This window comes from Scomber japonicus, chromosome 18 (genome assembly GCF_027409825.1).
Source record: "Scomber japonicus isolate fScoJap1 chromosome 18, fScoJap1.pri, whole genome shotgun sequence".
NCBI lineage: Eukaryota > Metazoa > Chordata > Actinopteri > Scombriformes > Scombridae > Scomber > Scomber japonicus.
This window is the reverse complement of record NC_070595.1, coordinates 26,157,905-26,215,297: the sequence shown is the minus strand read 5'-3', so window position 1 is coordinate 26,215,297 and position 57,393 is coordinate 26,157,905. Positions and strand designations below refer to the sequence as shown.

Below are 57,393 nucleotides of genomic sequence, written 5' to 3'. Positions count from 1 at the left end.
CATCATTCTGCATGGTTAATCCTTGGATCCATCTAGACTGAGCTAGGTAAACACTGGCAGCTCAACATGTTCCCAAAATAAACTACACACAGCGGTTGTTCATGCGTGGACACGAGCTAAAACCTCATTCTTACCCGAGACAGAGAGGAAAAAATACATTTTATTGGAGGTCTGTGAAGCTCTGTGAAGTCTGGACGTAATGGTGAATTAATAATGACAAATCTCTCATTAACACATCGCATCATTATGTCAAACAGCAGCCAGATTTCACTTATCTTGAAACTTTAAACACCTCCATCCATTTTCATTTTGTTAAGAGAAGTTCATTTTTTTAATCAATAAAAAGGAACAAAATCCAACAGATGATGATAATCTTAAAAATGAATCACTGTTTCTGGTGTAAAAGATTCAAGAAAGAGAACAATTCATCTTTAATTTGAAGTATTTCTTCCTTATTAATCTGTGACAAAGTCATCAGTGGCTGATATGAATAAAATACACCTCACTAACAGTCTCGTCTCGTTACCTGCAATAATAATAAGCTGCCAAAAGGTGGAGACACTTTATCCATTATTTCCTGAACCACAGACCCAATAAAGACCATAAAAGCTGATGGAGAATGTGTTTTATTTCACCCACATTTAAATCATGAATCTGTCAAGTCTCTTGGAGTGGAGTTCCACTAAGTGGTGGAACTCCACTCCATTTATTTGACAGCTTTAGTTACCTTTCAGATGAAGATTTGACACAATGGATAATATAACAAGCTTTTAAAATACAACACATTGTTAAAGATGATGTTAACAGCTCCACCAAATAGTGATTTTTCCCTCTAAACTTCTCACATGGTTTCATTTCAATAAATGTTTAAATGATCCAATATTTCAGCAAAAATCAAAGATTAGAGAAAAAGTGCAAAAGCTGAAAACACATTTGTGTATCAGAACTTTGTTTTTTCTTCTTTCCTCTCCCATTAATCATCTCAGCAGCCCTCACATTTATCTGCTGACCGTTTGGAGGGCCCCCACCCCTAGGTTGGGAACCACTGGACTAAACTAGTTAACTGTATATAAAGTAGTGTAAACTAGCTAACTGTATATAAAGTAGTGTAAACTAGCTAACTGTATATAAAGTAGTGTAAACTAGCTAACTGTATATAAAGTAGTGTAAACTAGCTAACTGTATATAAAGTAGTATAAACTAGCTAACTGTATATAAAGTAGTATAAACTAGCTAACTTTAATAATCTAATGATGTCATATATAATAATATATCACTACTACAACACTACTACATCACTCATAATACTGCAGTACTTTAACTGTTTGAGGATTTTTAATATCGGACTATACTTCTTCCTCCACTGCTTTTATCACCTAAGAACAAAAAAAAAGACCACAGCAAATCAAGAGAGATATCTGATGAGAGATGAAACTAAAACTAAAACTAAAAATCTGAAATTTTGAGACATGCAAGTAAGATAATAAGGACATAGGCTCAGGACTCAGACATGTGCACACACACACTCATTTCTTCACACGAATGAAGATAAATTAATGCATTAAACCAGAATGGCCCCACTCAGATGCTCCAACCACACTGGTGACTTTAACTTAAAACTGAGGCACAGAGCTGATAATGAAAATCTGCTCATTAACACTGCAGTCACTCACCAATTGAACTGTAAAAATCACATTAACATCGGCTTCAGCTGAAAGCCAAGAGATGAGATAAAACCCCGAATAACACAGGGCTGACATTTGAGCATTGTCGAGAGCCTACGAGTTCAAATGGACCTCATCAAAAATCCACCTTTTTTCACTCCTGTCAACGACGCAGTAATCAGCAGCAGCTGGTATGTTCATGACATTTGTAGAAATCCCTGTGAAGCAGGGTTAGAGTTACTGCTGTGTGTGTGTGACTTTCAGCAGGGGAGGGTTATGTACGACTGCTGAAGGTAACCTCCAAGTGACAAGACAGTACAAAGACGAGGAGGAAGAGGAAGAGGAGAAGGAGGAGGAGGAAGAGGAGGAAGAGGAGGAGGAGGAGGACTGGTGGTGCTTTAGGAGCTGACAGGTTGTTGTTTGCACTAACTGAAACAGGACACTAAGTGGACAAACACTGTCCACCAGAGGAGGAAGAGGAGGAGGACGAGGAAGAGGAGGAGGAGGAGGGGGAAGAGGAAGAGGAGGAGGAGAAGGAGGAGGAAGAGGAGGGGGGGGGGGAAGAGGAGGACGAGCAGGAGAAAGAGGAGGGGGAGGAGGAGGAGGGGGAGGAAGAGGAACAGGAGGAGGAGGAGGGGGAGGAGGAGGAAGAGAAGGGGAGGAGAGGGAGTTGGAGGAAGAGGAGGAAGATGAGGAGGAGGAGGAGGACTGGTGGTGCTTTAGGAGCTGACAGGTTGTTGTTTGCACTAACTGAAACAGGACACTAAGTGGACAGCCGGAGACACAGACTGAAATATACATTAAAATAATTTTTTTTTAAATTCAAAATTACACATAAATGCACTTTATGTGTAATTTTGCATTATTTTTTATTATGAAGTGAACTTTAATATAACAGACGTTCATTTATACATAAAAATCCTGCACTCCAGAATTAACTATATTATCTGAAAAGGACATTTAATTTGGTCATATGTGCATAAAATGATGAAAACAGTACAAAACAATAAGATAAAACTATCTATAGATCTGTAAAATGTATATAATAAACACTTTAATAAAACCCTCCTGTTGTCCTTGAGTTAAGGAAGGAAGAGAGGGAGGAAGGAAGGATGGAAGGATGGTAGGGAGAAAGAAGGAAGGAAGGAAGGATGGAAGGGAGAAAGAAGGAAGAAAGGAAAGAGGGAAGGAAGCGAGGGTGGAAGGAAGGAAGGAAGGAAGGAAGGAAAGAGAGAGGAAGGAAAGAAAGAGAGAAGGAGGGAGGAAGGAAGGGGGATGGAGGAAGGAAAGAAGGAAGGAAAGAAAGAGAGAAGGAGGAAGGAAGGAAGGACAGATGGAAGGAAGGAAGGAAGGAAGGAAGGGGGTGGAGGAAGGAAAGAAGGAAGGAAGGAAGGAAGGAAGGAAAGAAAGACAAGAGGGAAGGAAGGAAGGAAGGAAGGAAGGAAGGAACAGTCAAAACAGACTGGGTCAATTTGACCCAGGAGGACCCTAATCCCACTAAAGAATCATTTTGCCTATCTGAAAAATGGCATAAAATATAGATTACACAGAGTTTTGATTTTAACAGGTTATCAAACACGACATATTTCCTCTCATTAAAATAGGATTCCTAGCACTGATTTAGTTCCTTATTGTAAACTCTCCTCGTTACAGAGCCTATAAACACACCATCTTTCCTCACGGCTGCATATTAAGAGATGATGTGATGTATTCTCAAGTTGACAAGCTGCTGTTCACACTTGCCTCGGCACACTACTCCCCCTAATATGATGAGAGCTTAAGTTTCAGGCGCTCTCCCATGCTTATTCTAAATGTGGCACAAAGCGGTCGTCATGTGTTTCCACCCACTTGTGCGATGCTCACGCAGCCGTAGAGTATAGCACGCACCGGACATCATCATGTGTTAACTTGTAAGCAAAGCAGATAAATCGGAGAAGTTCTCTCAAGGTGGCTGACTGCCTAGCACTAACCTTGGCATGGACCAGCACCATGGACCAGCACCATGGACCAGCACCCAGGGGAGAAAAAGACCAGATATGTTGCAGGCATTCAATCGTTCAGGTTAAAACTGCAATGATTAGTTCAGGGGCGTCAAACATGCGGCCCGCGGGCCAGTTAGGGCCCGCCAAGGGTTGCGATCCAGCCCACTTGCCATCCAGTGCTCTTTTCCTTCCTTCCTTCTGTCCTTCCTACCATCTGTCCTTCCTTCCTTTCTTCCTTCTCTCCTTCTTTTCATCTGCCCTTCCTTCCTTCCTTCTGTCCTTCCTACCTTCCTTTTTTCCTTTCTTCGTTACTTCCTTCCTTCCTTCTGTCCTTACTTCCATCTGTCCTTCCTACCATCTGTCCTTCCTTCCTTTCTTCCTTCTCTCCTTCCTTTCATCTGCCCTTCCTTCCTTTCTTCCTTCCTTCCTTCTGTCCTTCCTACCTTCCTTTTTTCCTTTCTTCGTTACTTCCTTCCTTCCTTCTGTCCTTACTTCCATCTATCCTTCCTTCCTTTCTTCCTTCTGTCCTTCCTCCCATCTGCCCTTCCTTCCTTTCTTCCTTCCTCCCTTCTGTCTGTCCTTCCTTCTTTCCTTCCTTCCTCCTGTCTGTCCGTCCTTCACAATCCCTCTTTCCTACCTTTCTTCCACCCTTCCTTTTTGCCTGTCTTTCCTTCCTTCCCTTATTACCTTCCTTCCTTCTTTCCCTCCATCTTTTTAATGATCCGGCCCACATACATTCCTTTCATCTGCCCTTCCTTCCTTTCTTCCTTCTGTCCTTCCTTCCATTTGTCCTTCCTTTCTTCCTTCTGTCCTTTCTTCCTTCTGTCCTTCCTTCCATCTGTCCTTCCTACCTTCCTTTTTCCCTTTCTTCGTTACTTCCTTCTGTCCTTCCTTCCATCTGCCCTTCCTTCCTTTCTTCCTTCCTCCATCTGTCTGTCCTTCCTTCTTTCCTTCCTTCCATCTGCCCTTCCTTCCTTTCTTCCTTCTGTCCTTCCTTCCTTTCTTCCTTCTGTCCTTCCTCCCATCTGCCCTTCCTTCCTTTCTTCCTTCCTCCCTTCTGTCTGTCTGTCCTTCCTTCTTTCCTTCCTTCCTCCTGTCTGTCCGTCCTTCACAATCCCTCTTTCCTACCTTTCTTCCACCCTTCCTTTTGCCTGTCTTTCCTTCCTTCCCTTATTACCTTCCTTCCTTCTTTCCCTCCATCTTTTTAATGATCCGGCCCACATAAGATCAAATTAGTCTGTTTGTGGCCCTTGAATAAAAATTAGTTTGACACCTCTGGATTAGTTGATTAATCCCAAAAAATACAAAATTCTTTGATTCAAGCCTCTTAAATCTGTATTGAGAAGCTGCTCCATATATAATATACAGACATAAGAGTGGTGTCAATCTTCTCGTGTAACTCTCTGCAGCATTTATGAAAATCATGATTCAACATGAGGGACTTCCCAAATCTATTTTTGCATGGAGCATTTGGCTGGATGCAAGTGTCGCTGCTGTATGTTGAGTTACATGTCGTGTCAGAAAAAGCTCGGGTTTAATTTTAAATGCCATTTAATGTTACTGCTGCAGATGGATGTCTGAGAATGATAATGCCCTTTTTTCTTAAACAAAAAGTCACATTGTTTAGTTTTTTTTAATCTTTGTGAAATGTCAACTTTATAATCCTGAACAAAACTCCCAGAAACCTGCAGCTTTGGTTCAACTCTCAGGCTTTTCTTTTCTTTTGTGATTACTGTTTGTTAAATCCAAATTTTAGGGTTAATTTCTTACACTGCACTGTACTTTTATTCTCCTGTTTTTCTCTTGTCTTACTCTATTTTAGCTTAATTGTATTTCCAATTTAACACTTTTAATCATATCTAAATGTCTTTTTATTTCGCTTTTTATAGTGTGTCTTGATGCATTTTACTGAAATGTGCTATACATAAATGTGCCTTGTCTTGCATTACCTGTATGTATATGTGTTTATCTGGTTTCTAAATGATTTTCAACCCTAATTAGACCCTAATATATGTACAAATGGACACGTGAAAACAATAATAATGACCATTTGCTCCTGACACAATCCAAAAAGCAAAACAGTGACCTTGTCTTGACATCTGTCCAGAGTTAAGGCCAGTAAATCCAAGAGAGGTGCCTTGAAGGTGAATGAGCAGGTGGTCCAGGATGAAGATGTAGGTCATGATGCATCACGGAGACACTAAGAGTTACATATAGTTAATTCCCATTAATAGACCCAATAAAACTCTTTCCCTGGACCACTATTACAAGACTAAATACACTGATCAATCAATTCCTGCACCGTCTGAGCAGCAAGCACAACATAAACGTTCAGTCGCTAATGACAGCGCTTGACAGTATGAAAGGCATGTAAAAATAGTGCTTGAGGATCATCACCCGTTGCCGCTGACATGTTCCCATTACCACTAGAAGATCCTGTGCCATATTTAAGTGTTGAGCAGAGATCGATAATGCGACTTGATTGACATGTGAACAGAGTGACATTGCCAAGTTGGGAGCATCCGTTTTGCTTCATCAGCACATTTATCTCGATTTAAAGAGCCTCAACCTCCCGCTGGTGTTCATTTAGATACCTGCCATTCACTGAACATCGGTCGGAGCTAACATAAACCCCTCTGTCATCTGTCAACAGCACACTGCATTTGACTCACTTCCACTGAGGTGTGTAAACCCTGTAAGTAAGTTACAAGAATATCCTTTTGAATTCTGAAAGAAATGTGCCTTATTCCTTTCTTTTTTTTAAAATCTTGAGGTACCAATATGAGCTCTGATGCCGAGATGGCCCAGTATGGGCCGGCGGCCATCTTTCTCCGCAAGCCTGAGAAGGAGCGAGTGGAGGCTCAGAACCGGCCTTTCGACGCCAGGACAGCCTGCTTTGTGCCGGATGCCAAGGAACTGTACATCAAAGGTGTGATCCAGCAGAGAGACGGTGGCCAAGTCACTGTGAAGACTGAAGCTGGGGAGGTAAATCTGTTTACTGAGTACAACATCATTATTTCATCCATTTCACCTCAAATCAGGCATGAAGTAGGTACATTTTATCATGCCCTCACTTTTAAGTAATTTGCACGTATTTAATAGTTCATTTTTAGGACATTTTGCAGGTGCATTTAGGTACAAATTCTAAGAAAAAACGTGTTAACTGGTTTAGTTTGTAAGTGAGAGGCATTATATTTGGGTTCAAAAGTAGCTCTTATTTTGCAAAAGTTCTTAGACTCTTGACAATTCATTCTTTGATTAACAAAATATGCTTAGATTCAGTGTGGAGTTTTGTGTGTCACCTATATTAGTATATTTGGTTTAGTTTCAATACTTTCCTAAAAAGTCGCTGCTATGTAACTCTTAAATTGTGGGACAGTTCTTTGAAAGAGATGCTTCTAAATGCTTCACTCAACTAGAAACTGAGGACAATCTCCCAACTGGGTGGAAGCAATTAGAGAGTTTTAAGAGAGTTTTGGAGAACCAATCTAACATCTTTAGGGTGGCCCTTCATATTAGGGCGAGACCATGCAGTTCACTATGGAGGAGAATAATTTCCAGTAAGATGTGTCCTTCACTAAATGTAAAGGAAGTAGGTTTGTCAGTGCCATTCAAGCAACTACCATGCATTTAGAAATCTCTAGACGATTACTAGGCAGAGATCTCTGATTGTCTGGTGTTGCAAGACTAGTGTAATGTGCTTATTATAGAGTTGTTGTTTTTTAATTGCCTATTTTGCTAATAGTAATACACAAAACTACACACTTAAATATCATAGTGTTTTAGATGTTAGAATCTGGAGGCAGCTATTAGTTTACAAGTCTGCTTTTATTTTCTTTATTTTTATTTGTTTTCTACTTCTCGGACTGACATTATGCAAATTTAAGAGCAATAAAAAGCACTACTCTACTGAAATGAAGAACAGGTGGCTTTCTTGAAGGTAGAGAAACAGAAACAATCAAAAACCCTGCAGCATGCTTTTTAAAACTTGGCCATTAAAGGCTATGTGATTTGTTTAAACTACCACACATTATGATTTATTTTTATTGTTTCATTTTATGTTGTTTTTGTGTGCTGGCTGTCTTTTTTTATTCATTCAGCAGCAGGGACATTCTGTTTTCACCAACCCATAAAATCCTCGTCTTTTCTCTTCTCTATTTTGTCTTAGACTGTAACAGTGAAGGAGGACGATTGCCATCCTATGAATCCCCCAAAGTATGACAAGATTGAGGACATGGCCATGATGACCCACCTCAACGAGCCATCTGTGCTGTTTAACCTCAAAGATCGTTATGCAGCATGGATGATTTATGTAAATATGGCGTATGGAGCGTTTTCATCTCATTTGTCTGACTGATTCTTTTATCTCTTGTGCCTCACATTGAATTCTCATCTTCAGACTTACTCTGGGCTCTTCTGTGTGACTGTCAATCCCTACAAGTGGCTGCCGGTGTACGACATGAAAGTGGTGTCAGCCTACAGAGGGAAGAAGCGCATGGAGGCCCCACCACATATTTTCTCTGTGTCTGATAATGCATATCAAAATATGCTTACAGGTTAGAAAGAGAAAGGATTAGTCTGTAATTCTTCTTTAAACATGTCATATTATCATCATTGGCAAGTCCAGTTCCCATTTGCCTACTTATTTTTGAAGTAGTAGATAAATATAACTGAAGAATGTCACTAAAGCTTTTCATATTTCTTTGTCTCCCACAGATCGTGAGAACCAGTCAGTCCTGATCACGTGAGTCTGTTGTAGAGCTGCAACGATTATTCCATTATCGCTTAGTCAATTGACAAGAAATGCAACTATGCTGATAATTGAACATTTCAGTAATTTTTTAACCTTTGTGTCGTCCTCCCGGGTCAAATTGACCCCGTCTGTTTTGACTGTTCCTTCTTTCCTTCCTTTCTCCCTTCTTTCCTTCCGTCTTCCTCCCTCCTTTCCTCCCTTCCTGCCTTCTCTCCTTCCTTCCTCCCTCCTTTACCTCCTTTCCTTCCTCATTCCTTCCTTTCTCCCCCTTTCCTTCATTCCTTCCTTCCTTCCTTCCTTCCTTCCTTCCTTCCTTCCATCCTCCCTCCTTTCCTTTCTGTCTTCCTCCCTCCTTTCCTCCTTTCCTTCCTCATTCCTTCCTTTCTCCCCCTTTCCTGCCTTCCCTCCTTCCTTCCTTCCTTCCTTCCTTCCTCCCTCCTTTCCTTCCTTCCTCCCCCTTTCCTTCCTTCTTCCTTCCTTCCTGCCTTCCTTCCTTCCTTCCTCCCTTCCTGCCCCCCTCCCCCCCCCTCCCTTCCTTCCTTGACTAGAGGACAACAGGAGGGTTAAATATATGTTTGCTGGTTTCAGCTGCTCAAATGTGATGATTTAATGCTTTTCTTTGTTGCTGATTACAGTAAATAGATTAACTTTGGGTTTTGGACTGAAGCCCTAGTCTGTTGTTTAATTTAACAATGTGTCATGATAATTCAGACTGCATGTTTATTAGTTGGTGTCTTCTGTTCGGTGTCCACAGTGGGGAATCCGGTGCAGGAAAGACTGTCAACACCAAGCGTGTCATTCAGTACTTTGCGACAATCGCAGTGGCTAGTGGTGACAAGAAAGACCAATCACCTGGCAAAATGAAGGTATTGAGAACATGACAGGAGTCTAGTTCATAATCCCTCAACAAAAATAAACTTCAAGCCGTGTTGATAATCACTGACTGTGTTTTCCAGGGGACACTGGAAGATCAAATCATTTCAGCAAACCCTTTGCTGGAGGCTTTTGGGAATGCCAAGACTGTGAGGAATGACAATTCCTCACGATTTGTAAGTATGAGCCACAGCCTGTATATGAAGATGGATGTAACAAGGTGTGATGCCACCCTCTGGTTTGCATTGCAGCCAGCTTGAAGCTCACAGTTGCTGCTTATGGTTGGCGCTATCTTTTCAGCTTAGAGCCAGGAGCTTCCAAATAAGGAGTGTACGGTGTTGCCTTTCATGATCTGGAAACATGTCTTGCTACCATGGACCAAACCAAGTGCTAGGAGGGAACACAAGCACTGCATATTTGGGCTGACATTAGCTACTTCAGCTAAATTCTGCTTATATAGTAGCTGACATAATCAAGCAACATGAAACTTACTAAAATATTGAGACAATAGTCTGACTCAATTTGAGGAACTCAAGTGAGCCAACTGCCAATCACAGCTGTCAAAGCTGTCAAATCAAAGCTATAAGTCTTCAAATCTTTTTAACAGAGCAGTAATCTCCAAAATGATCACCAACAGAGTTATCATGGGGCCTGAATTGAGAGATTAAGACTGTAATAACTTGCTGAAAAAATAGTTGACTTATTATTTGCAGAGAGAGGTTGTCACCTTTTGAATGGGAGTCAGGGATTTTTTGAAGCCAGCATCTAGTGGCCATCGGTGGAATTGCACTTACAGGTGCTTTACATTGGCTCCAGCCTCTAGTTATGGTAGTCACCGCTTGGCAGGACCTCTCAAAAGGGAACCTCTGAAAAATATTAAAGGCACACAAAATGTACTCTTGTTTTCCTCCTTGTTGACATTTAGCTGATATCACAAACATTTTTATATTTCGTAGGGTAAATTCATCAGAATCCACTTTGGAACAACAGGGAAACTGGCTTCTGCAGATATTGAAACTTGTAAGTTTGTCTTTCGAAACAAATGATCTCCAACATATGTATTACTTGCAACAGCTAATCTTTACTGGGCTTGTTACTCTATGTAGATCTGCTGGAGAAGTCAAGAGTGACGTTCCAGTTGACTGAAGAGAGGAGCTACCATATATTCTATCAGATCATGACCGGCCACAAGCCAGAGCTTATAGGTATGATGAGGACATTATGTGTATGATTACCGATAAATGCAGTCAGATGCTAAAGATATGCATCAACAAGAAAAGAAAAGTGAAGGAAATGTGGGTTCAATTAAGGGAATTTGGATGTACCCTTCAATATATCTAAGAGTGAGATATTTGTAAGACTAAATTTAAGGAATAAAAGTAATCCTATGTGTCTCTCTCTACAGAAATGTTGCTCATAACAACAAACCCATATGACTTCCCCATGGTGAGTCAGGGACAGATCACTGTGGCCAGCATTGATGACAAAGAAGAGCTGGTGGCAACAGACGTGAGTTATCTCTTGTCAATCTCTTTCAATGTTTTGTCCTTTTCAATGTACTGATTTTTTATTATACTATTTTAGAGGACAGAGTTTTAATGTCATACTTTTATTAAATGGGAATGTATGAAATAATGACATATAAAACATTTCAAGAAGGTTGCAGAGAACAAATTCAGACCCATGGACCAATCTTTATTAACTGATTTTTTAAATGTGACAGACTGCCACTGATGTATTGGGCTTCACCAATGACGAAAAACTGTCCATCTACAAGCTGACTGGCGCGGTGATGCATTATGGGAATATGAAGTTCAAGCAGAAGCAGCGGGAGGAGCAGGCAGAGCCCGACGGCACAGAGGGTGAGGTGCTGCACTTCATTTTTTTTATATCAGTGAAGACACGCAGGCAATATTAACAGAACATATCATTTTTCTCTCTCAGTGGCCGACAAAGTCGCTTTCCTCATGGCGCTGAACTCTGCTGACTTGCTGAAAGGCCTCTGCTACCCCAGAGTGAAAGTGGGGAATGAGTATGTCACCAAAGGCCAGACAGTCCCCCAGGTACTGTGACAGCTCCAAGACTGAGCCAGTGATAATGCATGACACAATCTATTTATATAGATGAATCTGGGTTGTAGGTGGAAGTGGATGAGCTGCTATTACTGCGCTGGCATCACTATAACTGTAATGTATGTAAAAGGATTTCACTCTTTGTTAAGAAATCTGTCCATGAGATCCCATAAAAGTAGTTATGTGTTGGAAATATAGCCATCATATATCATTAAAATTAAGGTTATCTATAAAACGTCCTTATGCAATTGAGTCAGGTTTTACCAGAAAGCATCTTGCTAGACTGTTTTCAGCAATACATTTCATATCAGCCATGCACCACCAAAGAATACAGATGGATAGTTACCATGCCACCTATCTCTTGCTAGCTTGATACTACCATTGGACGAAATCCTGAATGAAATTTCACTTTTACTTTATCATGTGTTTCCGAAATGTATTAAATGGTACATTATTTCTGATTACAATGCAAAATCCTGGAGTTTGATGACTGAAATCATGAATCAAGTAATTTATGATGTCTTTAATGAGCGACCGGGTCGGACTGAAGCGCTACATTTATGTTATTTTTTCCTCAAGCCATTGTCATGACCAATTTCAGATTCGTGTTTGACTGATTAACTTCCACATTCACACAGACTTCCTTCACCTGTCAATTATGGTTAATCTAAACATCTCTGCTTTCACTGTCTGTGCAAATGTGTTCATTTCCTCTCTGCTATTGCAGTAATGGTGGAGGTGTTTCATTTGCTTGGTGATCCACCTTGTGTATTGTTTTCTTGTAGATAAATCCAGCAACTGATTTTTGTGTTGCACTGTTGTATTTACAGTATATTTATTACCAAAGTAAATTGTGAGCAGTAATGCACATGTGAAACTAATGCTTGTGTTAGATGACACTGAGTCTCCAGTTATACCTTTTTTTATACCTTTTTTAGAATTTTTATTGGCCAGTCAGAAACTTGTCTTGCCTTGTGGCCAAGCTATATTTAATGTATCTTCAAAATGTCCTGACCCCAGGTTACTAATTCAGTTAGCGCTCTGGCCAAGTCTGTCTATGAGAAGATGTTCTTGTGGATGGTTGTAAGAATCAACGAGATGCTGGACACAAAGCAGCCCAGGCAGTTCTTCATTGGAGTGCTGGACATTGCTGGATTTGAAATATTTGATGTGAGTTTGGACTCATTCATCACTTTTGGTCTTCCATTAGTCAAATAAGTGTTTTATGGTATAAGATAACAGTCATTTCTTGTCACAGTTCAACAGCATGGAGCAAATCTGCATTAATTTCACCAATGAGAAGCTGCAACAGTTTTTCAACCACCACATGTTTGTGTTGGAGCAAGAAGAATACAAAAAGGAAGGGATTGACTGGGAGTTCATTGATTTTGGTATGGACTTGGCAGCTTGCATCGAGCTCATTGAAAAGGTAGGATAAGTCTACTGCACACTGAATATTTCACCTCATTTTAGGCATCATCATATCTCATATGTGCTTTATAAAACATTCAACAGCCAATGGGTATCTTCTCCATCCTTGAAGAGGAGTGTATGTTCCCCAAGGCCTCTGACACTTCTTTTAAGAACAAACTCTACGATCAGCATCTTGGAAAAAATAACGCTTTCCAAAAGCCAAAGGTTGTCAAAGGCAAACCTGAGGCTCACTTCACTTTGGTGCACTACGCCGGCACAGTGGACTACAACATCACTGGTTGGCTGGACAAGAACAAAGACCCGCTGAATGAGTCTGTGGTGCAGCTTTACCAGAAGTCACCGATGAAACTGTTGGCTTTATTGTATGCCTCGTTTTCTGGTGGTGATGGTACGTCATTCATAAAGCACTGAAATGATAAATACCAAGACAGAACTGTTTCAGATTAATGTATGCCCACAAAAAATACAAATTTGCCCTCTCAACTTGTTTTTTGGTGTTGTTTAGAATCGGGTGGTGATGCTGGCAAAGGTGGAAAGAAAGGGGCAAAGAAGAAAGGCGGCTCCTTTCAGACAGTGTCTGCAGTTTTCAGGGTACAGAAGTGATGATAATCTATGTAGAGATTACTTTCTTGGTAATGGTTGATTAGATTGTGAAACTCTAAGGAGGGCCAATTCAGGGAAAGAAGCACAAATTGTTTTTCATTGTAATAAGTTGTTTCTAATTTTACTATCTGTGTTTGATATCCTCAGAAGAAGTTGTAATGACAGTTGTTCTTTTGTAGGAAAATCTTGGAAAACTAATGACCAACTTGAGGAGCACACATCCTCACTTTGTGCGTTGCCTGATTCCAAATGAGGTTAAAACACCAGGTACAGATTTGCAAATACTTCAGCACCAAATACTCCAACTGAAAAAACACCAAATCATGATCTTGAAATATACTCCTAGTCTCAGTTACCAATTATTTTCTTTCCACTTCTCTGCAGGAATCATGGACAATCACTTGGTCATCCACCAGCTTCGCTGTAATGGTGTGCTGGAAGGAATCAGGATCTGCAGGAAAGGATTCCCCAGCAGGATTATTTACGCTGACTTCAAGCAGAGGTCATTGATTCCTACTTAAATACACTCTATGAGCACAATAAACAAAATTATTCCTTGATGACAGTTAATAATAATCTTTTTTAAACCAAATGTGAGCAGATACAGAATCCTAAATGCAAGTGCCATCCCAGAGGGGCAGTTCATAGATGGAAAGAAAGCCTCTGAGAAGCTTCTTGGTTCGATTGACCTCGATCACACACAGTACCGATTTGGGTCTACGAAGGTATGTGTGTATGTGTGTGAATGGCCGAGTACAATTTTAAAAACCTTTTAAAACCACTGAGAATAGAGCAACAACCAACTTACATGATTCATTGTAATGGACTACATTCAGCTCAACTTACTGTGTTGTTGCAGGTCTTCTTCAAAGCCGGCTTACTCGGTACTCTGGAGGAGCTTCGAGATGAAAAACTAGCTTCTCTTGTGATGCAGACTCAAGCCGTGTGTCGTGGTTATCTCATGAGAAAAGAATTCTCCAATTTAATTGCACAAAAGTAAGTTCAGCACCAAGGTCATCACAGAAAGTACAACAACACTGCACAGACTAAAAACAATTTCCTGTATTTGGTACAGAGATTGTGTTTGGATCCTGCAATACAACTTGCGTTCATTCATGAATGTCAAACACTGGCCATGGATGAAGCTCTTCTTCAAAATCAAGCCACTCCTCAAGAGTGCTGAAACAGAAAAGGAGATGGCAACAATGAAAGACGACTTTGTGAAATGTAAGGAGGATCTGGCAAAGTCAGATACCAAGAGAAAGGAACTCGAGGAGAAAATGGTTTCTCTGCTGCAGGAGAAAAATAACCTCCTCCTGCAAGTACAATCTGTGAGTGTCATCATATCTGAAAGCCACTGATCTCACATGAAATACTGTCCAAATAATCACACATAAGTGTCATCTCTTTACTCTTCTCAGGACTCAGAAAATCTTTGTGACGCAGAGGAAAGATGTGAGGGCTTGATCAAAAGCAAAATCCAGCTTGAGGCCAAACTCAAAGAGGTGACCGAAAGACTTGAGGACGAGGAGGAAATGAACGCTGAGTTGACTGCCAAGAAGCGTAAACTCGAAGATGAATGCTCGGAGCTTAAGAAAGACATAGATGACCTGGAGATGACTTTGGCTAAAGTTGAGAAGGAGAAACATGCCACCGAAAATAAAGTATGTTGTGCTTACATCATCGACATCTCAACAACTATTTCACAATTTAATTAAATCTGGCAGAAAATGAAGCCATGGGCCTCAAAGGAAAAGATTACTTTTTGATGCATGTTCCTAAACATAATCAACAGAATGATGTTTCTCACAGTGTCCTTTTTGTGATGCAGATCAGGATTTAAATACAAATTTAAACTTCTGATAAAAAATCAGTTATTTAAATAACAAAGTTGAAGTTTGAGTATAGCCTTGCTCTTTCGAGTATCTTCTAGTTTTACCGTTGTATTTCTTTATAACGGTGCGTGTGCATGCTTCCTGTTACAGGTTAAAAATCTTTTGGAGGAGCAGTCAGGTCAGGATGAAAACATTGCCAAACTGACCAAAGAAAAGAAAGTCCTCCAAGAGGCCCATCAACAGACACTGGATGATTTACAAGCTGAGGAAGACAAAGTCAACTCTCTGACAAAAGCAAAGACAAAGCTTGAACAGCAAGTGGATGATGTGAGTCAAGTCTGCAGGCAGTGATACATGCTAACAGTGATGATACTAAACAGCTCAATTAAATTTATGCAATTTGATTATAAGCTCGAAGGTTCACTGGAGCAAGAGAAGAAGATCCGCATGGACCTTGAAAGAGCCAAAAGAAAGCTTGAGGGTGATCTCAAACTTGATCAAGAATCCATAATGGATCTGGAAAATGACAAGCAACAATCTGAGGAGAAAATTAAGAAGTAAGTCAATATATTGATTGTATATGTATGAGGGAATTAAGTCTTGGATGTAAATTGATGACATTTATCTTCTCATTCTCACAGAAAAGAATTTGAAAACAATCAGCTGCTCAGCAAGATTGCAGATGAGCAAACAATTAACAACCAGCTGCAAAAGAAGCTGAAAGAGCTCAATGTAATGAAGCTTACATTTAATACATTAATCACACTGATAACAACCAATTCTCCCTTCATGACAGTTAATCATTTTCCTATTTTAAGGCTCGGATTGAAGAACTAGAAGAAGAAGTTGAGGCTGAACGAGCGGTCCGTGCAAAGATAGAAAAGCAGAGATCTGATCTCACCAGGGAGATCGAGGAGATCAGTGAGAGGCTGGAGGAGGCCGGAGGCGCCACCGCCGCTCAGATCGAGATGAACAAGAAGCGGGAAGCCGAGTTCCTCAAACTGAGACGCGACCTGGAGGAATCCACCTTGCACCACGAGGCCACGACTGCTGCTCTGCGCAAAAAGCAGGCGGACAGCATGGCTGAGCTAGGAGAACAGATCGACAACCTCCAAAGAATCAAGCAGAAACTTGAGAAGGAAAAGAACGAAATGAAGATGGAAATTGATGATTTGGCCAGCAATATGGAAGCAGTTGCAAAGGCTAAGGTGAGAAATGTATTTGATTATAAGGAAATACAGAACTCAATTAAATGGTTAGATGTCTAATTAGCATTACTTTGTCTACACAGGTCAATCTAGAGAAGATGTGTCGCTCACTTGAGGATCAACTTATGGAGTTAAAGACCAAGACCGATGAAAACATGCGGCATATGTCAGATCTCACCAATCAGAGGGCCCGTTTTCAAACTGAGAATGGTAATTTTGTTCCTCTTTTTAATACAACTTGAAGTTACAGCCTTTAATTAAATTTTTTTTTTCCTGTTTTGCTTTTCGTAGCCGAACTTTCCCGACAAATGGAAGAGAGAGAGAGTCTAATTTCCCAGCTGACCAGAGGAAAGCAGGGATTTACGACACAAATCGATGAGCTGAAAAGACAAGTGGAGGAGGAGACCAAGGTAATCAAAGGTCACATTTGCAAACACTGACAGCTTTCTGGTTTACTGTGATGATGAAGTTCATTATCATTATATTCCTGTGTAGGCTAAGAATGCCCTGGCTCACAGTTTGCAGTCAGCTCGTCACGACTGCGATCTCCTTCGTGAGCAGTACGAGGAGGAGCAGGAGGCCAAAGCTGAGCTGCAGCGCAATTTGTCCAAAGCCAACAGTGAGGTAGCTCTCTGGAGGAACAAGTATGAGACTGATGCCATCCAGCGTACAGAGGAGCTTGAAGAAGCAAAGTAAGTAAATACATAACAGATTAGACCAATAGATCAGGCTCCAACACTGGATTTGCGTCATATATTTATTAAAGGACCATTTCACCAATTTTAAACCTTATCTTTAGCTATCCATATTTGGGATTTAGTGTGAAAATTGCCTGCAGTAGTTGCCAATGTTCTCCATGAATGAAGGTTTCAAGAGCTTTTCCCCTCTTCTACTCACTTGTAATTTAAATGGCTCTCTGAAAACATCAATATTCAAAATCTTGTGGGTTTACAGTGAGTCTGACCTCATTTTCATCCTCTCTAAACAGTTACAAATTGGCAAAACTTATATATGTATAACATTTGGTTCACTGTTGGCAGGAAAAAGCTCGCCCAGCGTCTCCAAGAGGCTGAAGAACAAATCGAAGCGGTGAATTCAAAGTGCGCCTCACTGGAGAAAACTAAACAGAGACTTCAAAATGAGATGGAGGATCTCATGGTTGATGTAGAAAGGTCCAACAGTGTAGCAGCTACGCTTGACAAGAAACAGAGAAACTTTGACAAGGTAAGGTTTTAAGTTCATCTCATCGCTTTATAGCACATCAATAATTATTACTAACTTATGTTTGAATGAATTCAGATCATAGCTGAATGGAAACAGAAGTTTGAGGAGTCTCAGGCAGAGCTTGAAGGCGCTCAGAAAGAATCTCGATCTCTGAGCACTGAGCTTTTCAAACTGAAGAACTCCTATGAGGAAGCCCTGGATCACCTGGAGACGATGAAAAGGGAAAATAAAAACCTGCAACGTAAGTGGAAGCACATTATTTGTCGGAAACAGCTTTTTTGAAATAGATTATTTCAATACCTCTCTATAATTCATTCCTTTGGAAACGCAGAGGAGATCTCTGACCTGACAGAGCAGATCGGGGAGACAGGGAAGTCGATGCATGAACTGGAGAAATTCAAGAAGCAGGTGGAGACGGAGAAATATGACATGCAAACTGCGCTGGAAGAAGCTGAGGTATAGCTGGTAGCGGAGATGTTCATTTAAATGCAGAAAAAGGACCGAAATTGTAGATGTTTAATGTTTTTTAAGGCCTCCCTGGAACAAGACGAGTCCAAGGTGCTGCGTGTGCAAATGGAGCTGAACCAGATGAAGGCTGAAGTGGACCGAAAGGTGGCGGAGAAAGACGAGGAGATGGACCAGATGAAGAGGAACAACCAGAGAGTGATGGAGTCCATGCAGACCACTCTGGACGCTGAGGTCCGGAGCAGGAACGACGCACTGAGAATCAAGAAAAAGATGGAGGGAGACCTCAATGAGATGGAGATTCAGCTGAGCCACGCTAACAGGCAGGCGGCCGAGGCTCAGAAACAACTGAGGAACATTCAGGGGCAACTCAAGGTACAACTTTTACCATTGATGTCCACATTTCCTACCATTAACAGAGTGTAATGCCTTATTGTTCTTATTGTCATCAAATCTCATGTGCAGAGCCAAACTGACAATTAATTGGTCTACTTACAAGTATTGTGTGTGTATCCAAAGCCTGATATATCTTATTCCTCCTGCTTTAGACCTCCATTGTTGCCCAAAAACTATTAAAAACACATCAGTGAGCCACACAGCTGCACTGGGTGACATGTTCCTTCATTATGAGGAGTTTGGGGATGATAGTTTGTTTAGAAACGGCTCCAAAGACTAATGACCGCGATTACATTTTCAGACTCTGGAGAGCAGTTTGGTTTAAGGCTCTATTGTTGGTTTGGCTCTGCATATATAATTTGTTAAGGAAATTGTGGGCCTTATCCTTTAACATATTCTTTCTCTTACTTTGAATTCAACAACAAGCAATATATTGTAACATTGTTCAGCTCAATACACTAAGTCCTTCATTGAACTGCTCGGTAACCGAAGCTTATTGTGTCATTTGATCAATAATTCAAATTGCTGACTTTAAGACTCTAATCTCTATTGATGCTGGTGTTTTACCATTATCATAATTTCCACTTGAACTGTAGAAGTATAAAAAAGGGACATTTTTTAGAGTCAAACTTCTAACTTTAGGTCCCACTAGCATTCTCTAGAAGCTGCAAGTCAAACCTCACACCTTAGTTACTTTACTGTCCTTGTAGCTTTACGAGTGGTTGATTTATAAATGTTCCTCTTTAGAAACCTCCTCTAGGGAACATGAACATGCACTCTAAATTTAATAGCAGTCTGTACAAGCTTTGGCCTGAAGGTGGTGCTAAAGAAAAGATGAAGAGGAGATCTTAAATATCTACAGCAAATGTCATGGAAGTCCAGCCGTTTGTTTCTGTGGACTAAAATTAGTATCACTGTCACCACAATTAATAGGTGATTAATAGGTGGCGGTGTTTAGCTCAGTGGGTAGAACCACCCCCCCCATGTGTTGAGGCTACAGTCCTCACTGCAGGCGACCCCAATTCGAATCCCGAGCGGTCCTATCCTGCATGTCATTGCCTCCCATTTCCTGTCTCTCACTACTAACCTGTAAAATAAAGGCAAAAATACACTTTAAAAAAACAACATTGAATATGTGAATACCTTAACTATGTAGCCCACATTTCATTCCAATCTGGCCTCTAGTTGGTGAGATATGTTGCTCTCGACCAAGGTGTAGAATAAAAAACAGGACAGCCGTTTCAGTTTTAACACATTTGCATTTTCAGGATGCTCAAATCCACCTGGATGACTGCGTCCGAGGGCAGGAGGACATGAAGGAGCAGGTGGCCATGATGGAGCGCAGAAACTCCTTGATGCAGGCCGAGATCGAGGAGCTTCGAGCAGTTGCGGAGCAGGCGGAGCGGAGCCGCAAAATAGCTGAACAGGAACTGGTTGATACCAGCGAGCGTGCAGGACTCCTTCACTCACAGGTTGGCTGTTTAACAGAATCACCTTTATTAAACAAACCCTTCCTTCCTTCCTTCCTTTCTTCCATCCTTCCTTCCTTCCTTCCTTCCTTCCTTCCTTCCTCCTTTCCTTCCTCCCTCCCTCCCTTCCTTCCTTCCTTCCTTCCTTCCTTCCTTCCTTCCTTCCTTCCTTCCTTCCTTCCTCCCCTTCCTTCCTTCCTCCCCTTCCTTCTGTCCTTACTTCTTTCCTCTTTTCCTCCCTTCCTCCCTCCTTACTCCTTTCCTTCCTCACTCCTTCCTTCCTTTCTTCCTTCCTTCCTTCCTTCCTTCCTTCCTTCCTCCTGTCCTTCCTTCTTTCTTTCCTTCCTCATTCCTTCCTTTCTTCCTTCCTTCCTTCCTTCCTTCCTTCCTTTCTTCCTTCCTTCCTTCCTCCTGTCCTTCCTTCTTTCTTTCCTTCCTTCCTTCCTTCCTTCCTTCCTTTCTTGACCTGAGGACAACAGGGGGGTTAAATACATATGTCATCTGCTTCGTCTTTGGCAGAACACCAGTCTCATGAACACCAAAAAGAAGCTCGACACAGACATAACTCAGCTTCACACTGAAATAGAAGAAGCGGTTCAAGAGGCCAGAAACGCTGAGGAGAAAGCCAAGAAAGCCATTACTGATGTAAGAAACTCCTACACGGCTGTTATTTTGACTGACTTCATGAAATAAATTAAAAAATATCAGCTGTCCTGTTGTGGCGCCTGCAGGCTGCCATGATGGCTGAAGAGCTGAGGAAGGAGCAGGACACCAGCGCTCACCTGGAGAGGATGAAGAAGAACCTGGAGATCACAGTCAAAGATCTGCAGCATCGCTTAGACGAGGCTGAAAACTTGGCCATGAAGGGAGGAAAGAAACAGCTGCAGAAACTGGAGACTAGGGTACGAATATCACAATGTTGACTTGTATAATGAGCATCTACTATAATTAAACCACAGCACACAGTTTTCTGCATAACACTTTGTCTTATAGCAAATAACAGTTTTATTTTGTTCATTTTTTGTTACTGCATGTTCATGTTTTATGTTGATTTGGATTTGCTTGTATTTGTTAGTTTACTTGGTGAATATATGGTAAATGTGTGTTGTGTTAATTTATATCAGCTTTAGTCACTTAATTATTTAACAAAGGACCCAATAAAGTCCAGAGTAACATAATCAGGCCTGGAGAAATGAAAACTAGTGGTGTAGAAGTATTCAGATCATTTACTTGAGCAAAAATACACAATAGCAATATCAGCAAAATGTACATAAATTATAAAAAGTAAAAGTTCTCATTATGCAGACTGGCTTCTTTTAGAGTTCAGAGAGAGATTATTACAGTCTAAGTGTAAGAGTATTTTAATGTTGTAGCTCATCAGTGTGGAGCCAATTTTAGATACTTTTAGTAGATTAATAGTAATAGTACCATATGTTTTTTTATTATAGTAATAATACACTTTACTTTGTATAGAGCAGGTTATATAGTCACAGAAGCCAGTATTTCAACTTAGAATGTTTACTTCGTCTCCATGGCAACATATCATGGCCATTATATATCCTATATTACGTATTGGTCCTTTAAAATCTTTAAAAAAAAAAATTATAACTAGTAAAAAAGTGGGAAATTAACGTAGAAAAGTAAAAAGTACAATATTTCCCTCTGATATATAGTAAACTGGAACTACTACAGTTGCATAAAATGAAAATACTCAAGTAAAGCTCAAGTACCTCTGAACTATACTGCAGTATTTACATCCCACCACTAGATTATTTTGCTCTTTTAGGTCCGTGATCTGGAAAGTGAACTTGAAGCGGAGCAGAAACGTGGCTCAGAGGCCATCAAAGGAGTCCGTAAATATGAGAGAAAGGTCAAAGAGTTAACCTATCAGGTAAATCTACTTTATTTCACTACTATGTTTAAATTATCAAAATGCACATTAGAGAATTAGTGTAGAGAGCTTTGTTTTTACTCCTTTCAGTCTGAGGAGGATAAGAAGAACATCCTCCGTCTGCAGGATTTAGTGGACAAGCTCCAGATCAAAATGAAGGCCTACAAACGACATGCTGAAGAAGCCGTGAGTCACACACACACACACACACACACACACACACACACACGTCAGCAGAAATCTACTCAGTGATTCAGCAATGTGTCTCTCATCATCTCATACATTCAAACATTATTCATTCCCAGGAGGAGCAGTCCAACGTGCAAATGGCCAGATTCAGAAAGGCTCAGCATGAGCTGGAAGAGGCTGAAGAGAGAGCTGATGTGGCCGAATCGCTGGCCAACAAGATGCGAGCCAAGAGCCGTGAAATCGGCACGAAGGTACTGAATGTCCTGATTTTATATAAAGACTGTTAATACTTCGCTGCTCCATTAAAAAGAGGATATCTAAAATGATTCTACATGTTCGTATATAACCTCTTTATTTATGGTAAACACAAACTGACCTCATTAAAACACATCAACAGCTCATCACATCCTCTATTTTTTCATTATTTATCATATTTCTTCTGCATTTATATAAATTATTTATTTGTTTTAGTTTATATTTTATTCACAGGTATAACACACCTGAATCTCAGACCATTTCTATCAGTGGTTGAATTACATTTCGAGTGATGTAGGTGTCCGAGTCTTAACGAGGAAGAAGAATATGTCTTGATTTCTCTGGTTTTGACTGTCCGACAGTGTTATAAGAGCTCTTTGCTGAATTGGTGGAAGACTCCTTTTAATACTCATGTTAGAAATTATGTCTCTTTGTAAAATGATGTATAAAAAAACTGATTTTTATGTTTTATGTTTGTTTTCTAGACGCAGGAAGGACAGGGGAGCAGCTGAGCAAGACGCTGCCTGCTATTTGAACACCAGCTGATACAAAATATGTGACATTAAATATTATATAAAGTATCAGTTTCTATTTAATATTATAGCATGCTGAATAAGTTGGTCTGCAATTAGGTGCTGGCCGGTCACAGGAACATCTGAGGTGAAGATTATTGTGACTTCATTAGGAGCAAACAAACACCTTTTACTTGTAGCTGCTGCAGGTTTGCTCTTAATATTGTCTCAGTGAAGTCATTTAAGTGTGCGATGATTCATTTTGATCTTCTCCAAATATTCAAATTACAATAAATCTCCTTTAAATATGAGTAATTTTAAAAGGAGTGTGCTTAAAACCTACAATTTTGAATCATTCTCCACTTCTATTCGTTGTATGAAAGTCATATATTATCCATTTCATGTATCCATTATATAAAACCCATTGGACCCGGGAGCCTCAGGGGCCCCAAAAGCCTTATGTTCATTTGGTTGTGGTAAAGTGATTAATTGAGGCTTAGTTTGAGAATATGAAAGAATAATATAAACTGACAAGATAAAGTGATGGATATGACTTTATTTCATGATCTTGAGGCTCCCAGTTTCAAAATCTATCTTTAAAATCTTCATTATTTAAATTTAGAGCCACAACTTACTAAAATCAATCAATCAATCACTCAATCAATCAGCAACTACTAGGCCTTTTTTAAGAAAGTGGTTTCTTTAAGACTCATTTATAGTAAACTTAATATGTTTGGGTTTTTTGGACTGTTGGTCAGGACAAAATGAGACATCTTTGGCTTGGGAAAACCATTTTGAACCATTTTATAGATCAAATGAATTAATTAATCATGATAATAATTGACAATAATGGACATCATCATTAGTCGCAGCTTTATTTAAACTTCATACTGCAATTATATGTTAAGTATTCCTGAATTTAAGCCCCTTTATGCTGATTAATCTGGATAATTAGTATCTTCTATATATCATTAACAGAGTATTTGGTCATTCTGGTTAAACTCTACTTTCACAGTTTCTTCTGTTGTTAGATTCACATAAATGTATTCCCTTAGTTCATGTCAAAATTGTCACATTTCTCTAGTTTCTTTCACTGTCATGGTTTAGTTTCACTCATATTCTTGCTTTCTTTTATTGTTTATGACAACAGTAATAAATATTTAAAGTTCAAGTCGTCCTATTTTCTTGCTCTCTTTCGTCAGCTGCTAACGATCTGTGCATCCTGGAAGAAGAATCAAAACCCCCTGAAGCCAAATGTGTGATACTAGGCTCCATAAATAACTGACTTGACTTTTATATACCATAATATATCAACACTTCTGCTACTAATGATCAACATTAATCATAGAAAGAAAAAGTGTCAGTGATATACAGTACCTCTCTATAGTAAATCAAGCTTTTGTGGGTTTTTTTGTTGTTTTTTTTAGATTTTATTGAAATTAAAGCAACATACATCCACTGCTACAACATAAAAGAAACACAATTATTGGTGATGATCATCCTTCATATTCAAAGCTGCTGTGTGTAGACTTTAAAAATGTTCTTTATTTTGTTTTAGCTTCTCTTAGCAGTTGTGTTAAAAATACACTTTGGCACACACAGATGAATGTGCTGTTAATTCTCATTAGGATAGTTTAATTCTTCTACAAACAGAATTTATAAGGTTTTTAAGGGTGTAGTAAGCAATAATAATCCAACACATTTTTTGTCAAAATCACCAAATCTCTCCTCACTATCCGCTAGCTGTCCCTTCTAAGTGCATGCTGGGAAAAAATAGTCCGGTCTCAATCATAGACTGTAAACAGAAGGTCTCAATACAACACACAGCCTGGCTCTGAGATACAGCAGATAAATGTGTAGCTTGGAGCGAACCATGGAGCGAACCAACACTACAATGCTCCAGCCAATCAGAGACAGGGAGCGTTCATGCACGTTCACGTTCAGACAGAGAGGGGAGGGGTTACGTAGTGACGCAGTCGGCGCGTGAAACGTCTGGTACAAACATAGTGGAGACGGAGAGGTGACCAAGAAACATCCAGAGAGAAGAGAGTTAGAAGAACATTTAATATAAAAGAAGGACTTTGACCAGACAAGGACCCGCAGACACATCGGTGTGGTTTTATTACGACGGAGGGACAGACAGAGACCCAGTGGAGGACCGGAGAGTGAAGGCGGATGCTGATCTGCAGGACAGGTGAGTAACATCAGCGCTGCTTCACACAAACTGTAAAGTTACCTGCTGACATTCAGCTCACTGTCTAGTTAGCCATGATATGTTGTTGTTGTGATGGTAGCTGTAAAGTAGCAGAGTTGTTACTACAGCTGTTTGACGCTCTGCACGTTAGCTTCGCAGCTAACGTTAGCGGCGTGCTAACGTAACCTACAACGTAGCTGCTGTGTAGTTGCTTGCTGTGTATCTGTTGTTTGTTCACTGCTTTCAAAGTGTTTACAGTCATGAAAACATATAAACACAGGTTTGCTATCACAATAATGTCACATGAGGTTGAGACGCGGTCTGGTGTTAGCCAGGCTAGCCACCTGTGCTATCAGAGCAATTAATGCTGCTATCAAACTGAAGCTTACGCAGTGGTTACGTTACCATGACAATATGCCATGAACTTCGGGGTTGGAGTCCCAGAAGGAGCACAAATCTACATGAACTGAATGAATACATTTTCAAATGAGAGATAAATGTTGCTTTATAAGAAATGATCTCCCTTTAAATCATGTCAGTATCCATGAAAAACACCTGAACTTAGCTTTTGGTGCTTAATGGGAACACTTACCCTAACAGCTGAAAACATTTGTTGGAAAGTAATCAAATGTAAATGTAAATAGTTACATTACACTGATTAAGTTATTGAAACACATTACTTATTACATTTTAAATAGGTTATGTTGCAGATTACAGCACTTCACTCTACAGAGACACAGCACAGCAGACTTTATCTTCTCTCTGGCAGCCAATAATTATTCTCCACTGTCTTTTGTCTGGTGAGAAAATGAAACAGACAGCAGATTATGTGAGACGTTTCCCTCTTATGAAAGTATTTATAAGATACTATTTGTTACCCGGAGCTGACTGACTCACCTTGCCCATGTCACGACTCTTGACTTTCATCTTATTGATTTGGGACTCGGCGATGTCAGCACGCTCCTCGGCTTCCTCCAGCTCGTGCTGCACCTTCCTCAGCTTCGTTAAATGAGTGTTGGCTTGCTCTTCCTGCCGGGTATCAAATAACTGATTAGAAAAACTGTTGGAGTATTTTCAGAGTGAGAATCCAACAAAATAAAGTCACTCACAGCTTCTTCTGCCTGCCTCTTGTACGCTTTAACCTTCAGTTGGAGTTTGTCCACCAGCTCCTGCAGCCTCGTCATGTTTTTCTTGTCCTCTTCTGACTGATATTATGAATAACACAAACTAACTACATTACAAACTCCTCAATTATGACCAAAATGTCAAGTCTTTGCATGCAAAAGAATGAAATGTACCTGATAGGTGAGCTCCTTAATCCTACGCTCAAGTTTACGCACTCCTTTCACAGCTTCTGAGCCGTGTCTTTGTTCTGTTTCGACTTCATTTTCCAGCTCTCGCACCTGCAAAATAAGGAATTATAATCTTGGGAAAAACAAGAGCTCACAAACTTTTCTTTAATTGGCTGTGAGGATTACACATGCTGATCATCCTTGCCTGTAATGGCAACATTTTACATGCTTATACTAGGCGGGGAGCTCCAATCCTCTGAAATGAGGCCAATGCGGAAGTAACTGAGAGCTGCATTCTATCAAAAGGCCACCAGGGGGCGACCGTCTCTATACAAGTCAATGGAGAATTCACCAACTTCTCACTTGATTTCTAACCTCAGTAAACCTTTTCAAAATGTGTTTATGGTCTCAATCGCTAGTTTAAAGCCTTCTTCAATGCAGTATGATGTCCCATGACCCTGCCTCATGCCCATATAAGTAGAATCCGTGCTTTTATTTTTCCCAGCATGCACCTGAAGTTTTCAAGATGGCGCTGCCCAGATCCGAAACTATTGGCTTCCGAGCAGCAGTCCACAAACCAATGGGTGACGTCACGGATATTACGTCCATTTCTTTTATACAGTCTATGGCTTACACACTTTCAACAGCTCCTCTTTTGGATCCTGATGAAGGCTGCAAGCTAAAACGCGTTGGTCTATTATTATTAAAGTTCTTCTGTATTACAAGTGTGCTGGAGTTTTGACTTTGTTTTTTCTCTTCTCCATGCATCTTGAAAGTAGGTGAAGTTGTGCCAGAAACCGCCACCCAAATAATTGTTTGAATATGAAGCAAAAAAACTTCAATAGATCTTTATTTTTTACCCTTGCTTCCAGTTTTTGGAGCTGCTTCTTCCCGCCCTTCATGGCCAGGTTCTCCGCCTCGTCCAGACGCTGCTGCAGGTCTTTCACCGTCATCTCCAGGTTCTTCTTCATCCTCTCCAGGTGAGCGCTGGTGTCCTGCTCTTTCTTCAGCTCCTCAGCCATCATGGCAGCCTAGAAAATGTGATTAGATTAGATTCCTGCTTTTTATATAAAAAATAAAATATACACACACTTACATCTGTGATTGCCTTCCTGGCTTTCTCTTCTGCGTTCCTGGCTGCTTGGACGCTATCATCCATCTCGCTCTGAATCAAAGACAGATCAGCCTCCATCTTTTTACGACTGTTGAGCAGGCTGGTGTTCTGTAAGATACGTACAAATACACAGCATACAGTACAATATAATAGCACTATTATGTATGGATGTGAGAAATTACCTTGAGGCAGATGTCATTTCAAGTAGGCTGAACAGATGATTCACGGCTCTCTTTTTCATTAAGACAAATTGGACACTTATACCTAATTGAGTGGCTGCACCACCTGCTTGTTTTTCTGTTTTTTTAACTGGATAAAAAAGGTAATTAGGTTTAAACATGAGCCAGTTTTTCAGGATTCTTTACTGGGGAACTGTTAACTGGAGCAGTGGAAACATAGGCTTGCATGTTGTGTGTATTTATTGTAATTTATTGAAAGAATAAAACAGATTATAGGGTTAAATCTGAGGGCAGATGTCATGGTTCAATAGTGAGTGAGGCCTAAAACAGTTAAAGCTTATTCTGATTCTCTTTTTAAAGTGAATGTGAAGCTCTGTGTTGCACTTTGTGGCTTTATGCCTGATTGAAAGATCTGTTGTTGTTGCCCTAGAAAAAAATAGCATCGACACACCGTTTCTGTTCGACTGCCACTGACAGTATGTTCAATCTGTTGAAATTTGTCTCTCCTGGTTAAATACAGCAGGATTTTTTAGGAGCCTTGTGTTTATTTTATCTAGACTAGACGTGTTAAAGAATATGGCAACATTTCTTTATAGAAATTATGTAATTCAAAACTTTCAAAATGGGTCATGTAGATGTGGAATCATGCATAATTTTACACATAAGAAGCTTTGACAGTTTGGAAATGCAGCAAGTCTCATTATCATCTGATTTACGCAGTATGTACATAATCGTTTTCAGTTTGTAGCAAAAACTCATCTGAGAGAGAGAGAGGGAGAGAAGTCGTCTATGAGGCTACTTTTGCAATAAAAACTGATGAAAACATGATGAATATAAAGTTGAACCTGTGAGTGAAGCAGCTGCACTCTCTCGCTGGCGTCCAGCAGCTCTTGCTCGGCTAACTTGCGGCTCTTCTCAGTTTGTTCCATAGCGGCTCTGATTTCCTCCATTTCAGCCTGCACCAGGTTGCTTCTGCGCTCAGACATGCCCACCTGCTCTTTCAAGTCTTCGTTGTTTCTCAGGACATCATCTAGGTGAATCTGAACCTCCTGAAGAGTAAAATAAAACGAGATCTTGGAGTCAGTAAAGTAAATTCAGTCAGTGTGTAGATGCTCTTCTCTTACTAGGCTCACCTTCAGCTGAACTTGGATGGTTCTCAGTTGTTTCTGAGCCTCGGCTGCCTGCCTGTTGGCGTGGCTCAGCTGAACTTCCATCTCATTGAGGTCGCCCTCCATCTTCTTCTTAACTCTTAGGGCGTCGTTCCTGCTCCGCACTTCGGCATCCAAGTTGCTTTGCATGGTGTCGATGGTTCGCTGGCTGTTTCTCTTCAGCTGTTCGATCTCTTCGTCCTTCTCGGCTATCTTCTTGTCCACCTCGGACTTCACCTGGTTCAGCTCCAGCTGCACTCGCAGGATCTTGGACTCCTCGTGCTCCAGTGAGGCCTGAGTAGAGAGACAGTATGCAGTGATAATGACCAGAAACAAGTTTAAGTATGATTTGGATATGTTTCCTGCTCTTTACCTCTGCCTCATCCAGAGCACTCTGGGCCTCCAACTTCTCCTGTTCACCCTGTTTCTTTGATTTCTCAAGCTCATGGATGGTTTTGCCCGTCTCTCCTAACTGCTCAGTAAGATCCATTATTTCCTCTGAAACAAAAAAGAAATGTGACACGTTTTGAACCATTTAACTGCTTAAAAAACATTTTCTATACACGACATTAGAGGCTTCGACATACGTTGAAGGTTTTTATTTTCCCGTTTGAGCGTCTCCACTTGTTCCAGACATTCTTCGAAGGCGTTTTTCATCTTGAAGTTCTCAGTGTCCGAAGAACGCACCTCTTTTAGAGCCGACTCCAGTTCTGCCTGACCTTCCTCATATTTCTGCTTCCACTCAGCCACAACCTACAGGTACAGGACATTTTACAGTTGAATATTTAAGCCGAAGATGTGACCAGGTCAGGATTATTTTGGAGAAATAACTGGTCAACCAATCAGTAGACTATTTGGTGATGAGCAAATAAGCTGTAATACCCTGCTATACTCTGAAAAACCAATTCAACACTTAAACTTTTTGTTCTGTCAAGGTTTTTTTAAGCCATGTTGCACCAGATTTGAAGAGCAGCAGTAATATTTCTGCAGAGTTGAACCGTACATCTAGGACTGTCATGTAAAAACCAGCCAATTATTTTTTGTCTCAAGAGTAAAACCTTGTCAAAATTTCTCTGCTTCTTGTCCAAAGCAACAGCAGCAGCATTGGACCGCTCGACGTCCATCATTAAGTCCTCCACCTCTCCCTGGAGCCGCTGCTTCGTCTTCTCAAGAGAAGAGCACTTGGAGTTAACAGCCTCCACAGCTTCGTCTGCATCCTGTAGTCGCAGTGCCAGCTTCTTCCTGTAGGAGAACAGATACCGTAACATCACATGGGATTTCATTTGTGTTGAACTGATGTGGAGTTTGTTCTTACTTTGCCTCCTCGAGTTCCTCGGTGCGCTGGATGGCGTCAGTCTCGTATTTGTTTCTCCACTGAGCCACCTCGCTGTTCACCTTGGACAGGCAGCGGTGCAGCTCAGCTTTGGCCTCCTGTTCCTCCTCGTACTGCTCTCTCAGCAGCTCGCAGTCATGTCGAGATGACTGCAAACCGTGAGCCAGGGAATTCTTTGCCTAAAAAGAAATGACAGAAGCAGCGCAGACAATTAGCTGCATCTTTACAATATCATGCTTGTCTCTTTAGTCAGACCTTACCTTCATCTCCTCCTCATGAAGCCTTTTCAGTTCCTCGATCTGCTGAATGAAAGCTTGTTTTCCCCGAGTTAGCTGTGACATTAAGGACTCTTTTTCTTCGAGCTGGCGAGACATTTCAGCTGGATGATAAAGGGAAAAAAATCTATTAGAGCCTCCTCATCTGTGACTGTATGTGACAACATGCTTGATTGCTCAGATATGCTAAAATACTTCTCACCATTTTCCGTCTGCAGCCGAGCTCTCTGGCTTGAAAGGTCATTTGTGAGTCTCTGATGCTCTTCCTCTTTGGTTTTGGCCTCATTCAGTTGATCTTCAAGTGAGCGGCACATTTTTTCATAATTGACCTTCAAATTTGAAAGAAAATATTTATTGCATGTCATCTGTTACAGCACACAACTTACGGGAAGTGGAACCTAACCTTTGCTTTGGCCATGGTCTCTATGTTGCTCGATAAGTCGTCCACCTCCAGCTTCAACTCGCTCTTCTCCTTCTCCAGTTTCTGTCGGACCCTCTGGATGTTATCGAGCTGTTCTCCCAGTTCAGCCACGCTGTCCGCATGTTTCTTGCGCAGGGCGGCCGAGGTGGCGTCGTGTTGCAGGGAACACTCCTCCAGCTCTCTGCGCAGTTTGACGAACTCAGCTTCACGCTTTTTGTTCATCTCAACCTGAGCGGTGGTGGCTCCTCCGGCCTCCTCCAGCCTCTCGATGACTTCCTCCAGCTCTCTGGAGAGATCAGACCTCTGCTTCTCTACTTTGGCTCGGGCCGAGCGCTCAGCCTCAGTTTCCTCCTCGAGCTCCTCAATTCTGGCCTGCAGATAAGAGATTGCAATAATGTAGACGCCAGATGAAGTCATTTAGCTTCGTAATATCACCTCAGACCCAAACCAGAGATTGAATTCTTCACCTGGAGCTCTTTTATTTTCTTCTGTAGCTGTGCACCAAGCGCCTGCTCATCCTCTATCTTCGTCTGTAGCTGTGAAAGCTCAAAGTCTTTCCTGTAAAATTAAGTGAAGTGAACCCTGCCGTTTATTTCAATGAGCAAATCTCTGACAATGCAACAGAGAAATAAATGCAATTTTTTATGAAACTGCGAAATACTAAGCTAAAACATTATCAATAGAAAAATATACTGAACTAGTTAATGTATTAAGGGTTTCTTTCCAAAATGGTGGAAACATTGACACTTACTTTTTGAGCTTTTCATCCAGCTGCTGCTTCTCATTTTCCAGATCCATTATGGACTCTTGAGCAAGTTTCAGATCCCCCTCCAGCTTTCTCTTGGCTCTCTCCAGCTCCATTCGGATCTTCTTCTCTTGTTCCAGCGAAGCTTCCAGCTAAAATCATGAGCACAGTCTTCACATTAAAAAAACAGTTTTGCTCTGTTACTGATACCTGTCCAGTCTTTAACTGTATGTGCAGTGACTCACCTCATCTACCTGCTGCTCTAATTTGCTTTTGGCTTTGGTTAAAGTGTTGATTTTATCCTCTTCTGACTGCAGATCGTCCAGTGCTTGCTGATGGGCTTCCTGCAAGGCTTTCTTCTCTTTGGACAGTTTGGCGATGTTCTCATCTTGGCTCATGATTTCTTCAGTCAGGTTTTTCACCTTCAATCAAAAGTAAGACAAATATCGTTAAACATAATCAAACAGCAGTGATAAACAGCATAAAACACATAGTATTACCTTGTTTTCTACAGCATGTTTCTCCTTCTCCACTTTGGCTAAGGTGAGCTCTAAGTCATCGATGTCCCTCTTCAGCTCAGAGGACTCGTCCTCAAGTTTCCGCTTCTTGGCAGTCAGCTCAGCGTTCACCTCCTCTTCATCTTCCAGTCTCTCTGTCACTTCCTTCAGCTTGGCCTCCAGTTGGATCTTGCTTTTGATGAGTCCTTCACATCTCTCCTCTGCATCCAGCAGGTTGTCTGACTCCTGATGTCAAGTTTGTGCATCAATATTACAACTAAACATCCACAAATACAAACTCTAATTAACTCATGAATGCTTTGGTTTAACTTACAGCCTGAACTTGGAGGAGAAGATCATTCTTCTCTTGTACAATGGAGACCATTTTCTCTTCAATCTCCCTGCGACGAATTTCTGATTTGGCCAGATCTTCTTTGAGCTTCGTGAAATCCACCTTAATTTGGGCCATTTCCTTCTCCGCCTCGGCACTCTTCAGGAGAGGTTTGAGCTTAAAGTAAAGCTTCATCCATGGCCAGTGTTTGACGTTCATGAAGGAACGGAAGTTATACTGGATGGTGTAGATTGACTCCCTGTCGATGTAAAGCAGGGTAAGTTTACTCTGCAAGTTTTAGGTTGGACAGTATTTATTTTTTCTTACTGCAATGGGCAAGATTTTTAAATTCCTGCTGGTTAAAATAATTTCCTGTAATTGATTTATTTTGTTATATTAGTAAATTGTGAGTGCTAAAATGCATATATTTTACATTACTGCCAATGTTTAACAGAGACATCTGACATTATAACAGTCTACATATAAATGACAGAAAATCACAAAAAGCATGATACGTCCCCTTCAGAAGCTCTGCAAAAAGCTATAAAGTAGACCTTGAGTTATGCTCATTTTGTCAAACTAGGGTGATGAGATCATGGAAAATATAATTGAACAGTTAGATCAATAAATGTAATATAAAATGTATGATTTTACTTCAATGTATTTAGAAAATGTTTCAGGTGAATTTCTGCTGGTTGTATTTGAACTTCAGTATTTTCTAAAAATCTAACGTGTGAAGTTCCTCAGTACAACTTTATAGCAGTATGAATGATTACTTTCTAGCCATCATCTTCTGATACTCCACCCGGATGAGGTATCCGCGACACAGCGCCTGAGTGGACTTGACAACCTGGGCTAACCGCTCATCTCTCATTTCCTCCAAAGTGCCCAGCAGACCTGCTTTAAAAAACACCTGAAATCACAGACAGGTAAAGTATTTCTCTTTAGTGCACATCAAGTCTTATCATCTCCAGTACTTCATTTCAACCAGTGTGCAGAAACAAATGAAAACCTTAGTGTGTCCAAACTTGTACTGCGTGTGATCCACATCAATGGAGCCCAGCAGTTTCTCTGCAGCTTTTTTGTTATCCATAAACTGTCCCTCTGGAACCGCGCTAGCATTAAGAATCCTGTATCTGTGAAAAAGGAAGTAATAGATGTGAATATGATGATGTTGAACAATCAAATATTTACATGTAAAGCTTTATTTACCTCTGCTTGAAGTCTCCGTATAGAAGTCTGCTTGGAAATCCTTTCCTACAGATGCGGATTCCCTCCAGCACACCGTTGCAACGTAGCTGGTGGATAACCAGGCGGTTTTCCATAGCACCTGTGATGAAGGTAAGAATTTGTTTATATACCATATAAATATACCACATACGGTATTATCAGTGTAAAATATATATACGAGGATTATTTAAAATAAATGACCTGGTGTTTTGGTCTCATTTGGGATCAGGCACCGCACAAAGTGAGGATGAGTGGTTCTCAGATTGGTCATGAGTTTCCCCAAATTCTCCTGTAAGAAAATGTACATGTGAAATGTTGAGTTTTTGAGTGTTTAATTGCTTTATTCAGCATCTAAGACTGAAACAAATAAGTTTATTAATAACTAAATACTGAGGTTTCTATTTTACTTGTCAGATGAGCAAAACACTGAAAACTCCATTCAGTCTGTGAGAAAGATATTTGGATTCTAGTTCCAGTGTAGTGGTTTTAATTGATTTTTTTATATTTTTAATACAATGGAAAGATAAACAATCTTAATTTTAAAAAAGTCAGAAAAAGGTTTTAGCATGTTACCCTGAACAGAGCAGACACTGTTTGGAAAGATGCTCCTTTCTTCTTTGATCCTTTCTTTGTTCCTCCTGCAGCTGGATCTGCATTGATGATTCATTTTTTATTCTTATTAGCATCACCACTCTGTTTTTTCTGCTTTCCACAATTATAAAGTACAGATTATAGCAAAAACTAACTATAACTGAGTGACAATAAAGGATGCTGGGGGCAAGAAAAGAGGATCGCTAATAAAATAATATGAAATATAAAGTTACCATCTGTTCCAGAGAAGCTTGCATAAAACATTGCCAGTATTTTGACTGAAGACTTCTGATAAAGCTGCACCACAGACTCATTCAGCGGGTCTTTGTTCTTCTCCAGCCAGCCAGTGATGTTGTAGTCAACAGCGCCAGCGTAGTGCATCAAGGTGAAGTGAGCCTCAGGCTTGCCTTTCACCGTTTTGGGCTTCAAAAAGCAGTTGTTCTTGCCAAGATGTTGGTCATACAGTTTGTTCTTGAAAGAGGTGTCTGTTGATTTTGGGAACATGCACTCTTCCTCCAGGATGGAGAAAATCCCCATTGGCTAGGAGAAAAACTGCTATTATTCACAACATCACAGTTTCAACATTTAAAGGATATGGCTGGTAAATCTCATGTGCAGAGCCAAACCAACAATGAATTATTCAATTTACAAGTATTGTGTGTGTGTGTATCCAAAGCCTGATATATCTTTTCCCCTGTGCCGTACACCTCTGTTGTCCAAAAACTATTAAAAACACATCAATGAGTCACACTGCTGCACTGGGTGACATATTCTTTCACCACAAAAAACTTTAGCTATATTAGTTTGTTTAAAAAATGGTTCCAAAGACTAAAACAACCATCAAGTTTTCAGTCTCCAGAGAGTAGTTCTGTATAAAGCAGACGCTACTGACCACGTTTGGGAATGTGGATCTGATTACAGAGCTTCATTAGCTCATTGTGCTGCAAATCACAACCTCTTGATTATAATATGTAACACAAAGAACTACTCTCTGGAGACTCAAAGCATGATTGCTTGTCTTTGGAGCCGTTTCTAAACAAACTAATGAACCCAAACTCTTCTTAATGAAGGAACATGTCATCCAGTGCAGCTGTGTGGCTCACTGATGTGTCTTTAATAGGTTTTGGACAACTACAAAGCTCTACGGCACAGAGGAATAAGATATATCAGGCTTCGGTTACACACACAATACTCGTAGGTAACACTATCATTTCATAGTTCTTTAAAAAGTTACATAGTCTTGCTTTACTCTCTGTTAATGGTATGAAAAGTGGACCTCAAGGTAGATAGAAAATTGCCAGCCTCCTACCAAGTGTCACCTGTCAATCAAAGTCACCACCTCTACCCAAAACATGGACACTACGTCTGAGAGCTTTCTGCGGCTAGCTTAGTGGCTAACTCGGTGGCTAGCTTGGCGGCTAAATCAGCTAACTGGTAAAGCAGGGGTGATTTTCAGACCCGTTCACTAAATCCTGAACACAGAAATCTTGAAACACAGTTTGTGAAGCCTAGCTCCACAATTCAAATCTAAATGGTTGAAATGCTTTTTACACCTTTTTTAGAAATACATTTATGACCTATTTAATATGTTTAGAAGAAAATGTCTAAATTCACTTTACACGGTCTTTAAGCTAATACTTTAAATAACACACTACCTTCTCAATGAGCTCAATGCAGGCGGCCAGGTCCATACCAAAGTCGATGAACTCCCAGTCAATCCCTTCCTTTTTGTATTCTTCTTGCTCCAGCACAAACATGTGGTGGTTGAAAAACTGTTGCAGCTTCTCATTGGTGAAATTAATGCAGAGTTGCTCCATGCTGTTATACTAAAGATAAACAGAAAATATGTAAAGATTGAAAAAAAAAATGCGTATTCAAATAAGTGAAAATACAGAATTTTAAACACTTACATCAAAGATTTCAAAACCAGCAATGTCAAGAACTCCAATGAAGTGTTGTCTGGGTTGTTTGGTGTCCAGCTGCTGATTGATTCGTATGACCATCCACAGAAACATCTTCTCGTAGACCGATCGAGCAAGTGCACCAATGGAGTTGTACACCTAGAAAGAGGTAAAGTTCAGAGACACATTTTTTGGTTGGTTGGCTCTTTACACCGGCAAATTAATATGAAGGATCAAACAAACAGTGGAACAGATAGAACTGAAGCTCTTTTTATTCACAGTCTGCCCAATTTTAAGGGGACAGACTGTGATAAGTTAAAGCTGGAGTGTGGGACTTCTGACACTGTTGACACCTGCTTAGTTTACAGTCTAGCTTAAGATAAGATAATATAAATCTTTACTGTCATTGCACAATCATACCAAGTACAACTGCCCCCTGTGGTGCAAACAAGCGAGTTCAATCAATCACATTAAAACAAATACAAAAGTAGCAGTGCATAAAAGTGCAATAGAGATGAGTCATGTCAGATGTTTGCATTTAGTATTGTTATTGCCCTGTTTAAAAAAAAACGTCTCTTAAAAACCTTGTATTTGTTGTTGCATTATAGATTGTTTGTAACATTACTATTGATAGGCTAGTGAGTGTCTAGTCGAGTTCGAGGAGTCAGTCAGAGTGTCTGATGGCTCATGATGTTAGATGAATAGGAGAAATTTAGCCATCAGTCCTGAGCAGATGTTAATACTGACCTGCTGCACACTTTGTCCTTTGGTAACATACTCATTTCCAACCTTCACTCTGGGATAGCAGAGGTTTTTCAGCAGGTCAGCAGAGTTCAGGCCCATCAGATATGCTGCTTTATCAGCCTCTGTACAGAAAGAAAAGTGGTGTATCTTTTCATACCTGTTTTCTTTACTTGCATGACAGCATAAAACTTAATGTAAGTCCTGACCCTCAGTGCCATCGGGCTCTGCCTGCTCCTCCCGCTGTTTCTGCTTGAACTTCATGTTCCCATAATGCATCACAGCACCAGTCAGCTTGTAGATAGACATTTTCTCATCAGCACTGAAGCCCAGAATATCGAAGGCCTCCTGTATCATGAAATAGATTTAAATATGCATTAATGATATTTGGCCACTTGGGGCAGTGGAAACAGCTTGTTAGTAATCAGTTGCTTATTTCCACATCCAACAGTTACGGAGCAACATTATCATTAATCTGGAGTCGTGTTTCTGTCCACCTGATGAATGTAAGTCCAATATTTACTTTCTTTTAAGATCTGTTTTTGCTCTCTACCAACTCCCGAGGGAAATATCTGGCTCTTTAGCTGCTAAATGCTCCACTATGTTCACCAGCTAGTCTACAGCTAACTGTGTCTGTTTACTGTTTGGTGCTGAGCAGGTAATGTACAGTGAGTTTTTACAGCTTTTTTTCTGAAAACGATGCTATGAGAGCGCTCAGAGTAAATCAACACAGTAAAGTTGCAGCTGAACAGCTAAACAATGAGCTGAAACTCACTATTAAGCTCCATAAAGCCGAGGGAAGCTGCAGAGTTACTACTAGTTCTTTGTAGGTTCATCATTACAGGTGACAGTCACATTACACATTGACATTACATATATATATTGATTATTATTTACTCACATCTGTAGCCATCAACTCCTCAGCGTCATTTATGCTTTTGACGCTGATCTCCCCGTGACTGATGTAGGTAAAGTCGTAGGGGTTGGTGGTGATGAGCAGCAGTTCTGAAGTGAAAGTTACAGTTAAAACTTGTCTGCCTTAGTGAATTAAAAAGAGAAGTAGAATGATGACATTACAACAAAGTGATTAATCAGATTACCTATAAGTTCAGGCTTCTTGTTGCAGGTGAGTTGATAAAAGATATGATAACTCCTTTCGGCTGAAAGCTGAAATGACACTCTTGATTTCTCCAGCAGATCTTTGAGTAAGAAAAGTTCAAATTAAATGCACGTTGGGGAAATATATCATTTGTCTCTGAAGCTTTTATATGAACTTACATGTTTCAATATCTGCAGATGACAGTTTACCAGTCGTGCCAAAGTGTATCCGAATAAATTTACCCTATTCAACAAAAAAGTGACATCTTAAGTCTGTGTTTAAACAAGAAGAAAAGTGGTACGTCAAATCAAAACGAAGTCCCTTGGGCTCACTCACAAAGCGAGAAGAGTTGTCATTCCTCACAGTCTTGGCATTTCCAAAAGCTTCCAGCAGCGGATTGGCCTGGATGATCTGATCCTCCAGAGTCCCCTGATGAAGAGCAAAAACTTTAAAATCTGACACCCACTCCTCTCTGTAAAAACTGCCTGTCAAAAACCTGCGTCAGCCTAACCTTCATTTTACTATTCATCTCCTTCTTCTTGTCTGTAGACACTGCGATTGTTGCAAAGTACTGAATGACACGTTTAGTGTTGACAGTTTTTCCTGCACCCGATTCTCCCCTAAGCAAGAGCAAAAACACATATTTTGATTGTTTTGATGTGTCAGAACATCTTCAACAAATGTACAAAATCTCTGCTGTTCCTGCTTACGTGATGAGTATAGACTGATTTTCACGATCTGGACAACAAAAGACAAAGAGAGTTACATAAGAGAGGTATAAGATAAATTATAATCATTCAGTTTGAAGTGATTTTGGCTTGCTGGTGTACCGGTGAGCATGAACTGGTAGGCATTATCGGACAGGGCGAAGATGTGAGGAGGGACCTCCATCCTCTTCTTCCCTCTATAGGCTTGGACCACCTCGGGGTTGTAGACCGGCAGCCATTTATAGGGATTCACAGTGACACAGAAGAGTCCAGAGTAGGTCTGCATGGAAAACACGGTCAGGAAAATCTCTAAAAGTTTAGTAGCAAGTGGCAAAATCGATATCATTAACATGTTTTATCCAGGCGGGGAGCTCCGGTCCTCTGAAATGAGGCCAACTCGGAAGTAACTTAGAACTGCATTCTATCAAAAGGCCACCAGGGGGCGACCATTTTGGTGTCAAAAGGACTTCCGTCTCTATACAAGTCAATGGAGAATTCACCAGCTTCTCACTTGATTTCTAACCTCATTAAATGTTTTCAAAATGTGTTTATGGTCTCAATCGCTAGTTTAAAGCCTTCTTCAATGCAGTATGATGTTCATTTGTGAAATTTTGGCCTCCCTGATTTTATATTAGACGATAAAGCAGGGTATGCATTAGGGCGTGGCTACGTCTTGATTGACCAATGTCCTCGAGATCCAGCCCTCGCAACCTCCCCGCTCCGCCCATAACCCCGCCTCATGCCCATATAAGTAGAATCCCTGTTTTTATTTTTCCCAGCATGCACCTGAAATTTTAAAGATGGCGCTGCCTAGATTTGAAACTATTGGCTTCTGAGCAGCAGTCCACAAACCAATGGCTGACGTCACGGATGTTACGTCCATTTCTTTTATACAGTCTGTGGTTTTTATCCCATACTGTGAACATAATAATAGATTAAAATGCACTTCAAATTGTAATGTAGAGAAATTTAAAATGTGCTCAGCAACCTTCATGTACACTACAAGGCTGCGTTTTGAGTTGATGTGTGGGTTTGAATTGACTGGAGGAAGAAGCAAATGATCAGAATTGGCATAAACCTCAATTTAGTACAGATTGACTTCTCATTAAACCCATTTCATTGCAATTTTATTGGAAAAACGAGGAGTTATCGCACCCCATTACAAGCCCCCCCTCCCCCCACTTATTCAAAAGAATGCAAAATATTAAGTTCTGGTTTACACACTGAATAAATCTATATTATTAATACAGCTCATATTCTGTGAAAGACTTACATAGATCATCCATGCTGCGTAGCGCTCCTTGAGGTTGTACAGCACTGCCGGCTCGTGGAGGTGCGTCATCATCACCATGTCCTCAATCTTATCAAACTTTGGCGGGTTCATGGGAAACATTTGGTCCTCCTTGACGGTTAAAGTCTAGGAAACAGGAAGAGAAGTGTGTGTTTTACTTAAATGTGAAACAGAATGATGGTAAAAGTTTAAGACACTGGGAGAATATAGACTAAAGGTTGAGACAAATGGTGCTATTTGACGTCTAAAAGGGACTTTAAATCTTTTTTTGAACTTTAAAAACATGATGAAGACTCAGATTCTCACACAAGATATATTTGTGGAAACTGCAGCAGCATTTAGAGCTTCAGGCAACACTAAATATCTCTGTTGAAAGCCAGACTAATAAAATTCAGCAGGTTCTTTTATTGCAGGTTTTACAGACGGACACCCTGAAGCGGTGTAAAATCCTTTTACATCACTCTGGAATAATGCCACGGTCAGACTCCCATATTACAAAAAAGCCATATTCACTGACTGTGTTCAGTGGCTAATAAAAGCTATTAATCAGAGGCCACTCACTCTGTCATCCACGGTCTTGACAGTGACTTTGCCGTCTGCCTTGTCCTGGATCTCAGCCTTGACATACAGCTCTTTCTCATCGCTGACAAAGCACGCTATCTTGCTGTCAAACGGCCGAGATTGAGCCTCTATCCTCTCCTTCTCAGACTTACGCAAGTACTGGGCAGCTGAACCAAAAATTGCCATTTCCCCATCTGTGCTCATTTTCTCCTCCCTGAATCAAATAAAAGAAAAAGTGTTGAAATCATTTCACACAGCGAAGAAATTGAATCTAAAAATCCATTATACTCACCTACTGACTGCACCAGGAAGGGCTGTAGAGGAATATAAGTCGAGCAAAGTTTAAAACAGGTTTCTGAAAAGATGCAAAGACACACAGCAGTCCTTCCTGCACAGTAGCTGTTACTGTATATACTGAAGGATGACGGACTTAACCTATGTGATTATGCAGCAATAACAAGCATAACCAGTTGCACTAGCCCTTTTTATATCACTCCATTGCCCTTGGTGTGAAGCCCTCTTCCTTTACATGGGCATGCACAGGTTGAGTTACATGAACCTGTTGCTTATCGTGGATATGCATGGATCATGACACAGTTATATATAGCTTTTGCACTATAAAACCTCTTATTTAGTCAATATTTAATGTATAATAACATTTTTCTATTCAAGTTTTTTATGGAAAAAAGAATGAATGAGCATTAATTAGTGGAAATAATCCAAAAAATGTTGTGGATTATGTTTCAGTCAAAACAAACTATGTTTTAAGGTAGACAATCCCAGCGAAGTAGAGCTGCTGTTAACTATAAAAAACATTCACCTTTACACAAAAGTTTACTCTAAGTTTACTTTAGTTTATTTGGATCCCCATTAGCTGTTACCCAGGCAACAGCTACTCTTCCTGCGGTCCATGTTAAAATAAATACAACCAATTACAATTACAATATAACATAAATGCATACCTAAATAGAGTGCCCCCCACCCCCTTTGAAATAAATGTCACAATTTCAATGCATACCACAGGTAGGATCAACTCTATCAGACTTTAAAGACAAATTTATTTATACTGCACATTTCAACAACAGGAGCTATATATAAAACTGTATATATAAAAATGCATCAAGACAGAATATAAAAGCAAGGCATTTAAATACAGTTAAAATGGTTAAATTGGAAATTAAATTAAGCTAAAATAAAGTAAGACAGATAAAAGAAACCTGCAGGCCATCCATCACTTTTACTACTGAAGTGTAACCTGAAATATGCAACACGCTGCACTCATTACTTTAAATGAGCATGAAGACAGAAATAGTCTCTCTGTTCTTTAAATGCATACAGTACAGTTATTCTACATTACATCCACTATTTGATCTGCTGCTTTCATACACACCATACTCATAGCATCTAATACTGCTCATTTATTTATTTATAATTTGGTTCTTTTATCTCACACATCTCATGTTTTTCTTGTATAAAAAATAACTTTATCTTAATAACTTCAAACCTATTATACAGGGATACATCATAACACTGTGTTGCTAAAGGAAAGCAGTATGTCCTAAACCTATGATAAAAATTAGAGTTTTAAAATGTGTCTTTTCTATAATTTCTTCTCATCTGCAGCTGTTTTTCTTGTCTTTTGTTTCACCTTATATCTTTATTGTCTATCTTATTGTTAAAAAAGCATTTCAGTGCATAGATGACTTGTTATTCTGCACAAATGATGAAATAAATTGAGCTTGAACTCACTTCTCAAATCTTCATCATGTAAAACTCATTCAAACATGGGTGAAATAATAAGACCAGCAACTGCAATAGAGTGTTAAACATGAATATTTTAAGCATGATATAAGAAACATTGAAACACCAGGCGATTTGTTAGAGTTTTTTTATTTTTGCTGAATTCAGGACTTTACTGCTTTTTAACCCTCCTGTTGTCCTTGTGTCAAGGAAGGAAGGAAGGGAAGAAGAAAGAAAGAAAGAAGGAAGGGAGAAAGAAAGAAAGAAAGAAGGGAGGGAGGAAAGAAAAGGAAGGGAGGTAGGAGAGGAAGGACAGAGTAAAGAAAGAAGGAAGGAAGGAAGGAAGGTATAGGGGACAGGAAAGAAAGAGAAGGAGGGAGAGAGGAAGGACAAACAGACAAAAGGAAGGAAGGAAAGGAAGGAAGGAGGGAGGAAGGAAGAAGGGAAGGAATGAGGGAAGGAATGAAGGAAAGGAGGGAAGGAAGGAGGGCGGAAGGAAGGAAGGAAAGGAGAGAGGAAGGAAGGGAGGAAAGAGAAGGAGGGAGGGAGGGAGGACAGACAGACAGACAGAAGGAAAGAAGGAAGGAAGGAACAGTTTTCCATATTAGCTTCATACATTTCCTTTTAGAATAAATCACATTGCATTGTATCTTTATCTTTCAATTCTACAAAGTGCATTATGGCCTTTTTTCATTTTCTTCTTCTACTATAACTCAGTAATTTAACCAACCTCAACGTGTACTTCCGCCAACATCCTGCAAATTAAAGAAAGCTCAACCATTTAAACACATTATTAAACAAGTTATTTTTACTATGTTTATGATGTCGTCCAGTAACCCTTTGATTACCATGTGGTAGTTTTAAGGGTTGGAGAGGAAGGACAGAGGAAAGAAGGAAGGTAGGGGACAGGAAAGAAAGAGAAAGGAAGGAAGGAAAAGAAAGAAAGAGAGAAGAAGGGAGGGAGGACGGACAGACAGACAGAAGGAAGGAAGGAAGGAAGGAACAGTCAAAACAGGCTGGGTCAATTTGACCCGGGAGGGACGACACGAAGGTTAATGATGTTTTTCCATATTTGCTTCATACATTTCGGGAGGGAAGAAGGAAGGAAGGGAGGAAATAAAAGAAGGAAGGGAGGAAAGGAAAGGAAAGAAAAGAAGGAAGGGAGGTGGGAGAGGAAGGACAGAGTAAAGAAGGAAGGAAGGAAGGTATAGGGGACAGGAAAGAAAGAGAAGGAGGGAGAGAGGAAGGACAAACAGACAGAAGGAAGGGAGGAAGGAAGGAAAGGAGGGAAGGAAGGGAGGTAGGAGAGGAAGGAAGGAAGGTAGGGGGCAGGAAAGAAAGAGAAGGAGGGAGGAAGGAAGGGAGGAAAGACAGAGGAAGGAGGGAGGAAGGAAGGAAGGGAGGAAAGAGAGAGGAAGGAAAGAAAGAGAGAAGGAGGGAGGGAGGAAGGACAAACAGCAACATCCTGCAAATTAAAGAAAGCTCAACCACTTAAACACATTATTAAACAAGTTATTTTTACTATCTTTATGATGTCGTCCAGTAACCCTTTGATTACCATAGTAGTAGTTTTAAGGGTCTTGCTTGCGGAGTTGCTATTTCGGTTGGATAAAGCAAACTGAAGGTGATTAGTGTCCGGACACCAACAGGCAGACGGCCTTTTAAAGTGGATTTGAAGAGGATTGATTGTATTTCTTTTAGAGGATTATTTGCAGGCAGCTGGCGCGGAAATGAAAAGCCATCAAAGCCTGAGTGGGATACACTTGTTTTAACAATGAGACTGAGGCACCCATCCAAAATACACAGTCCGGTAGTGAGAGGTGCATTGTGTCTCAGTGTCTCCGTGTGTGTGTGTGTGTGTGTGTGTGTGTGTGTGTGTGTGTGTGTGTGTGTGTGTGTGTGTGTGTGTGTGAGGACGCTCCGTCATGTTTTTTTGGCTAACATTTCAAGTGGAAGCTTTTGTCGGGAGGTTATCGAGTCATGTATCTGTAATGTCACAGCAAGGTGAGGTAAGGGGGGGACAGGATTTTAAGATAGCTTCGGGAGTGGATAAGGTTTCACTTTTGATTAATATCAGCTGGACACCAAAACATTTCTTCCATCACGTGTCTTTGATCTCATTCGTACCATCGAGACGTTTTCCATCCAAAGAGTTTATAAAATCACACAACACCGAGGATGAGACGAACCTTTTAAAGCTTTATTTGTCTCCTTGGAAACGGTATAAAAACTTGATCATAGCTTAACCCTCCTGTCGTCCTCCCGGGTCAAATTGATCCAGTCTCTTTTGACTGTTCCTTCTTTCCTTCCTTCCTCCCTCCTTTCCTTCCTCCCTCCCTCCTTACTCCTTTCCTTTCTTCCTTCCTTCCTTCCTTCCTCCTTTCCTTCCTTCCTTCCTCCCTCTCTCCCTCCCTCCCTCCCTCCTTGCTCTTTTCCTTCCTTTCTCCCTTCCTGCCTCCTACTCCTTTCTTCCTTCCTCCCTCCTACTCCTTTCCTCCCTTCCTCCCTCCCTCCTTACTCCTTTCCTTTCTTCCTTCCTCCTTTCCTTCCTTTCTTCCTTCCTCCTTTCCTTTCTTCCTTCCTCCCTCCCTCCCTCCTTTCCTTTCTTCCTTCCTCCCTTCCTTCTCTCCTTACTTCCTTCCTCCCTCCCTCCTTACTCCTTTCCTTCCTTCCTCCCTCCCTCCTTTCCTTCCTTTCTTCCTTCCTCCCTCCTTTCCTTCCTCCCTCCCTCCTTACTCTTTTCCTTCCTTCCTTCTTCTTCTTTGATCTCATTCGTACATCGAGACGTTTTCCATCCAAAGAGTTTATAAAATCACACAACACCGAGGATGAACCTTTTAAAGCTTTATTTGTCTTCTTGGAGACCGTATAAAAACTTGATCATGTGTGGAACAAGGTTTTTTTATTTAGGGATAGTTTAACCCTCCTGTCGTCCTCCCGGGTCAAATTGACCCCGTCTCTTTTGACTGTTCTTTCTTACCTTCCTTCCTTCCTCTTTCTTTAATTTTTCCTTTGTTCTTCCCCTCCTTCTATACTTCTTTCCTCCCTTCCCTCCTCCCTCCTTCCCTTCCTCCCTTCCTCCTTACTCCTTTCCTTCCTCCCTTCCTTCCTCCCTCCCTCCTTACTCCCTCCTTTCCTTCCTCCCTTCCTCCTTTCCTTCCTTCCTTCCTCCCTTCCTTCCTCCCTCCCTCCTTACTCCTTTCCTTTCTTCCTTCCTTCCTTCCTTCTTTCTTTCCTTCCTTCCTTCATCTTCCTTTAATTTTTCCTTCGTTCTTCCTCTCCTTCTATACTTCTTTCCTCACTTCCTGCCATCCTTCCTTGCTTCCTTTCTTCCTTCCTTCCTTCCTTCCTTCCTTCCTCCCTCCCTCCCTCCCTCCCTCCCTCCCTCCTTACTCCTTTCCTTCCTTCCATCCTTCCTTGCTTCTTTCCTTCTTTCCTTCCTTCCTCCCTCCTTTCCTTCCTTCCCCCTTCCTTCCTTCCTTCCTCCCTTCCTCCCTCCTTCCCTCCCTCCTTACTCATTTCCTCCTTTCCTTCTCTCCTTCCTTCCTTCCTTCCTTCCTTCCTTCCTCCCTCCCTCCCTCCCTCCCTCCCTCCCTCCCTTCTCTCCTTACTTCCTTCCTCCCTCCCTCCTTACTCTTTTCCTTCCTTCCTTCCTTCCTTCCTCCCTTCCTTGACCTGAGGACAACAGGAGGGTTAAGTCTTACAGAAGAGGAGAGTAGCCAGCTGGAAAGAGAGGAAAGAGTCCTGACTCAGTGACTAATGCATTTTTATGTAGTGTTAATTGAAGAAGTGGATTAAGTGTGAAGGTAAACCTCCACTGATATAAACAAGGCTAAAAGTCTTTTTATGAGCAATTTGTGCTTTAAAATATGTGAAATGGAAACACTGAAAGTTTTTACACTTGGTTGCGATGGAAAAGTTGATGTATTTATAAAAACAAAACTGCTTAATAGTGCAATCAGTGAATAAATAATGACGAAGAGACAAAAACATCAGATCTGTGGCGCCATGAGGAGACTGTAATGTTCCTCAACCTCAAAATTATACATGAAACTAAGAGATCTCTCATATTACACGAATTTCCATTGTTTGAGCTTTCAATGTTGCTCTTTTAATGACGCCATTAATTAGTGGAGAATTAGTGCCAACAACTGTATATCATGATGAACCAACTCTTACAATTACATAATAGTAGTGACCTGTAAAAAAAAAAGCACATTTATTTCCATTTCCCTTTGTCAATTTTCTGGAAATTCAGTAAAAGTTTGTGCTTGGTTTAAGACTTTAAACAGTTAATGGCTTTGCTTGGTTATACATATGTAGAGTGATACTTTGAAAACCTCTAGGAACAGCACCAGACTATGAAGCCAACTTCACATATTGTACAATGCAAACCGTGAAATCCCAACTTCCACGTTCATCAACTGACCCAAAAAGTCATCATTAGAAAAGGAGCAGCTATAAAACAATGAATGCATTTTTCTGGGCGGCAAAATGACTAATTTTACTCAACAGAATTTGATCGATCTTGTCCAGTAGCATATGGAAAGTGTAAAGGAGCTGCATGATTTGATTTTTTAATCCCTATTCAAGTGAACCAGGAGCCAGTTGGGAGTTAGCCGGCTTGGCCCGTCTCGGAGGCGCTGTAGAAAGACTCTAGTGAGTAAACTCTGAGCCCAAAAACACAGAAGCTTGAGGAAGCTTGGCAGACTTTTTTTTAGGATTCGTGCACCACTGAGCAACTTTCAAAGGAATTCATCTATGAATCTTTGAACACGGCATCCCCTTCATACATCCAATGAGCTCAGTGCTAATAACAACATGCTGACATTTAGCAGGTTCACCATCTGAAATTACTCATATTTGCTTATTAGCACTAAACATAAAGTACAACTGAGGCTGATGAAATTGTCAGTAGTGTTGCAGGTATTATCATAAATCTAATTAATACAGAAACTGATACTTTATGGCGCTTTTCCACTACACAGTTACAGCACGACTTGACTCGCCTCGATTTGGCTTGGTTCCAGGAACGACCTTTTCCATTACAAAAAGGTACCTACTCAATGTGGCCGGGGTCGTCATAGCAACGGCTCCACGAAACTGCCCTGACTTCGTTTTACACATAACACATAAACAATGGAGGACATGGAGGTGATGGTGTACTTGATGTTGTATGTGGCTTTCTGTCACACACAAAGCAAGAACATTGAGCCGTATGGCTGTAACGCTGTTGCCGGTATTTAAAAATGGCGGGTTTGATTCTTGTGTGGGACGGCTCATGATTCTTCCGGTGACAACTCTTCTGACCAATCAGTGGCCGGCAGTCTGTTGACGTCACATTTTAGTATCGGCTCGGCTCGCTTGGAACCTCAGCAGAGCAGGTACTAAAAAAGTAGCAGGTACCAGGTACTATCCCTAGTGGAAACGCCAAAAAAAACGAGTTGAGGCGAGTCAAGTCGTGCTGGAACTGTGTAGTGGAAAAGCGCCATTTGACTTGGCGGTGGCACTAGAGGAAACGTCAAAGGATCACCAAAGTCAGCTGAATTCATCATCTGGGGACGATGGATATCTGCACCAAATTTAAAGGAAATCCGTCCAATAATTATTAAAAAATGTTAGTATGGAAGTCAGAGTTGGAGAAAAAATTAAAAAGCAGATAATCATTTGGTTCTGAATCTAATGAATGAATCTGACCCTAGATGGGAGCTAATAAACTAAAACATAAAGATCCAAACACCAAAGACTTCAACGTTTCATTCATCATGTGTGAAAACAATAGAAACCTGAATACCTGATACACTAGAGAGGAATGACCTTTGACCCCGTCATCAATCACTATAAACGCTGCATACACTTTTCTACTGACAGGAAATAGAAAACTAAAAAAGCTTGGTGCTGATTTATTTCTAACGATAATCTGTAGGTAATAATAAAAGCAGGTAAAACTGAGACATGTCGGATGAGTAGAAACCGTATCCTGGCAGTCGTTCCAACGCTGTCACATTCAGTTTTCTTGATCTAAGAAGAAGCGAGAGATCACTCAGAGAAGTTTGTATGTGGTTGTTTCTCCTCGTCTTAAAACAGCACGTTTGTGTCAGGCAGATGTAAAGTCATTAATATTAGAGCTCTTCATGGATTTTTTTTTTTTTGCTTGCTTCCAGTGGGACATCCAAGCGCCTTTGATCAGAAATAAAATGGACAATGTAACAAAAATAGCTTTAGCTTCTTCTTTTCTTTTTTTTTGGCTTTTATGTCAAAGCTGCTTTGATCAGCGGTGACAGAATGAGGAGGAGAAATGCAAATGATGGTTTGATTAATTCATTAAACCCCAAATTCAATACCAACTAAACATTTAAAGGTGAGTGACAAATTATATTTACATCACAAACGTATAGCCTCAAAAATAAAATTAACCCTCCCTGTTGTCCTGGAAGGAAGGAAGGGAGGGAGGAAGGAAGGAAAGGAGGGAGGAAAGGAGGAAAGGAAAGGAAAGAAGGAAATAGGAAGGAAAGGAGGGAGGAAGGAAGGAGGGAGGGAGGGAGGAAGGAAGGAAGGAAGGGAGGAAAGGAGGGAGGAAGGTGGGAAAGGAAAGAATGTAGGAGGGAAGGAAAGAAGAGGGAGGAAATGAAATGAAGGGAGGAAGATGGAAGGAAAGCAGGGAGGAAGGAGGAAAGAAGGAGGGAGGGAGAAAGGAAGGAAGGAAGGAAGGAAGGAAAGGACGGAGGAATGAGGGAAGGAAAGAAGGAGGGAAGAAAGGGGGATGGAGGAAGTACAGACGGAAGGAAAGAAGAATAAGACGGGGTCAATTTGACCCGGGAGGACGACACAAGGGTTAAATAAATCATACAATCTGTTGGTGTGATGAACCTTACAGACAGATTATTACAGGAATTTGGGGAAATATCCACTTTCTTACCAACAGTTAGATGAAATTGATACCTGGTGATCTTGCGGTAACTGTCAGACTCTGTATTTCATGTTGTATTGTACACTTCCTGTTTTATTTTGAAAGTCTAGTCTTCGCCTGTGTTGACAGTTTTACTTCCCCTCTTTGTTCCCTTTCCCGCCTTAGTTGATTACCTATTAGTTTCAACTGTGTCTTGCCTGTTTGTCTGATTCTGCTAGCCATTTTTGTGAACGACCACCTGCCTCCACTTGGATTAAAGTCTGTGTAACCTAAGAATAAATATGTGTTCTGAGTTTGACATACCACAGAAAAGTGTGTTGTTAACCACCCTGCCAAATTTGAATGATTAAAAAAAATTGCCAAATATATGAAATTAGGCTTCAAAGTTGTGTAAAAATCAGCCTCTTTCTCTGCTACCAAACGCTGTGGGCGTGGCCGCCGAGTTCGCTGAAACCTTTAACCTTCGTGTCGTCCTCCCGGGTCAAACTGTTCCTTCCTTTCTTCCTTCCTTCCGTCTGTCCTTCCTTCCTCCCTCCTTCACTCCTTCTTTCCTTCCTCTAGCCCCCTTTCTACCTTCCTTCTGTCCTACTTTCCTTCCTTTCCTGCCTCCCTCCCTCCATGTCTCTTTCTTTCCTCCCCCTACCTTCCTCCCTTCCTTCTTTCCTCTGTCCTTCTTTCCTCCCTCCTTTCATTCCTTTCTTCCTTCCTTCCTTCCCTCCTTCCTTCCTTCCTCCCTCCTTTCCTTCCTTCCTTCCCTCCTCCCTACTTTCCTCCCTTCTTCCTTCCTTCCTTCCTCCCTCCTTTCCTTCCTTCTTCTCTCCTTCCTTCCTTTCTTTCTTCCTTCCTTGCCTCCTCCATCCTTTCCTTCCTTGCTTCCTTCCTCCCTTTCTTCTTCCTTGACTCAAGGACAACAGGAGGGTTAATAGAAAAGCGTTTTTCCCAGCGTGACACCCCCCAAAAATAGATTACGTCTTACACACCGGTTTTTACGGTAAGTTATTAGAATATTAGTTTTTAGTAAACCCTAACCCTTGTTTGTAGTAAACTGTTGCAAAGTTAACTACGAGTGTTGAAGTCGGCCGGCGCTGCACTACTACACTATATATCAACAAGTGGCTTCATTCTCCTGTGAGCAGAAAGACCTCGTGTGTTTGAGCGGAGGAGGACGAGGACCAGAGTGACTCTCACTATCCTCAGAGTCAATTCAATTTAACAGACGAGAACAAGCTGCGTCCAGACAGAAAAGTCCTTGTTGTGTCTCCGTACATCACAGCTCCGTCTGACAGTGTCCGCTTTTGTGTCCATCTGTTAGACACACAACAATGACTCATAGAAAATGTCTCGCATTGATCAAAACCAGGCCCTTTTATTTGGTACAAATGAGGAGGGGAGAGAGGAAAAAAAAAAAAAAGAAAAAGTCACTTAGCGCTTGTATTCAGTGTTTCTCCATTTCTTCCTCTTCAGCTGTGATATCCGCAGGCTTTAGGATCATTTTTCATCCAATAAGTGTAAGAGGTTTTTTCTGCTGTCCCTTCATTCATACTTCCTTCCTGAGGCTGGTTTCACTGACTGGCTCTTCAGCACACAGTAACAGCATGGTAAGAATTTCATTTTAATGGCCTCAAAACTACAATAGGCAGGCATGATGGGTTTTATATCTCAGTCAGTAGAGACTACAGACTCACACTAACACACTTTATTATTTAACTCTTTTCTGTTTTATGTGTCAGAGGAAGTGTTTTACAGGTGTGTATGGAAATTTCAAATCTTGCCTTGCACTGCTAAAAGAGTTATTTTTGTATTTCTGCACATTAACTGCTCATAATTAAAGTTTTTAGATCAGCTTAATGAGTCAATATGAAGATACTGGATGCATGATATGCTCCAAAATCTTAGCCTGTGCAGAAATAAAGACAAAGATGTAGAGGTTTGAGGTGAGATCTGTACTCTATGGTTTCAATCGCGGACAAGTAAATAAAATTTGTTTTTTTTAAATTGGTTGCTAACTGGTTTAGTCCTCACATTGACCAACCTGTTAGACATTCAGACAGCTAAAAAGTTAAAGGAAAATCGACTTTAGAAGAAAGAGTTGGTGGATTTTACAGGTTTGAATCAAAGTTCAATCAAGTTGCTGTGCTGTAGATTTCTTTATAATGACACATTAATCATTGTTTATGTTTGTTAAATGTAGAAAGTTTCAATTTATAGAGACTCTGAAAGGAAACTGTAATCTGTTATAGTTAAATTATAGTTACTTATGAAAGTGTTGATGATTATAAAGGAGGTTACATCTGAAGTCAGACCTTGAAGATTTTACTCAGGAGGGTTTTTTCCTCATTTTTTAATATTTAACATGTTACCGAATACATATATTACTGTTTTTAATTCTTTAAAATACATATTTTTTTAATATATTTTGTAAATAAATCATGACGTGGGCTTAAATGGAGTTACAGTACCAATTAATCCCATGCCAGACTTTTGCCTTTTTTCATCAAATATCTTTATTTTATATTCCAAAAATCTACATGAACTAATGAATATATTTAAAATGAGAGATAAATGTTGCTTTATAAGAAATGATCTCCCTTATAAATCATGTCAGTATCCATGAAAAACAGCCGGAATTAGATTTTGGTGCTTAATGGGAACATTTATCCTAACAGCTGAAAACATTGGTTAGAAAGAAGAAGATTAGAAAAGTCATCAAATGTAATAAGTTACATTACTTTGATGAAGTCATTGAACTAGTCACATTACTTATTACATTTTAAATAGAGTAACTAATAATCTGTAACGTATTGCATTTCCAAAGTAACCCTCCCAACCCTGCTAATAGAGCTGATATTGATTAGTTACTTGTGCTGTATATTTGCAGGTTGTTGCACCTTTATGCATGATAATTGAACTTCAACATATTATGAAATTAACCACAACTCAAAGTAAAGTTTCTTGTTTTTTAACTTTCAAAATTCTCACATTACAACCATAACACTGTTCAAATCTATGCGCCACTTTTCTCCTCAAATTGTTGCATCTTGCCGCCATAACCGAGTCTGTCCATGTATTTCAAACAGCTGGTCTCTGCTGACACTCTGCAGGAGCGAGAGCTGCCAGCAGGTTGATTTATGCATCACTATATGCTCATTTAGCCTCTGAGAGAATAAAGGGCTCATTGCTTTCTCCATGCCCGCTACTGTTTCTCTCTCTCTCTCTTTTTTTTTTAAACAGCATCCTGTGTGGAGTGACTGCACAATCCTTCTTTTTTTTTATTTTTTTTAAAAATATAATTGCTGCTGTTCGAAACTCTCACTGCAGTCGGCAGCTGCCTCGGGGCTCAGGAACTAACCATGTGAGAAATTGTGCCTTTTTTTTTTTTTTTGTCGGAGATGTCTAAAATTACACACGGAAGCTTTTCCTCTTTTGATTATTTAGGATTGCTTACACAGTGTATTCAGATTAGGAGTCCAAAATAGATTTCTGTTAGGATAATATAAAACTTTATTTTGGGGGTTGGATGAAATGTCCTACTTTCACTTAATTTCTCTATCATCTTTATCTGGTGCTTATTACTCTACCTTTTTTATTCCTTCCTGTTCCTGTAAAGCTTTAGAAATGATGGCTAATAAAGTGCAGCAATGGGGGACAAAAGCACATAAATGTAAACATCAGCTTCTCTCCATCTCTTCCTTAAGATTGCTGAAGTTCATTAATCCAGTTTTCCAGGTATAAAAGCGAGCTCACAGCTTTCTTTCTTTCTGTCTTTCTTTCTTTGCCCCCGTCGGCCCTCATGAACCCACTGAAGCTCAGAGAAGCAACGAGAGGCATCCTCCTTTCTGCGGGAGTCTGACACAGCCTGTCTTGTTAGTTTCTTCCTATTCAGAGAAAAGTGAGATAACACAAGTGGAGTGAAGATCCTGCTTTCAGGGTAAAGCCAGCTGAGAGCACTGCCCCAAAGGATTGTGGGAAATGGCAAGGATATGTTAAGGATCTGTGTTTTGGGTTTTTTTGTGTTTTCATAAAAGCTCAGAGGCCTTTCGATTTCTGCCTTTGCAGCCGGAGGATGAGAAATCTTTACAGAAAGGAAGAAGGATGAATGGGTGATGATAAAAATCTTCAAGGTGGAAGACTTAATGATTTCATTTCACTGAGTCAATCTGCCTCTTAAAAATTACATTTATCTGCAACTACTGCTGTTTTTTTTAATCCAAAGCCTGATATATCGTATTCCTCTTTGCCATAGATCTTTGCTGTTGTCTAAAAAAACTATATAAAAAACATAAAAACCACAGACTGTATAAAAGAAATGGACGTAACATCCGTGACGTCACCCATTGGTTTGTGGACTGCTGCTCGGAAGCCAATAGTTTCGGATCTAGGCAGCGCCATCTTGAAAATTTCAGGTGCATGCTGGGAAAAATAAAAACACGGATTCTATTTATATGGGCATGAGGTGGGGTCATGGGCGGAGCGGGGAGGTTGCTATGGTTGCGAGGGCTGGATCTCGAGGACATTGGGCAATCAACCTGTCAATCAGGACGTAGCCACGCCCTAATGCATACCTTGCTTTATCGTCACATATAAAATCAGGGAGGCCAAAATGTCCCAAATGAACATCATACTGCATTGAAGAAGGCTTTAAACTAGCGATTGAGACCATAAACACATTTTGAAAACGTTTACTGAGGTTAGAAATCAAGTGAGAAGTTGGTGAATTCTCCATTGACTTGTATAGAGACGGTCGCCCCCTGGTGGCCTTTTGATAGAATGCAGTTCTAAGTTACTTCCGCGTTGGCCTCATTTCAGAGGACCAGAACTCCCCCAGCTGATTAAAACACATTAATGAACCACACAGCTGAACTGGGTAACATAATTTAGGGCTCTGTAGTTTGTTTAGCTCCAAAGACTAATAACAGCGATCATGTTTTGAGTCTCTGGAGAGTAGTTCTGTGTAAAGCAGACGACACTAAGCATGTGTGGTACAGTGATGTGGTTCTGTTTATAATGTTTAGTTAGATTGTTATGCTGCATTTCACAACATCTTGACTTTATACTGAAGCAAATGTAGAAATAAAAATTCACAAAGTGCTTGCAAAGACAATGGGGGGAAAAAAATCAATGAGGCAGAAGCAAGAAAAATAATAAAGACTGTATTAGAATACAGAAGAGAATAAAAAATATAAAGGCTCACAAACAAACAGAGGAACTCAAGACAACTAAGCACTAAAACATTTAAAGATGAGAGAAACAGAGGCTGAAGATCGTAAGCTTTATCAAAGAGGAAAGTTTTGTCGTGTCCAACTCTCGTTTTTTCGTTGCTCCATCCATCCACCTTATACTTTGTGTCGTCCTCCCGGGTCAAATTGACCCCATCTGTTTTGACTCTTCCTTGTTTCCCCCTTCCTTCCTTCCTTCCTTCCTTCCTTCCTTCTGTCCTTCCTCCCTCCTTCTCTTTCTTTCCTTCCTTTCTCGTTCCTTCTTTCCTCCTTCCATCCCCTTTTCTTCCTTCCTCCCTTCCGTCTGTCCTTCCTTCCATCCTTCTGTCCTTCCTTCCTCCCTTCCTCCTTCTTTCCTTCCTTCCTTCCTTCCTTCTTTGCTTCCTTCCTTCCGTCTGTCCTTCCGTCCTTCCTTCCTTCCTTCCTTCCTTCCTTCCTTCCTTCCTTCCTTCTTCCCTCCTTTCCTTCCTTCCTCACTCCTTTCCTTCCTTCCTTCCTTCCTCGTTTCCTTCCTTCCTCCCTCCTTCCTTCTTTCCTTCTTTCCTTCCTTCCTTTCCTCGCTTCCTTCCTCCTTTCCTTCCTTCCTTCCTTCCTCCTTCCTTCCTTCCTTCCTTCCTCCTTTCCTTCCTTCTTTTGTTCCTCCTTCCTTCCTTTGTTCCTCTTTGCCTTCCTTCCCTCTCCCTCCCTCCCTTCCTTGACTCGAGGACAACAGGAGGGTTAAACAACTGATTTTGACTTCATTATTTTTCTTCTTGGGCCGACCTTACATGGAGTTATTGTCACTTATCTTTCCTGTGCAGTAAAACCTCTCAGTGTGAAACGCAGCTGCTGAAATACTGCAGCAGAAACCCCACGGCCGACGCTATCTGCCTCTTCTCACATCAGACTTACATCAGAGGATACACAGAGATAGAAAGATCCAGTGAGTCCCTTTAATGTTACACATCAATCGGGTATATCCACCCACTCGGCCCCTGTTGCGGTTGCCGGGGTAAAAAGCACATGAGACGACCACTTTATCATTCAGTTAATAATCTCCCCCATTTATAAATCTGTCCGATCGCTTCCACCCACGACGTCTCATTGGAGTCCTGAAGTTCAGTTCAGCAAGGCCTGTGTGTCGCATCCAGCAGCCAGATCAGTACAGGTCACGCACCGCTGCATCTAAAAATGAACAGTCAGCCAGCGATCCCTGCAGATTAAAAAAAAAAAAAAAAAAAAAAGTCTCTTCCTTTGTTAAAAAAAAAAAAAAAAAAAAAAAAAAAAGCACATTGCAATCATTTCTGGCCCAGTGTGCTCGAGAGTGGATGCTATAAAAAATCTGCATCTGCAAGCTTCTTTCTTTCTTTCTTTCCTTCCTTCCTTCCTTCCTTCTTTCTTTCCTTCCTTCCGTCCTTCTTTCCATTCTTCCTTCCTTCCTTCCTTCTTTCCTTCCGTCCTTCCATCTTTCCTTCCTTCCTTCCTTCCATCCTTCCTTCATTCCTTCCTTCCTTTCTGCCTTCCGTCCTGCCTTCCTTCTTTCTTTCTTCCTCCCTTCCTCCCTTCCTTCCTCCTTTACTTCCATCTTTCCTTTCTTCATTCCTTCCTCCCTTCCTCCCTTCCTGCCTTCCTTCCATCCTTCCGTCCTTCCTTCCTTCCTTCCGTCCTTCTTTCCATTCTTCCGTCCTTCCATCTTTCCTTCCTTCCTTCCATCCTTCCGTCTTTCCTTCCTTCCTCCTTTCCTTCTTGTTTCCTTCCTTCCTTCCATCCTTCCATCCTTTCGTCTTTCCTTCCATCCTTCCATCCTTCCTTTCTTCCTTCCTCCCTTCCATCATTCCTTCCTTCCTTCCGTCTTTCCTTCCTTCCTCCTTTCCTTCTTGTTTCCTTCCTTCCTCCCTTCCTTCCTTCCTCCTTTCCTTCTTGTTTCCTTCCTTCCTCCCTTCTTTCCTTCCTTCCTTCCTTCCTTCCTTCCTTCCTTCTTTCCTTCCTTCCTTCCTCCCTTCCTTCCTTCCTTCCTTCCTCCCTTCCATCATTCCTTCCTTCCTCCCTTCCATCATTCCTTCCTTCCATCCTTCCGTCTTTCCTTCCTTCCTCCTTTCCTTCCTCCCTTCCTTCCTTCCATCCTTCCGTCCTTCCATCTTTCCTTCCTTCCCTCCTTCCTTCCTTCCTTCCTTCCTTCCTTCCTTCCTTCCATCCTTCCGTCTTTCCTTCCATCCTTCCGTCTTTCCTTCCTTCCTTCCTTCCTTCCTTATTTCCTTCCTTCCTTCCGTCCTTCTTTCCATTCTTCTGTCCTTCCTTCTTCCCTCCTTCCTTCCTTCCTTCCGTCTTTCCTTCCTTCCTCCTTTCCTTCTTGTTTCCTTCCTTCCTTCCTTCCTTCTTTCCTTCCTTCCTTCCTTCCTTCCTTCCTTCCTTCCTTCCTCCCTTCCATCATTCCTTCCTTCCTCCCTTCCATCATTCCTTCCTTCCATCCTTCCGTCTTTCCTTCCTTCCTCCTTTCCTTCCTTCCTTCCTTCCTTCCTCCTTTCCTTCTTGTTTCCTTCCTTCCTTCCATCCTTTCGTCTTTCCTTCCATCCTTCCGTCTTTCCTTGCATCCTTCCTTCCTTCCTTCCTTCCTTCCATCCTTCTGTCCTTCCATCCTTCCAGTCTCTTCCCTTGTAAAAAAAAAAAAAAAGCACATTGCAATAATTTCGAGAATGGATGCTATAAAAAAAGAAACCCTTGGTGGTGGAGGCTCCTGGGGATTGCTGATAAGAGTGAATGGAGCGTTTATCATTATTTATCCATTCACTGGATCATATTCCAGCGGATGAATAACGGTATTATTTAGCGAGTGGGAATCGCTGAAAAGCAGAATGAGAATTTGATGCTAATAACGACACTTATTGCAGAAGCCGTCGTCGTGACTCCTACTTTTACATTTTACTGCATTTAACTGCAAGCTTATGGAAATGTTGTAATGTCTGTCTTTATATACTTTAATGAAGCAGCAGCAGCTTCGCATTATATAGTTTCATTCCTTCTTTCCTTCTTACTCAATGTGAATTTACCTTTGTGTCGTCCTCCCGGGTCAAAT

The 57,393-nt window shown here is 40.8% G+C and overlaps 2 protein-coding genes across 2 annotated transcripts; one reads left to right on the top strand and one right to left on the bottom strand.

The window, feature by feature from the left end:
• Positions 1 to 6,427: 6,427 nt before the first annotated feature.
• Positions 6,428 to 22,345, top strand: LOC128379331 (myosin heavy chain, fast skeletal muscle-like). The gene is made up of 38 exons (XM_053338947.1): positions 6,428 to 6,631; positions 7,815 to 7,958; positions 8,046 to 8,202; positions 8,363 to 8,390; positions 9,154 to 9,265; positions 9,356 to 9,448; positions 10,229 to 10,292; positions 10,379 to 10,477; positions 10,678 to 10,781; positions 10,996 to 11,134; positions 11,217 to 11,335; positions 12,365 to 12,514; positions 12,603 to 12,773; positions 12,860 to 13,166; positions 13,284 to 13,369; positions 13,561 to 13,648; positions 13,766 to 13,883; positions 13,983 to 14,106; positions 14,241 to 14,377; positions 14,457 to 14,712; positions 14,803 to 15,045; positions 15,367 to 15,543; positions 15,628 to 15,773; positions 15,858 to 15,948; positions 16,035 to 16,424; positions 16,508 to 16,634; positions 16,716 to 16,834; positions 16,920 to 17,116; positions 17,465 to 17,648; positions 17,724 to 17,889; positions 17,980 to 18,104; positions 18,180 to 18,488; positions 19,778 to 19,981; positions 20,498 to 20,623; positions 20,710 to 20,880; positions 21,765 to 21,869; positions 21,960 to 22,055; positions 22,175 to 22,345. Exons 1-38 carry the CDS (start codon positions 6,428 to 6,430, stop codon positions 22,343 to 22,345), a joined length of 5,847 nt encoding a protein of 1,948 aa, XP_053194922.1.
• A 3,400-nt stretch (positions 22,346 to 25,745) lies between these two features.
• On the bottom strand, positions 25,746 to 40,679 carry LOC128379330 (myosin-1B-like). The gene is made up of 39 exons (XM_053338946.1): positions 40,476 to 40,679; positions 39,897 to 40,040; positions 38,747 to 38,903; positions 38,627 to 38,654; positions 38,428 to 38,536; positions 38,253 to 38,345; positions 38,096 to 38,159; positions 37,918 to 38,016; positions 37,719 to 37,822; positions 37,027 to 37,165; positions 36,824 to 36,942; positions 36,086 to 36,235; positions 35,831 to 36,001; positions 34,409 to 34,715; positions 34,158 to 34,234; positions 33,786 to 33,873; positions 33,567 to 33,684; positions 33,367 to 33,490; positions 33,131 to 33,267; positions 32,358 to 32,613; positions 32,027 to 32,269; positions 31,772 to 31,948; positions 31,533 to 31,678; positions 31,249 to 31,339; positions 30,764 to 31,153; positions 30,563 to 30,689; positions 30,346 to 30,464; positions 30,068 to 30,264; positions 29,811 to 29,994; positions 29,340 to 29,505; positions 29,126 to 29,250; positions 28,738 to 29,046; positions 28,450 to 28,653; positions 27,408 to 27,533; positions 27,172 to 27,342; positions 26,318 to 26,422; positions 26,129 to 26,224; positions 25,898 to 26,048; positions 25,746 to 25,816 (listed from the first exon to the last, which is right to left on the bottom strand). Exons 1-39 carry the CDS (start codon positions 40,677 to 40,679, stop codon positions 25,746 to 25,748), a joined length of 5,886 nt encoding a protein of 1,961 aa, XP_053194921.1.
• Positions 40,680 to 57,393: the final 16,714 nt, after the last annotated feature.

Coding starts and splice junctions, on each gene's coding strand:
- LOC128379330 (XM_053338946.1), bottom strand. CDS start 40,679: ATGAGCACAGATGGGGAAATGGCAATTTTTGGTTCAGCTGCCCAGTAC. Junction 32,614..33,130: donor CAGAAGATGATGGCTAGAAA/GTAATCATTCAT, acceptor TTACATCGACAG/GGAGTCAATCTACACCATCC. Junction 30,265..30,345: donor TTCATGAGGAGGAGATGAAG/GTAAGGTCTGAC, acceptor ATTTCTTTTTAG/GCAAAGAATTCCCTGGCTCA.
- LOC128379331 (XM_053338947.1), top strand. CDS start 6,428: ATGAGCTCTGATGCCGAGATGGCCCAGTATGGGCCGGCGGCCATCTTT. Junction 10,782..10,995: donor AAGAGCTGGTGGCAACAGAC/GTGAGTTATCTC, acceptor TAAATGTGACAG/ACTGCCACTGATGTATTGGG. Junction 13,884..13,982: donor TACGCTGACTTCAAGCAGAG/GTCATTGATTCC, acceptor AAATGTGAGCAG/ATACAGAATCCTAAATGCAA.